The sequence below is a fragment of the Mobula birostris genome, chromosome 5, assembly GCF_030028105.1.
Source record: "Mobula birostris isolate sMobBir1 chromosome 5, sMobBir1.hap1, whole genome shotgun sequence".
NCBI lineage: Eukaryota > Metazoa > Chordata > Chondrichthyes > Myliobatiformes > Myliobatidae > Mobula > Mobula birostris.
In genome coordinates this window covers 79,386,418-79,447,199 of record NC_092374.1, presented here as the reverse complement: position 1 = coordinate 79,447,199, position 60,782 = coordinate 79,386,418, and the positions used below count along the sequence as shown (strand labels likewise).

General features: G+C 45.9%; 1 protein-coding gene across 1 annotated transcript; it reads right to left on the bottom strand.

The window, feature by feature from the left end:
• Positions 1-5,856: 5,856 nt before the first annotated feature.
• On the bottom strand, positions 5,857-57,031 carry snapc2 (small nuclear RNA activating complex, polypeptide 2). The gene is made up of 6 exons (XM_072258234.1): positions 56,759-57,031; positions 44,381-44,602; positions 43,941-44,060; positions 30,522-30,590; positions 14,753-15,029; positions 5,857-13,253 (listed from the first exon to the last, which is right to left on the bottom strand). The coding sequence occupies exons 1-6, from the start codon at positions 57,014-57,016 to the stop codon at positions 12,907-12,909; spliced, it is 1,293 nt and encodes a 430-aa protein (XP_072114335.1). The 5' UTR covers positions 57,017-57,031; the 3' UTR covers positions 5,857-12,906.
• Between the last annotated feature and the right edge of the window lie 3,751 nt (positions 57,032-60,782).

The window sequence follows — 60,782 nt, the reverse complement described above, 5'->3', positions numbered from 1 at the left end:
TTCTCTTGAGTACATGGCTTCCCTCAGGGCTTGGCAGTAGCTGAAATTCAAAATCAAGAAGATGCTGGGTTATAAACTCAAGAGATTGTGCAGATGTTAGACATCTTGAGTAATACAAAATGCTGGAGGAACTTAGCAGGTCAGGCAGCATCTATGGAGGGGAATAAAATTGACATTTTGGGCTGAGACCCTTTATCAGGACTGGAAAGGTAGGGGAAAGAAGCTGGAATAAGAAGGTGGGGGGGGAGGGAAAGGAGTACAAGTTAGAAGGTGATAGGTGAAGACAGGTGAAAGGGAAGGTGGGTATGTGGAGAGGGAGGGGAGGAAGTGAGAAGCTGGGTGGTGATACGAGGAAAAGGTAAAAGACTGAAGAAGGAATCTGATACAAAAGAAGAATGGACCACGGGAGAAAGGGAAGGAGAAACGCCACGGAGGAAATGATAGCCAAGTGAGAAGAGAAAGGGTAAGAATTGAGCGAGTTGGGAAATGAAAAAGAAAAAGAGAATGGGGAGAGAGGAGAAATTACCGGAAGTAAGAGCAATTCATGTTTATGCCATCTGGTTGGAGACTGCCCAAACGGACTATGAAGTGTTGCTTCTCCAAATGGCAGTTGAGGAAACCATGGACTGACATGTTGGAATGGGAGTGGAGATTGGAATAAAATGGTTGGCCACTGGGAAATCCTGCTGGCTACAGATGGAGCAAAGGTGCTTGACATTGCCAGTTCTCTGCAGGTCAGCCTGTATGAGTACTACCAGGGTTTTCAGGTTTTATTGTTGAATTTAACCATTTCTGATAACCAACTTTTCCAGTTTGTGACTAGAACAGTACAGGAACAGGACCTTTGGCTCATGATGTGTATACTAAACACAATGCCAAATTAAACGAATCCCTTCTGCCTGCACATGTCCTGTAACCCCTCCCTTCCCCACCTGTTTGCGTACCTATCTAAATACTCCTAAGCATCACCATTGTAGGGAGGCACAGTAGTGTAGTGGTTAGTGCATCAGTGACCTGGGTTCAGTTCCCACCTCCATCAGTAAGTAGTTTGTACATTCTCCCTGTGACCACATGGGATTCCTCCCACATTCCAAAGATGTATGGATTAAGTTAATTAGTCACGTGGTGGAATTGGGTGGCATAGACTCATTAGGCCCAGAAGAGCCTGTATCTGTGCTTATTCTCTAAATAAATAAGTAGAAAACCATAGAAACCATAGAAAAACTACAGCACAGAAACAGGCCTTTTGGTCCTTCTTGGCTGTGCCGAACCATTTTCTGCCTAGTCCCACTGACCTGCACACGGACCATATCCCTCCATACACCTCCCATCCATGTATCTGTCCAACTTATTCTTAAATGTTAAAAAAGAACCCACATTTACCACCTCATCTGGCAGCTCATTCCATACTCCCACCACTGTCTGTGTGAAGAAGGCCCCCCATAATGTTCCCTTTAAACTTTTCCCCCCCTCACCCTTAACCGATGTCCTCTGGTTTTTTTCTCCCCTTGCCTCAGTGGAAAAAGCCTGCTTGCATTCACTCTATCTATACCCATCATAATTTTATATACCTCTGTCAAATCTCCCCTCATTCTTCTACGCTCCAGGGAATAAAGTCCTAACCTATTCAACCTTTCTCTGTAACTGAGTTTCTCAAGTCCCAGCAACATCCTTGTAAACCTTCTCTGCACTCTTTCAACCTTATTTCTATCCTTACTGTAATTTGGTGACCAAAACTGAAGACAATACTCCGGATTCGGCCTCACCAATGCCTTATACAACCTCATCATAACATTCCAGCTCTTATACTCAATACTTCGATTAATAAAGGCCAATGTACCAAAAGGTCTCTTTACGACCCTATCTACCTGTGACACCACTTTTAGGGAATTTTGTATTTGTATTCCCAGATCCCTCTGTTCTACTGCACTCCTCAGTGCCTTACCATTAACCCTGTATGTACTACCTTGGTTTGTCCTTCCAACATGCAATACCTCACACTTGTCTGTATTAAACTCCATCTGCCATTTTTCAGCCCATTTTTCCAGCTGGTCCAAGTCCCTCTGCAGGCTCTGAAAACCTTCCTCACTGTCTACTACACCTCCAATCTTTGTATCAGCAGCAAATTTGCTGATCCAATTTACCACATTATCATCCAGATCATTGATATAGATGACAAATAACAATGGACCCAGCACTGATCCCTGTGGCACACCACTAGTCACAGGCCTCCACTCTGAGAAGCAATTCTCTACTACCACTCTTTGGCTTCTTCCATTGAGCCAATGTCTAACCCAATTTACCACCTCTCCATGTATACCTAGCGACTGAAATTTCCTAACTAACCTCCCATGCGAGACCTTGTCAAAAGCCTTACTGAAGTCCATGTAGACAATATCCACTGCCTTCCCTTCATCCACTTTCTTGGTAACCTCCTCAAAAAAACTCCAATATCTAATTCAACCTATTTCCCTGGCAGGGCATCCCAGGAACCTGCCACTCTGTATATAAACCTTATCCTGCATATTTCATTAATCTCCTCTTAAAGTTATATTGCCTGCTATTTAACATTTCTTCCCTACACTGGGATAAAGGATCTATTTATGCTGTCCATTTCTGTCATATTTTTATAAATCTCTATCTAGTCAAGCTCCAGTGAAAGCAACCTTAGTTCATCCTGACTTTCCTCATAGCATATGCTGTCTAATCCAGGCAACATCCTGGTGAAGCTCTTCTGCACCTTCTCCAAAGCTTCCACAACCCTCCTGTCATGGGGCAACCAGAACTGCACATAATTTTCCTAGAGTGGCATAATCAAATTTTCACAGGACTGAAAAAAACTCAACTTCCTGAATTTTAAACCCAGTGCCTTAATCAATAAAGGCAAGCATGCCATATGTCTCTAGAGATGTCCATTTAGAACAGAGGAGGAATTTCTTTAGCCAGAGAGTGGTGAATCTGTCGAATTCATTGCCACAGGCAGCTGTGGAGGCCAAGTCATTGGGTGTACTTAAGACAGGTTGATAGATTCTTGATTAGTCAGGGTATGAAGGGTTACGGGGAAGATAGAAGACTGGGGCTGAGAGGGAAATGGACCGTGCCATGATAAAATGGCAGAGCAGACTCAATGGGTCAAATATCTAATTCTGCTCATATGTCTTATGGTCTTCTTTACCACGTGTGTGACCTCTTTCTGGAAGTTATGGACTTGAACTTCAAGATCCCTCTGCATATCAGTGCTGCTAAGAGTTCTATCATTAACTATGTACTTTCCCCTTTTTTTGCAAAAAAGTCGTCAGAGTGTAATATTGACCGTTTCTCTCTCTACAGTCGCTGCCTGACCAGCTGTGTTACCTAGTACCTTCGCTTTTATTAAGATTTCCAGCATAATTTATTTTTGTTTCCCAGTATCCTCCGTTTCCATCATCACTTTATGCACCTTCCAAAGACAAAGTGGAATTAACACATTCACCACCTTTCCTCTCACTCCCTACCCCCTCAATGAACTGACAGCATCACCATTTCCACTGGGGTCCCTTCTGGGCTGCGCTCAGTGAAGGGTCTTGGCATGAAGTATCAACTGTTCATTCCTTTGGAGATGATGCATGACCTGCTGCATTCTTCCAGCATTTCTTCTGTGTTATTGGAGAGGTACATGATTAGGAAAGGTTTACTGGGATATAGCAACAGGCAGGCAAATGAGGCTAGCCTAGATGGGAATCTGGGTTGACATGGTTGAGTTGAGCTGAAGGGACTGTTTAAATTCTCTATATGTGAAACGGTCTCTCAACAATGTCAGAGTGAGCTGAGGGCAGTGTGGCACTAATAGTTTTCAATGAGATCTCCCCTCCCCCCATCTTTAATATGCCAGCCCATTAGAGATGAGCTGACATTGGAGAAGGTCCAGGAGAGGTACATGATTCTGGGAATGAAAGGGTTAACATACAGCATGACAAGCATTTAATGGCTCTAGGCCTGCAGTAGCTGGAGTTTAGAAGAATAAGGGGGGGGATCTCATTGAAACCTATCAAATATTGAAAGGCCAAGAGAGAGTAGATGCAGAGAGGATGTTTTCTATAATGTGGGAGTCTAGGACAAGAAGGCAGAGACTCAGAATAGAGGATCATCCCTTTAGAAAAGGGACAAGGAGGAATTTATTTAGGCAGAGGGTAATGTATCGGTGGAATCCATTGCCATAGATGTCGCAAAGACGAGGCTGAGGACAAACCCAAGTGCAGGACACAGGCGCAGAGGCAGAGTCTTGAGGCGTTAGCACCACCACAAAGGGGGAACCGGTATCCAGGAGAGTCTTTTTACAGAGACAAGGTTTACATAAAGTATCCCAGAAATGACGTGGAGCTTAAAACTTACAGTCCCCAGGAATCAGGAAACAAGGTTTACTCACACTAGAGTCAACCAACGAACTGGCAATGCATGGCTGTGCCGCCCGAGTTTTATCCTATGTTTGCTAATGGGAACCAGGTGTGCTGTAATTAGTGGAACTGGGAATGATTGGAAATCAGAGGAGGGAATTAAGGCCCAATTAAGGAGGTAATAGTAAAATGGGGAATTGCCAGATGGGACCATGACAATAGGTGACAATTGAAGTCAAATCATTGGGTATATTTAAAGCAGAATTTGACAGGTTCTTGATTAATAAGGGCATTCGAGGTAATGGGGAGAAGGTAGGAGAATGGGTTTGAGACGGAGAATTAATTGGACCTGATGGAATGGCAGAGCAAGCTCTATGGGCCGTATAGCCTAATTCTGTTCCTATGTCTTAGGGTCTTCTGGTCTCATCCTTCTGAACTCTATTAAGTACAAGCCTAAAGACAGCAAACACTTCTCATAGGCTGACTTTCATTCCTGATATCATCCTGCCTGGACCATATTATCCACTTTAGCAGCAGGTGGCCATCGCAGAACTTCTTTTCCTTTGTTCACCCCGTTACCAGCTCAGCTCCACTTTCTGAACTAAAGTCCTCACCTTTGCCACAGCCTCGAGGAGTAGGATCCCCGATTAGCCCCATCTTCTCTCATTACCCCTTTGCCCATCACGTGCCGCATGAAGTCTTTGCGATTCCATTTTGTTTCCCCATCCTTTCTTTATTTCCTTCCACACTGACCTTGCACAGCTAACTAGTCCTCAAGACCAACAACTTTCCTGTTCTGCATCACTGTCTAGTGGCTCCTAACCCTTCTCCACTGTGGGAATGGATCTGGACTGTTCTGTTATTCCATTACAGCTTAATCCCTTTTTAACCCATTGGCATCATCCCATTGAGTTCACTTTCTTCATCAGAGTAGTCACAGCTTCACAGGAACAGGCCCATTGGCCCATCATGTCTCTGGTGACATTTCAATCCTCAATAGTTATCAACACTAACACTGTAGCCTTCTACACACTGTGTGATTCAATAAGGAGCATTTTTGGTATAGGAAACATCCTCTCCACATCCACTCTCTAATGACAGTGGCTGAAATCTTGAACACACTGCTTTAGAGGCAAAGTCTCTCACAACATTTAAGGTAGAAACGATTCTGATATAGTGCAATACTAGGTCTCTGACCAAAGAGAGTGTGATATTAGATCTCCTATTAGTGAATGAAACAGGGCATGTGACAGACGTTTGTGCAGGGGAACACTTGCATCTAGTGATCACAATGCCATTAGCTTCAAGGTAATTATGGAAAAGGATATGTTTTGGCCCTCCAGCTGAAATTCGAAATTGGAGAAAGGCCAATTTTGATGGAATCAGAAAGGATCTGGCAAGTGTGGATTGAGACAGGCTATTTTCTGGCAAAGATGTACCTGGTAAGTAGAAGGAAACCAAAAGTGAAATTTTAAGAGTACAGTGTTTATTGGTTCCTGTCAAAATAAAAGGCAAGGATAACAAGTTTATGGAACCTTGGCTTTTGAGAGATATCAAGGACTTAGTTAAGAAAATGGAGTCACATAGCAGGTATAGGTAGGTAGGAACAAATGAGGTAATTGAGTAGTATAAGAAATACAAGAGCATACTTAATAAGTAAATCAGGAGGGCTAAAAGAAGACATGAGTTTGCTCCAGCAGACAACGTGAAGGAGAATCTTAACAGCTTCTACAGATATATTGAACAAAAGGACAATAATGAACAAAATTGGTCCTCCAGAAGATCAGAATGCTATCTATGCATGGAACCGAAAGAGATAGGGGAGACCTTAAATGGATTTTTTTGCATCTGAATTTACTCAGGAGACAGACACGGAGTCTATAGACATGAGGTAAAGCAGCAACGAGGTCATGGACCCTATACAGATTACAGAGGAGGTGTTTGCTGTCTTGAGACAAATAAAGGTGGATAAATCACTGGGGTTTGACAATGTATTCCCTCAGAACCTGTGGGAGGCAGGCAGAGCACCACCAGAGGTGATGAATTCGTTCCCCTTGTGTGGTGGTTTTTCTTAGTTTTTAAACCAAAGAGAGATGGGGTCTAGAACAGCAGCCATCGTCAAAGTGGGGGCTAGAATCAGAGCGGGAACTTAGAGGCTTTGATGAGAAGAAGCTGAGGCCAAAGAAACAGGTAAGAAGAGTAGGTTTTTCCTTTCATTATTGCTGATTTGATCTTGGTTGCCCATGGTACAGTGCAAGCAGGATGTGGGAATTCATGGAACCTGATGGTCTCGCTGATGGCCACACCTGTGGGAAATGCAGCCAACTCCAGCTCCTGAAAGACTACATTAAGGAGCTGGAACTGAAGTTGGATAAACTAAGGATCATCTGGGAGGCAGAGCAATTGATAGATAAGACTTTTGAGCAAGTGGTTACACACAGAGTGCAGAATTCAGGGAGTAGATGGGTGAACACCAGGAGAGGTAAAGGGAGAAAGAGGTCAGTGCAAGGTCCCCCTGTGGCCATTCCCCTCAGCAACAGGTATACCCCTTTGGATACTGCTGAAGGGGATGACATCTCTGGACAAGGCAGCAGCACCCAGGCCAATAGCACTGTGGTCAGCTCTGAGCCTCAGAAGAGTAGGGTGGAGTCAGGCTCAGCAGGAGTCATAGGGGACTCGATAATTAGGGGGATACATAGGAAATTGTGCGGCAAGAGACACAAGGATAGTGTATTACCTCCTGAGTGCTAGGGTCCTGGATGTCTCTGAGTGGTTGAGAATATTCTTGAAGGGGAGGGTGAGCAGCCGGAGGTCATGGTACATATTGGTGCCAATTATATAGGCAGGAATGGGGTAGAGGTCCTGCACCGTTAAGTTTAGGAAGTTAGGAAAGAGGCTGAAGAGCAGATCCTCCAAGGTGGTAATCTCCAGAAGGTCAGAACAGGAAGGTAGCGCAGGTGAATGAGTGGCCAAGGAGGTTTTGTGTGTGTGTGTGTATGGGGGGGGGTGGTGCAGGGTTTCAAGTTCTTGGATCATTGGACCCTTTTCTGGGGAAGGGATGTTCTGTACAAGTGGGACAGGTTGCATCTGAACTGGAGGGGAACCAATATCCTGGGAGGGAGGTTTGACTAATGCTATTGAGAGGGTTTAAACTAGGTTTACAGAGGGATGGGAACAGAAGAGAAGAGGCAGAGGATGGGGCGGTTGGTGGACAAATAGAGACAGCTTGTAGCGAGTTTCTGAGGAAGGATAGGCAGATGATAGAGCAAAGATGCTCTAGGCCAGATGGTTTGAGATGTGTCTATTTTAATGCAAGGAGAGTCATAAACAAGGTGGATGAACTTCAGAGCATGGATCAATACGTGGAACTATGATATTGTGGCCACCACAGAGATTTAGATGTCTTGGGGCAGGAATGGCAGCTGCGTGTGCCGGGTTTTAGATGTTTCAAAAAGGATAGGGAGGGAGGCAAAAGAGGTGTGGATGTGGCAGTGCTAACCAGGGATGGCATCAGGGCTGCAGAAAAGGAGGAAGCCACAGATGGATTGTCTGAGTCAGTGAGGGTGAAAGTTGGAAACAGGAAGGGAGCAATAAGGCTGTTTTTTTTTTATTGACCCCCAAATAGTATCAGAGACATCATGGAACAGATGGGAGGCAGATTCTGGAACAGCGTAATAATAATAAGAGTTGTTGTGATGGGTGATTTTACCGTTCCTAATATTGACTGGCATCTCCTTATAGGAAGGGGTTTTGATGGGGTGGAGTTTGTTAGGTGTTCAGGAAGACTTCCTGAAACAATATGTAGATAAGCCAACTAGAGGAGAGGCTGTACCTGATCTGGTATTGGGAAATGAACCAGGTCAGGTGTCAGATCTCTTGGTGGGAGAGCATTTTGGAAGTTTTTCCCCCAGGGCTGAAATGGCTAGCATGAGGGAGCATAGTTTTAAGGTGCATGGAAGTATGTATAGGGAGGATGTCAGAGTTAAGCTTTTCACACAGAATTTGATGGATGTGTGGAATGCACTGCCAGGAGCGGTGGTGAAGGTGGATACAATAAGGTCTTTTAAGAGACTCTGAGATAGGTACATGCAGCTTAGAAAAAGAAGGCTTTGCGGTAGGGAAATTCTAGGCAGTTTCTAGAGTAGTTGCATGGTCAGCACAACATTGTGGGCCAAAGGGCCTGTAACATGCTATAGATTTTTTTGTTCTATATCCTTAGACACAGATTAGGTACCGGAGGATTGGAGGATAGCTGAAGTTGCTCCATTCTTTAAGAATAAGCCAGGAATTTATAGACTGCTGAGCTTGATATCACTAGTGGGAAAGTTATTGGAAGATATTCCAATGGAGTGGATATATAAGTATTGGGATAGACAGGGACTGGTTAAGGATAAATCAATGTATCCAGTACAGGTGTTGGGATGTTATGTTAAGATTGTATAAGACATTTGTGAGGGCTAATTTAAGTACTGTGATAGCTTTGGTCACCTAAGTACAGTAAAAATGTAAATAAGATTGCAAGAGTGCAGAGAAAATTTACAAAAATTGAGGACTTGAGGAACTGAGTTATAAAGGGAGGTTGAATAGGTCAGGATTTTATTCCCCAGAGTGTAGGATATTGAGTAGGGATGATTTGATAGAAGTGTACAGAATTATGAAGGGTATAGATAGGGTAAATGCAAGCAGGCTTTTACAGGTGAGTCTGGGTCATTGATTAAGAGTGAAGGTAAAATGTACAAGGGGAATATGAATGGAGACTTTTTCAGTCAGAGGGTGGTAAAGCAAGATGCCAGCCGAAGTGGTGGATGTGGGGTCAAGTTAAAAATTTAAGAGAATTTTTGGTAGGGTACATTAATGGGAGAGGTATGGAGGACTATGATCCGGGAGCAGGTCAATGAGAGTAGATGGGCCAAAAGGCCTGTTTCTGTGCTGTAGTGTTCTATGATTTTCAAGAATGCTTCCAAGAGCAGAGGGTCTGTGTTATAGAGAGAGCTTGTGCAGGCTAGGATTTTATGTCTTTAAGTGTAGTAGAAAGAGGGCTGATCTTGTAGTGGTTATAAAAGCATGAGGTGCATCAATAGGTCGAACATACAGAGCATGAGGGGCATCGACAGGTTGAATGCACAGAGCTTTTCCCAGCTTTGGGGAATCAAGAACAATAAGGCATAAGTTTAAGGTAAGTGGGGCATTTTTTTCACCCAGAGGGTGGTCTGTATATTGAATGAGCTGCCAGAGTAAGTGTTTGAGGGAGGTACATTAACAATATTTAAAAAGCTACTTGGATATGAATGGTTTAGAAGGATATGAGCCAAATGCGGGCAAGTGGAACTAGCCTGGAAGGGAATTTTATTTGGCATAGACCAGTTGGACTGACGGAACTGTTTCTGTGCTGTCTGTGTGTGGATTGGTAGTTGAATCACCACGGTATGGCAGGCAGTAGATCAAGTGGTCATAAACAGATCAAAACAGATACGAGTAAAAACACAAACATCTGGAGGGACTCAATGGGTCAGGCAGCACATGTAGAGGCAAATAGACAGCGGACATTTTGGGTTGATCGGGACTCTTCCAGGCTGGAGGCTGTTGAGGGGAGATCCCCTGAAACGCTAAGCTCTCTGACAGCATAGGAGTCAGCGTTCATTGGTGGGATTAGTCCAAATGAAGGACCTCAACCTCAAATGTCGAATGTCCATTTCCCTCCATAGCTGCTGCTCAATCCATTGAGTTCCTCCAGCATCTTATCCATTGCTCCAGATTCCAGCATCTGCAGGCTCTTGTGTTTCCACCTTCGTATAGATCAGGTGCTTGATAGTTGGAAATGGGGGAGGGGTGCACAGCAGGGTCTGTTTCTGTGCTGTGGGGCATCTATAACTGTCCTCTCTCTGAATTCCCTCAGTCAGTGTGCAGGGAATGCCCTAAAGGTACTGCAGTTACAGGCAGAGGCGACGTTGATCGGATGTTGCAAACAAGCAGGCGAGTGGCTAGCCTGCTCTTGTGGTTGTTTATCGCCTTTGCCATGACCTTCATTTGCAGTAACAAATCAGGACTGTGAGCAGCACCCACCGAAGAACTTGTTTTTCTTGCCAGTTTCGCTTACGAGTCTGATGAGATAGCAGAAGCCAGCAGCCCACACCCACGTTCAACATCAAGCTAGTCAAATCTTGAGTAACACACACAAATCTTGCTTTCCCATCAGCAGAGCAAGCAGAAGTGATCTAATATTAGCACAGAGTAATACAAACAAGTCTTCAAGAAGCATTGTGGTTTGAGATCAATGCATTTTCGCACAGTGTGGGTTCTCTGCCATAAACTGCACCCCACTCCATCAGCCCGAATCTAACATTTAACTTCAAGCTTTCCAGAACCTGTTTCTCAGAAAGCCTGACAGATTGGTTTATGATTGTCATGTTCAAAGGTATAGCAAACAACTCTATTTTTGCATGTCATCCATACAGATCACTTCATCACATCTCATTTTTGGAACTGAGAAATAAGTTAGAATGACCACGTTAATGGGCTATATTACAGACCACCCAGCAGTCCGAGGGATTCAGAGGAACAAATTTGCAGAAAGATCACAGACTGTTGCAAGAAACATAAGGTTGTTGTAGTAGGTGATTTTTAACTTTGCACATATTGACTGAGACCCTCATACTGTAAAAGGACTAGATGACTAGATGTGATAGAGTTTGTCAAATGTGTTCGGTAAAGATTCCTTAATAAGTACATAGAAGTCCCAATGAAACAGTGTGAGATACTTAATCTGCTATTAGGGAATGAGACAGGGCATGTGATAGAATTCTGCATAGGGGAACACTTTGCATCTAGTGAATGCATTGCCATTAGTTTCAAAGTAATACGCAAAAAGATAGGTCTGAGCTGTTCTCTGAGATTCTAAATTGGAGAAAGGCCAATTTTGATGGTATTAGAGATGATCTGGCAAGTCTGTTTTGGAACAGGCTGTTTTCTGGCAAATGTGTATTTGGTAAGTGGAAGGCCTTCAAAAGTGAAATTTTGAGAGTACAAAGCTTGCATGTGTCTGTCAGAATAAAAGGTAAAGATAACAGGTGTAGGGAACCCTAGTTTTTAAGATATTAAGGACATAGTTAAGGGAAAAAAGGAGGTGCACAGCAGATACAAGTAGGAGGAACAAATGAGGTGCTTATGGAGTACTAGAAATGCAAAACATTTAAGAAAAATATCAGGACGACTTAAAGAAGGCATGGGGTTTCCATAGCAGACAAGCTGAAGGAGAATCCTGAGATACTAGAGATATGGTAAGAGCAAAAGGATTTCAAGGGGCAAAATTGGTCCTCTGGAAGGTCAGAATGGTAATCTACGTGTGGAGCTGAAAGAAGTGGGGCAGATCTTAAACTAATTTTTTGCATCTGTATTTAGAAGTGAGGCAAAGTAACATCAACTTCATGAACCCTATACAGATTACTGACAGTGGTCGTGGATGGTTGCCTCTCTGACTGGAGGCCTGTGGAATGCTGCAAATATTGTTGTTGATTCTGTTCTTGTTTGCCAACGATCTGGATGATAATATGGTTAACTGGAAAGGGAGACAGTTGGGGAGAAGGGAGGGGGGAGGGTAGGAGAGAGAGAAAGGGAGAGGGTGAGGGACGAAAAGAGGGAAGAGGAAGGGAGTTGAGAGGGGAGCAGAGGGAGGAGAGGAGAGCAGGGGAGAAGGGAGGGGGAGGGGAGGAGAGAGAGCGAGGGAGAGGGTGAGGGACAAAAAGAGGGAGGAAAGGAGAGGAGAAGGGGGAAGGAGAGGAGAAGGGGGAAGGAGAGGAGAGAGGGGGAGGGAGAGGGAGGAGGAGAGGCAGAGAGGGAGAGGGAAAAAATGAGGATGTTCTTCAGGCAGTGTATATCTCCTCCACTTTCCTCCAATTCCAGAACCATTACAAGTTCACATTCAGCCTTTCGGTTACATTCATTTACTGACTGTTTGCTTTACTTGATAAACTAACAATGTAACAGGAGAAACCATCAGTTTTTAAAGATGTAACAGAAATGCATATGTAGAATAGCCAATTACTGCTGAGTGCAGGTTCTAACCCAGGGAATGCCCACGCCTACAGATGGTGCACCAGATGAACCACACTACTACAACTCACACAGGGCATTGAACAATAACATCCTGAGAAACAGATACAACTGTGTCACAGCCTCCCGTTGTACATGAGTCAGTATACCCCTTCCTCAGTATTGGTGGGAAATAAATCCTACCCTCGTCCAGGGAAAACGAGGGGCAGTGGTGAAACACCATCGCTTGGTGGAGAGTGTGTAGGTGGGAGTATGAAGCCCACTCTCAGTGTATGGGTTGGGGAGAAGAAATTCGGTGCTCAGTTCACAAAGGAGAGGTGATACAAAATACCTCATTTCCTGTACATAGGATGAAACGCCTCCCCTAGTATACAGGGACATTAAACTCCTCCCTCAGTACGACAGGAAGGGTCACTAAATCTTCCACCAACTTGTGGAAGCAGGGTCAGAGGTCACTGTTAGTCTCCTAGCTGAAGGTCAGGGTTCAGCTCTGGGATTTGGGGGGGGTGGGGGTTGGAGGAATGGATTGGGGGATGTCAGAAACAGATCCCAGACCCTGTGTTTGAACCAGTAGCTGCAGAGGAATTCCGAAGGGGTTGAGGGCCCAAGCTTGAGTGGAGGGTCCTGGCCAGCACTCTGCTGGATAAGGAAGGTCTGGGTTGGCGGTCGGAGGTCGAGGAGTGAGTTGACGTCCCTGTGGGAGGTCCCGGCAGCGGATAGTCTTGTGGAGGTGGTTGTGGGCCTGGTGTAGATGAGCTCCCAGATCCTGGCGGGACAGTCCTTCCAGCTGTGTCGGGAGAGATAGCAGCAGCTCCAGAAGCACAGCACATTCTGCAGAGAGAGCAGGGGAGAGTTACATCGACCAGCTCAGAGGCGGGGAGTCACATCGACCGGCTCGAGGGGGAGAGTGACATCGACCAGCTCAGAGGGGGAGAGTGACGTCGACCGGCTCAGAGGGGGAGAGTCACATCGACCGGCTCAGGGGAGGGGGGGAAGTCACACTGACCGGCTCAGAGGGGGAGAGTGACGTCGACCGGCTCGAGGGGGGGGGAGTGATGTCGACCGGCTCGAGAGGGGGGGAGTGACGTCGACCGGCTCGAGAGGGGGCGAGTGACATCGACCGGCTCAGAGGGCAGAGGGGGCGAGTGACGTCGACCGGCTCAGAGGGGGAGAGTCACATCATCAGAGGATGTGGGGGTGGGGGCCGAGAGGGGTGAGAAAACACAGCACTCTGTACGATGGAGATTGTACGGAGATGGGGAGAGGGTGGGGTTGGGTCCAGAGAGAGATCAAAGAACACAGCACCTGCCGTGGAGAGACAGGGTGAAGAGTCACAGTTTCTGGCTCAGAGGGGGGGAGTGACGTCGACCGGCTCAGAGGGGGGGGAGTCACGTCGACCGGCTCAGGGGGGGGGGGAGTCACGTCGACCAGCTCAGAGGGGGAGAGTGACATCGACCGACTCAGGGGGGGGGGGAGTCACATCGACCGGCTCAGAGGGGGAGAGTGACGTCGACCGGCTCAGAGGGGGGGAGTCACGTCGACTGGCTTGAGAGGGGGGGGAGTGACGTCGACCGGCTCGAGAGGGGGGGAGTGATGTCGACCAGCTCAGAGGGGGGGAGTGACGTTGACCGGCTCAGAGGGGGGGAGTCACGTCGACTGGCTTGAGAGGGGGGGAGTGACATCGACCGGCTCGAGAGGGGGGAAGTGATGTCAACCGGCTCAGAGGGGGGGAGTGACGTCGACCGGCTCAGAGGGGGAGAGTGGCGTCGACCGGCTCAGAGGGGGGGAGTCACATCGACCGGCTCAGTGGGGGGGAGTGACGTCGACCGGCTCAGAGGGGGAGAGTCACATCATCAGAGGATGTGGGGGTGGGGGCCGAGAGGGGTGAGAAAACACAGCACTCTGTACGATGGAGATCGTACGGAGATGGGGAGAGGGTGGGGTTGGGTCCAGAGAGAGATCAAAGAACACAGCACCTGCCGTGGAGAGACAGGGTGAAGAGTCACATTTTCTGGCTCAGAGGGGGAGAGTCACATCGACCGGCTCAGATGGTGGGGGGGGTGCAGAGAGGGTCGGGAGGAGAAGAATCAGAGAATGGGGAAGCTGAGGGGGCAGAGAAGGGAGGGTCAATTCAGTCACATTGTCTGGTGACGGACCGAGGGGGTGACGTGAATAAGCGATGAGAATGAATGGGGGGGGTTAACGATCCGATGGGGAGGGGGAATCGGATGGGGCGATATTGATCCAATGGGGTGGGCAGCAGTCTGGTGGGGGGGCAATGATCTAATGGGGATTTAATGATTCAATGGAAATACGTGTACTGTACCTACCCAGTGGTGCTAGCTGCGGTAACGTTGCCCCCCTGACAGCTGCTGACAGAAACCGGTATATCCTGGCGAACTCAACAGGCTGGAACGGGTCGTCTGGCTCTGCCATCCTGGGATCCGACTGTTTCTGCTGGGTTGCGTCGTCCACTGGGGGCTGTGAGGGGAGGGGCTCATCTGTCGGATCTGTGGCACCCACCTCTGTCGGCTCTTCACCACAGCACGACATCAGTGGCACCACGTGCTCCTGGCACAAGGACTCTGTGGCTGCAATCGTCAGTGTCTGGGGTATGAGGGATATCAATGAGGGAAGGAGGTGGAAGGTGTCAGTGGAGGAAGGGGATGAGAGGGTAGAGGGGAAAGGAGCACAGCCCCCGAGATTGAGAGAAAGGTGAGGATGTGGGAAGGGCGGGAGCAGAAAACAGGGAGTGGATATGATCATTAAAATGCCTTCACGGTTGTTGGCTCAAAGCAAGCTCTCTCTGATTGCAGATACAGTACCACACCATCCATATCTGTAAACCTGTCCCATTCACATCACAGTGTCACGTCCTCATGTGTCAGCCTATGCCACACACAGAGTCAGATCCCCAGCTCCCAATCCGTTCTATACACCCAGTGTCATGTCCCCAGCTCTCCGTCAGTTCCACACACAGAGTGTCATGTCCCCAACACTCACAACACGCTGGAGGAACTCAGCAGGTTGGGCAGCATTCGTGGAGAAGATGGGTTGACGTTTCGGGCCAGAACCCTTCGTCAGGACTGTAGAGGGAAGGGGCAGAGGCCCTATAAAGAAGGTGCGGGGAGGGTGGGAAGGAGAAGGCTGGTAGGTTCCAGGTGAAAAACTAGTAAGGGGAAAGATAAAGGGGTGGGGGAGGGGAGGCAGGGAGGGGATAGGCAGGAAAGATGAAGAAGGAATAGGGGAGAACACAATGGGTAGTGGAAGGAGGCGGAACCATGAGGGAGGTGAGAGGCAGCTGGGGGAGGGGGCAGAGTGACATAGAGATAGGGGAAGGGAGGGGGAGGGAATTACCGGAAGTTGGAGAATTCTATGTTCATACCAAGGCGCTGGAGACTACCTAGACGGTATATGAGATGTTGCTCCTCCAACATGAGTTTAGTCAGTTCCACACACACAGTGTCATGACCCCAGCTCTAGGTCAGTTCCACATACACACTGTCATGTTCCCAGCTCTCCGTCAGTTCCATACACACAGTGTCATGTCTCCAGCTCTCTGACAGGTCCACACACACGCTGTCATGTCCCTAGCTGTCTGACAGGTCCACACAGACAGTGTCATGTCCCCAGCTGTCTGACAGTCCCATACACACAGTGTCATGTTCCCAGCTCTCTGTCAGTTCCACACAGACAGTGTCATGTCCCCAGCTGTCTGACAGTCCCATACACACACTGTCATGTCCCCAGCTCTCTGACAGTCCTATACACACAGTGTCATGTTCCCAGCTCTCTGTCAGTTCCACACACACAGTGTCATGTTCCCAGTTCTCTGTCAGTTCCACACACACAGCGTCATGTCCCCAGCTCTCTGTCGGTCCTATACACACAGTGTCATGTTCCCAGCTCTCTGTCAGTTCCACACACACTGTGTCATGTCCCCAGCTCTACATTAGTTCCACCCACACACTGTCATGTCCCCAGCTGTCTGTCGGTCACATACACACATGGTGTCATGTCCCAGATCTCTGTCAGTCCCATAGACACAGTGTCCAGTCCCCAGCTCTCTGTCAGTCCCACACACACACACACAGTGTCATGTCCCCAGGTCTCCGTCAGTCCCATACACACTGTCAAGCCTTTTTTTCCCTTTTTTTTTGATCAAAGTATTTTTATTAACAAAGAAAAATAGAAGAACGTATGTTATAATACAACCATTTTATACCAGTTACAAAAAGAACCCTCCCCACCCCTCAGTAAACAAGAACAAATAGAACCAGTCAGACCAGTCAAAAATAGATAGCCTAGTGTACATATGAAGATAGAGCACCTTACACACTCAATATAATATTTTTTTCAGCATCCATATTTTTGACAAAACCTAAAAACGGCTGCCAAGTGGTGTTAAATCTTGCAGACTGCCCCCGACCGAATAGTGAATCTTCTCATATTTTATAAAGTACATGATATCTTTGATCCAGTATCTATATGTTGGAGGTGAAGAGTCTTTCCATTTGCACAAGATGAGCCTTCTGGCAAGAAGTGAACAAAAAGCGATGAAATCGGTTTGGAATTTTCTGACGTATCTGAGAAGGCACTCCAAATAGTGTTACTGACCAAGATAGTGTAATCAATTGTCCAAAAAAAAATCAAACCCCATAAATTTACTAAGTTTGGACATAACCAAAACATATGGCAGAGTGTAGCTGGGAATTGTTTACATCTATCACACATTGGGTCAAGATCTTTATTAACCTGAGCCAATCTAACTGTAGACCAATGACAATGGTGCACAATTTTAAACTGAACAACAACATCTCTAAGACACACAGAGGATGAATAAATTCTATGAATTGCTTTTGCCATATCAAGTCAAGTCAAGTCAAATTTACTTATAAAGCACATTTAAAAACAACCCATGTTGACCAAAGTGCTGTACAAACCAAAACAGGTAGCTAAAATCACAAATGCAAGAAACACAGATATAAACAACAAGGCACACAGCTTACAGGCACAAAATAAACAACACATGAGCCTAAGCACAAGCCAAAAATCAGCCACATCAGGAAGATTCAAACGCTAGTGAATAAAGGTAATTTTTGAGCCTGGACTTAAAAGAGTCAATGGAGGGGGCAGATCTGATAGGGAGGGGAATGCTGTTCCACAGTCTAGGGGCTACAACAGCAAAGGTGCGGTCACCCCGAACTTAAATTTAGATCGCGGGACAGTCAGGAGTCCCAAGTCAGCCGACCTGAGGGACCTGGAACTAGAACCTGAAGGGGTTAGAAGGTCTGGGATAGGAGGGGGTCAGCCCATTTAGGGCTTTATAAACAAACAGGAGAACCTTAAAATCAATTCTAAACCGTACTGGTAGCCAGTGGAGAGAGGTGAGGATAGAAGTAATATGGTCCCTCTTCCGGGCACCTGTCAGGAGCCTGGCTGCGGCATTCTGGACCAGTTGCAGGCAGGACAGAGATAACTGACTAATCCCAGTATACAGGGAGTTGGAGTAGTCCAGGCGGGAGGATATAAGGGCATGGATGACTTTCTCGAGATCTTTGAAAGAGAGAAACAACTTGATTTTGGCAATAGTACAAAGCTGGAAAAAAAACTGGCTTTTACTGCATTAACTTGCTTGTCAAACTTAAAGGCGGAATCAAATATCACACCAAGGTTTTTGACATGGGGTTTCACAAGGGTGGACAGGTAACCAAGACTGTTGGTAATCGCTTTGACAGAGTCAAGGGGGCCAAATAGGACAACTTCAGACTTGCCTTCATTCAGCTGTAGGAAGTTTTGTGCCATCCAACACTTTATATCCTCAAGGCAGTTTATGAGGCTGACTAGATTTGACTGGTCGTTTGGTTTCAAGGAGAGATAAAGCTGTGCGTCATCAGCATAACAATGAAAGGAAATGTCCTGTTTTTGAATGATTTGGCCGAGGGGAAGCATGTATATAGAGGAAAGAATAGGACCTAGGATGGAACCTTGTGGGACCCCACAGGAGAGACTAGCTGGAGAAGAGGAAAATCTGCCTATGTTGACGGAGGAGCTTCTATTTTTGAGGTAGGATGGGAACCAGTTCAAGGCTTTGCCATCAACACCAACCCTGTACTGGAGACAGTCTGTTAATATGGCATGATCCACTGAGGTCAAGAAGAATTAGGATGGCAGTTACCTGAGACGGTAGAGAGAAGGAGGTCATTGTGCACTTTCAGCAAGGCAAACTCTGTGCTATGATAAGCCTAAAACCTGACTGAAATCTTTCCAAGATGTTGTTTTGGTGTAAGTAGGGCAGCAATTGACTAAGAATAACCTTTTCGGGAACCTTTGACAGGAATGGAAGTTTAGAAATAGGTCTGCAGTTGCTAGGTAAGGTAGGGTCTAAGTTGGGTTTGGTCAGGAGGGGCTGGACTTGAAGCAGGTTGGAACGCACCAGTGGCCAGGGAGCTGTTGATAATAGAGAGGATGCTGGGATCAGCTATGTCAAAGACATCCTTCAGGAGGGCAGTGGAGACAATGTCAATGGGCATGTTGCAGGTTTCATGGTGGAAACAATCTTTGTAAGGAAAGGAAGCGTGATGGATTGGAAACAGTCCAGTTTAGATGAACAGACCAGAGACAGTTAGGTCACAGGTGGGGGGGTGGGGGGGAATGTTCATTCTAATGTCTTCAACTTTACTAATGAAGAATTTTAAAGGTTCTTCGCACTTAGCAGGGGACAAATCTAAACTAATACTGAGGGTGGGACAAATGACAGAATTTATGGTACTGAATAAAACCTTGGGATTATAGACAATAGGTGCAGGAGTAGGCCATTCGGCCCTTCGAGCCAGCCCCACCATTCACTGTGATCATGGCTGATCATCCACAATCAGTATCCAGTTCCTGCTTTATCCCCATAACCTTTGATTCCGCTATCTTTATCTAACTCTTTCTTGAAAGAATCCAGAGACTTGGCCTCCACTGCTTTCTGGGGCAGAGCATTCCATACATCCACCACTCTCTGGGTGAAAAAGTTTTTCCTCAACTCCGTTCTAAATGGCCTACCCCTTATTCTTAAAACTGTGGCCTCTGGTTCTGGACTTACCCATCAGCGGGAACATACTTCCTGCCTCCAGCGTGTCCAATCCCTTAATAATCTTACATGTTTCAATCAGATCCCCTCTTATCCTTCTAAATTCCAGTGTATACAACCCCAGTCGCTCCAATCTTTCGACATATGACAGTCCCGCCATCCCGGGAATTAACCTTGTGAACCTACGCTGCACTCCCTCAATAGCAAGAATGTCCTTCCTCAAATTTGGAGACCAAAACTGCACACAGTACTCCAGCTGTGGTCTCACCAGGGCCCTGTACAACTGCAGAAGGACCTCTTTGCTTTTATACTCAATTTCCCTTGTTATGAAGGCCAGCATGCCATTAGCTTTCTTCACTGCCTGCTGTACTTGCATGCTTGCTTTCAGTGACTGATGTACAAGAACACCTAGATCTCGTTGTGCTTCCCCTTTTCCTAACTTGACTCCATTTAGATAATAATCTGCCTTCCCATTCTTACCGCCAAAGTGGATAACCTCACATTTATCCACATTAAACTGCATCTGCCCACTCACCCAGCCTGTCCAAGTCACCCTGCATTCTCATAACATCCTCCTCACATTTCATACTGCCACCCAGCTTTGTGAGAGTTGTTAGAAATTAGGTCAGAAAAGCATTTTGCTCTCACAGCCTGAACTGCATCCTGATATTTGTGAAGATTGTATCTCAAGATTTTAAAGGAAATTTGAAACCTATCACGCTTCCACATTCGTCAAATATTCTGCACTTCCTCCTCAGGGCTCTGGTGGTGTCATTAAGCCAAGGCAGACCTTTAGGCTTAGGCTTTTTGAATTTAAGGGGAGTAACAGTATTCAGAATAGAAGAGCAGGTGGTATTAAATAAGGAAGTAAGTTCCTCAGTGCTGAGATGGAGAGGAGAAGCCTCAATAGTGCAGGTATTAGGAGCAGCTATGAGAGCCTCAGAGAACTTACTGGCAGTCGGAGGGTTAATGTAATGAGAGCAATGTACAGGAAGATGAAAGTTAGTAGGCGAAAAAGGCAGAGAAGCATCAAACGTAACAGCACTATGATCCGACAGACACGCATCAATTATTTCCACATTGCAGATCAGAAAACCAGACGATAAGACCAGGTCAAGTGTATGGCCTAGCATGTGAGTGGGTCCGGTGATAAGCAAAGCAGAACTAAAAGACTCCAGCAGATGCATAAAATCACTTACGAGAGGCTTAGTAGGACAGCAAACATGATTATTAAAGTCACCAAGAATCAGAACTCGATCAAAGTTGGGCATAGTATTTGAGAGGAAGTCCACAAATTAAGTGATAAAATCTTTATGTATTTTTGGTGGACGATACATAAGAGCAATTAAGAGAGGATTGACCAGTCCCACTTTAATTAATTGCACCTCAAAGCTGGGGAAATAATCAGAGTTCAGTAGACGGCAATTAAAATGTTTCTTAAACACAGCGGCTAGACCCCCTCTGCGTCCAGAGGGTCTAGGCATGCTAAAAAAGTTACAGTCATCCGGACAGGCCAATAAGTGGAGCAAGCTCACCAGCGCTTAAACAGGTTTCCGTCACTAGTAAGAAATCCAATCCTTAGGCGGTGAAAAAGTCATTGAGAATAGAAGTCTTATTGGATAAGGATCTCAGAGCTATTTTGACTGGGATAGCAGTATAATTCGACAACGGCTCCCTCGCCAGAGGGCGGAGGTTGCGGAAGACTACTCCACCGCGCTTCACAAATGGCCTGGCGGGAAGCTCACAGGGCGGTGGTCTGGCGTCCAGGTCTGTGTCTAGGGTAACCGGTCGGAGAAAGGCGTACCTGGTCTCGAGGGAGTGCCGAGGAATGGAGCGACATGGCCGACCAGGTCCAACATTGTCGAGCTGCAGAAGGTAGACCGGTGCCAAGCGAGAGTGGGCAAGATTCCTCAGCTTAACCGAGGTGCCTGCACGTTTACTCCACCTCCTAGCTCATTTCCTACAGTGGTAGCCGCAGGGCCGTGCCCATATACCTTCAGGCTGTTGGGAAAATAGAGAATGGTGGAAGCTCCTTTGTCTGGAATCCCGAGTGAATAAGTTCACGACAGAGGCTCGAATATTCAGTAGTGTTCGATGAGCGTAGACAATAGTGGCTTGCTCATCATGTATACACAGAGACACAAACAGAGCCAGGACAAACAAGAACGGCAATAGGCGAAGACAAGCAGCCAAACACAGCCATCATGTCATCTGGAGTTTGTTCAATATCCTCTTCCCATTTATGTTTAATAAATCCAAATTCTCAGGATTAACTACATTAAAGTAGCTCATAGATTTTGCTTACAGATTATTTCACATCAATTTTGCACTTAAGGACTGAATCTCAGAGCGATGAAGTGGGGTAGTAGGGAAAGCACTCAAGAGGAGAGGCCATAAAGCTTCTGAGTTGTAAATATCTATAGAAGTGTGTCCTAGGGATATCAAATTTCTTAACCAGCTGTTCAAAAGAGGCAAAATTGCTCTCAATGTAAAGATTATACAATGAAGTGATACCATGTTTAGACCAAATATCAAACGCTACATCCATTATTGCTGGGGTGAACGTGTAATTTTTTTGCTACTGGTGCAGCGAGTGAGAGGTTATTAAGTGCAAAATGACGTCTAAGTTGGAACCAAATTTTAATGGAGTACATCGCAACTGGATTCAGGGTGAAACTAGATACAGGTTGTGAGAGTGGTAGTTTAGCATATACAACCGAAGAAGGGGTAAACTGTAAGGATGACTTCTCCATAATCACCCAGCTAGCAGCAGCAATATCATCTCTTGTCCAATACAAAATTGCTCTTATACTGGGCTGTTTTTTATTCCAAATAAAACTTGAAATTTGACTATTTCGGTTATTGAAGAAACTCTTTGTTAGAAAAATTGGGAGGCTTTGGAACATGTATAAGAATCTGGGCAGGCCAGTCATTTTAATTGTATTAATCCTCCTGCTGAGGGAAAGAGATAAAGAATTCTAACGTTCAAATTCCTGTTTTAAGATTGGAAAGGAGATGTTGATAGTTGGCTTTATAAAGGTCCTTGTAATTATGTGTTATCCAGACCCCCAGGTTATTTAAATTTCCTATAGCTGATTCTAAAGGGGGTCACGGAAAAAGAAATGTCCAAATATGTGGTCCCAACTAGCATCATTTCACTCTTTTGAAAGTTAACCAGATATTTGACCAAATTTAGTGAGCAATATTGATAGATTTGGGAGACTTCAAGTTGGATCTGAGATATACAATAGCATATCAACTGCGTACAGTAAAGCTCCCCTGTGGATGTCTTTGATACTAACTGATGTTCTCAGGGCTATGGCAAGTGGCTCAATTGCCACAGCAAAAAGGAGTGAAGTTAAAGGGCATCCCTGTCTTGTGCCACGTTGCAGTTCAAAAAATGACGATATACAATTACTAGTATGTGCTGCTGCCAGTGAGGACGAGTAAAGTACTTCAATCCATGAGATGAATGTAGAACCAAAACCACATTTTTGGAGAGTATAGAAAAAAAAAGTTCCATTTCACCTGGTCAAATGCCTTTTCAACATCAAGTGAAAGAATAATCTCTGGGGTACTAGATTCAGAGGAATCATATAGTATACTTAGAAGACATCTTATATTAAAAAAAAGTACCGATTTCTTATAAAACCTGTTTGATCGGGTGAGATAATTAATGGTAGAATCTTCTTGGATTTTGGTATCCGTATTTAAAGGAGAGATTGGTTGGTAAGAACTACATTCAAAGGGGTCTTTGCCCTTTTTCAAAATTAATGAAATAACTGCCTGATGCATTGTGGGGGATAGGGAGTGGGATAAAAAAGACTCTTCAAAAACAGATAATAGTAATGGGGAAGGTTGAGTGGAAAATTTCTTTTAAAATTCAGAAGGATATCCATCTGGGCCTGGGTATTTTCCACTCTGCATACTGCTGATTGCTGAGTCTATCTCCAGAGTCATGATTGCCTTCTCCAGATCAGTAGCTACATGCGGATCTATATATGGGATGTTTAGCTTTTTAAAGAAATCCAGATCTGATGGGGTGGTGGATGATCTGAGGAGTACAATGATTGGTAAAAGCTATGGAAGCATGAGTTAATTTCTACATTATCTGTTTGTATTATGCCCTGTGCATCCCGTATCTCAGCAAATACCGTGACTGGCTGTTTTGTGACGCAGTTGATGGGCTAGCAGCCTCCCTGCTTTTTCTCCATGTCCATAAAACTCACATTGCAACTTGGAGATAAGATATTCAGCTTCTTGAGTTGTTAACAGATTGTATTCGGTCTGAAGTAGTAAACGCTGTTTGAGCAAAGCTGATGAGAGTGCTTGGTTATGCAAGAGGTCTAATTCCAGTATCTGATCTGTCAGTTGTTTAATACGTTCAGTCCTTATTTTCCTCCGACGTGCGCAGAATGAAATTATTTGGCCTGTTAAATATGCCTTTAGCGCCTCCCATACAATTGATAGAGACATCTTCAGTGTCTGATTAATTATCAGAAAAGATTCTCAAGTCAAGTCAGGTCACTTTTTATTGTCATTTCGACCATAACTGCTGATACAGTACACAGTAAAAAGGAAACAATGTTTTTCAGGACCATGGTGCTACATGAACAATACAAAAACTACACTGAACTACGTAAAACAAAACTACACTAGACTACAGACCTACCCAGGAATGCATAAAGTGCACAAAAGTGCATTACAATAAATAATAAACAAGACAATAGACACAGTAGAGGGCAGTAGATTGGTGTCAGTCCAGGCGCTGGGTATTGAGGAGTCTGATGGCTTGGGGGAAGAAAATGTTGCATAGTCTGGTCGTGAGAGCCAGAATACTTCGGTGCCTTTTGCCAGATGGCAGGAGGGAGAAGAGTTTGTATGAGGGGTGTGTGAGATCCTTCATAACGCTGTTTGCTTTACGGATGCAGTGTGCGGTGTAAATATCTCTAATGGCGGGAAGAGAGACCCTGATGATCTTCTCAGCTGACCTCACTACCCGCTGCAGGGTCTTGCGATCCGAGATGGTGCAATTTCTGAACCAGGCAGTGATACAGCTGCTCAGGATGCTCTCAATACAACCTCTGTAGAATGTGGTGAGGAAGTGGGGGTGAGAGATGTACTTTTCTCAGCCTTCACAGAAAGTAGAAACGCCGCTGGGCTTTCTTTGCTATGGAGCTGGTGTTGAGGGACCAAGTGAGATTCTCCACCAGGTGAACACCAAGAAATTTGGTGCTCTTAACAATCTCTACGGAGGAGTCATCAATGTTCGGAATAAATATTCTTCTCAAAACATTCATCTGAAAGGAGAGTATGATTTAGCCTCCAAGGATGCTAACCTGGCTGTGTAGTAGGGACACGTAATATTAAAGTCAGCGGACTATGATGGGATGTAACTATGGCTTCATAATCACACTCGGTTACAGAAGACAGAAGGCTGGTATCCATACAAAATAACTGACACACGAATAGGAACCGTGTACTGGGGAGAAAAAAGAGTAACTCCGAGAGGTAGAGTTACAAAACCACCATACATCAGCCACTCCGTACGTTTTAATAAAATGTCTGATAGACTGTGCTGACCTAGGGATAGGGACATACCTCGCCGCACTGCACTCCAAAATTGGAGAGAGGACACAATTAAAATCACCTCCGAGGATGAGCTTATGCGTGACCATGTTTGGCAACTTGGAGAAGAAATCACTAAAAAACAAATGGTCATCCCAATTCGGTGCATAAACATTGGCAGCCTATATAGCCGCCCAGTTACAATTAAAAACCGTCCAGCTGGGGGGGGGGCATCACATGATGACGTGGGATTGAGACGTGTAAATCCAGCTCTCCCGTAAAAAGTCAGCAAAGTACCGTTTAAACAAAGTAAAGTTAATAAATACTTTCCGAAAACTACTTATAAACTTCGTAAGACTACTCTACGATATGCCTCGTAAACCGCAACAGAAGAAGTCTGTTGTTGTGAAGTCGCCACGAGATGGGAAGGAAAAAGGGCCTACTGCAGCGATGGAGCCTCGGATTCAGGTTGGATCTCCTTCAGAGGAGACGCATTTTATTTCTGGCGTAGAAGAACAGGTAGCAATGGCGGCGGTAGCGGTCTCTCGGAAGAAGATGCCGGAATTGCGCATGCGCAAAGAAGTACGCATGTGCAAATTGACACAACTTAAACTACAAGAACCGACGGCCACTGCAACTGAAAGCGACTCAGAGTCAGAATTGGATACCGTAGAGAATACAGATGAAGAAGAGGAGGAAGAACTGGAAGAGACTGGAAGTAAAGGAGACGACGGAGACATAAGGGAGGCTTTATTGCAATTAACGGCTGAACTAAGAAAATTAAGAACAGAGCTTAGAGACGTGAAAATGTGCTATGATAAAGCTATGAAAAGACAGGATAAAATGGATAAAAAACTTCAGAAGATGGAAAGAACAATGGAGCATATTAACGATAGAGTGGAAAAAACAGAAAATGATGTGCTTGTCTGGAATACGGAAGGAAATCGACTCTTGGAGAAAGTGGACGTGTTGGAAAATTTTAGTAGATGTAACAATATTAAAATTGTTGGTCTTAAAGAAGGTATAGAGGGAGATAATCCAATTGAATTTTTTCAAAGATGAATCCCGAAAACCTTGCAAATGAAGGAGGAAGACAGATCGCTTGAAATTGAGCGGGTACATAGAGCTCTAAGACCAAAACCACAAGATGACCAATATCCACGATCAATTTTAATAAAATTCTTAAGATTTCAAGACAAAGAAAGGATTTTACAGGCGGCTGCCCAAGCTGCCAAGAAGAGAAAAGGGCCACTGATGATAGAAGGGAAGAAAAATTTTTTTTACCCTGACATAAGTTATGAACTTTTGAAGAAAAGGAAGAAATTTAATCCAGTGAAAAAAGCCCTATGGGATCACGGTTATCAATTTATATTGCGTTATCCTGCAACCTTGAAGATTTTTTTGCCTGGTGGAGAAAAAAGATTTTTTGATGATTACCGGAAAGCGGAGGAGTTTGTACGAGATTCTTTGAATATTCACCAGATACAAGAACAAACCCAGGGGACCGAGATGGATTGAAGATGAAGACTGGATCAAGGATTAGGCCTGTTGGATTTTTAGGCGGATGAATATATAAATATATTATTAATTATATGGGGGAGGGGAAGAAAGGTTAAAATTTGAGGAATATTAGCTGGGAATAATGACAATAATTTTTTATATATATATATATATATATATACACAATTTTTTGTTACGGGAGAGCTGGAAGAAACACTGACCAATCGCTACGTTATTCATGTGTGCAAGCGTGGCAATAGCCACGACCCGCACAATGGAGGGGGGTAGTGTTGTGTATCTTTTCATTCACAACATTAGTGGGGGGTATTTTGTTTTTTCTTTTTTTGTATCTTATCTATCTTTTTTTTCTTTTTGTCTGGATGATTGGGAGGGAAACACATAGCAACATGGTGAAGTTCAAAGAGATTCCCCAGGGAACTATGAGAGTTGAGAAGTTGAGTAACGTTTTAGATTTTAAGAGATAAATATGAAACATTTTTGAATATTTGGAGCCCTTATTTACAGCTCCGATGATAAAGATCTTGGTTCCTTGGGGAAAGTAACAAATATATATTAAATTTATTTTTAATCCCATGGAGCATGTGCAAACCTTCCAATATTCAGGCGGTTCTTTTTTTTTCTTTTCTCTTTAGGTAGGAGTATATATTGGGTGGGGGAGGGTTAGGGGGAGTGGGGAGGGTAGATATTATTTTCTCATGTATTTACTTTGAAAACGCAATAAAAATTATATTTAAAAAAACCGTCCAGCTGGATCAGATTCAACACTCGTTGCCACGGACTGCGTATTTTTTCTAATTATTATAGCTGCTCCTCTGGCCTTTGAATTAAAATTAGAGTGCAATACTTGACCAACCCATCCCCCTCTTAGTCGACAATGAACAGAGATACACAAGTGGGTCTCCTGTAGGAATGCTATATTAGCCTTAAGGTGTTTCAAATGAGTTAAATACCTTTTTACGTTTTACAGGGTGATTAGGAGACTTAACATTCCAACTCACTAATTTAACAGAGCGACCATTTGTCTGAGATGAAATATTATTATTAACCATATGGAACTGAAGGAAGTAGAATATCACAAGGGTATCTCCCAATATACATAGATAGAAATAATGATAGGTCTAAGTATGAAACAAAAAGAAATAGTTTGTCAATTTCCCTACCCTCATCACCGATACAAACACAGTGAACCCAAAACCCCTTATTACCATATCCACACATTAAGTGTTTACTTGGATGCCTTCTGAGCTAAATCAGGTTGAGCTTCTGCCCAACCCATCCTAAATTAAGAAACCAGAAAAAAAATAGCACTAGAAATTCCCCCAGCTTATAAATATCAACATTGTTTGGGATTTTAACATAATATATATATATATATATATATATACTTACAGCCGGTATTATGAATTTGCTAATTAATGAAAGATGAATCGTATTTGGTTTAAGCATATTGAAGGATTCAAAATTAAAACTAATCTTGAAAAGATTTCCCCTCCCAAAAAAAGCTTTAACATCTCAACGACAGTGACCACAAAGAAAACATATTTCCACGACAAAAGACTAGAATAATCATAATACTTTTCCTGGGCACTGCAGAAAACTATCGATTCCGCAACTGTTTGTGAATAGCCCACTGGAGTCCCACATGTGAAAAATGCATTACTGGTCCGTGATCATGTTCTGTGTTTTGCTGCCGTGACGATATGCTCTGTTACGTAGGCCATGGCCTTCTCTGGGTGCAGAAATTCTTTCTCCGTCCCGTTGTGTGTAATGCGGAGTCGAGCAGGGAACAGTATATCACATCGGATATCTGGCTGGTCACGCAGCAGTTTCCTGACATCCGTGAACACAGCTCGAGCTTTGGTGACCCTTGCGGTGTAGTCTGGAAAACTAGCGATGAGTTTCCCATTGTAGTTAAGCGGAGCCTGGTTTCGAGCTCGACATAAAACATCGACACAGTCCTGATAATAATGTAGTTCAAGTACAATTGCACGCAGGTTATCGCTGGTTTTTTTTTGGTCTGAGACTCCGATGCGAGCGGTCGATAAGAATACCTTTGTCCAGTTTAAGCATCTCTGACAGTAATTTAGAAATGGACTCCGCGGAACTTGATCCGGGCCCCTAAGTGACCCCCAAAATACAGATATTGCACCTCCGCATTCTTCCCTCCATGTCTTCACATTTATCATTTAAGTCCTTCAGCTCCGACTTCAGGGCGTTACTGTCAAGCCTTTTTAACCTCTCCCTGTCTCAAAGTGTTTCTACTTGAAGACCACTACCATCCTGGCACCACAGAAAAACAAGCCAACGTGCCTTAATAACTACCACCCAGTAGCTCTGACATCCATCATCATGAAGTACTTTGAAAAGCTGGCCAAACACACATTAACTCCAGCCTTCCAGAGAACCCTGAGCCACCTGTAATTTACCTACCGCATCGCCCTGTTGCTACACTCATTTCAAGAGCATCTGGACAGCAAATGCACCTATGTCAGATTAGAGCTTGCTATGTGCTTACAAAGATGTATCAGACTAATGTTTATCGACTACAACAGCACCTTCAATACTATAATTTGAAACAAACTCATCAAGTTCTAGACCCTGGGGGTCAACGCCTCCCTCTAAAGCTGGATCCTTGACTTCTTGACCAACAGACAAGCGGTACGAATACGCAGCAAGCACCACGATTATCCTCAAAACTAATGCTCCACAAGACTGTGTCCTCAGCACCCACTCTACTTTCTGTAACTCACAACTGCGTAGTTAGATTCTGCTCTAACACATTCTACATGTTTGCAGATGATACCATTATAGTAGGTCATCACTCAAATAACGATGAGACAGAAAAGGAGATTGAGTTTAGTGATATGGTGTCATAATGACAATCTTTCACTCAATGTCAACAAAAGCTGGTCATTGACTTCAGGAAGGTGGTCAGTGTACATGCTCCTGTCTACATCAATGGACATGAGTGTCAGAAGGTTGAGAACTTCCAGTTCCTGGGAGAGGAACCTATATCCTATCCTATCACCTATATCCTATCCTGGTCTAACACATTAATATCATGGTGAAGAAAGCTCAACAACATTGCTACTTCCTCAGGAAGCTAAAGAGTCGTCTCCGTCCACTCTAATATTTATCAATGCACCACACAGAAAGCATTCTATCTGAATGCATAATGGTTTGTATGGCAACTGCATGTGACAACAAAGAACTGCTCAGAATTGTGCTGAGCTGTGTTCACATCGTGCACCAACCTCCCTCCTATGAATGCCTTCCGTATTTCTTGCTGCCTCAATAAAGCAGCCAACATAATCAAAGACCCTACCCACACCAGAATTTCTCTCGTCTCCCCTCTCCTATTGTGTATTAGAAGCCTGAAAGTACATATGACCAGGTTGAAGCACAACTTCCATCGCGCTGTTAGATTCTTGAATGACCTTGTGTACGATTAGGTGGGCTCTTGACCTCACAGTCTACCTCATTATGATCTTGCACATTATTGTTTACCTGCACTGCCCTTTCTCAGTAGCGGTTACACTTTATTTTGCATTCTTATTGTTTTGGCTGGTTCTACATCAATGCACTGTAATGACTGGATCTGTAAGAACAGTATGCAAGGTAAACTTTGCATTGTATCTCGGTACATGTCACAATAATAAGCCAATTCCAGTTCCTCAATGCTGTCACAGTCCCCAGTGGTCTGCCCACCCAAAGCACACCATCAGTCTCCAAATCTGTCTGTCCTGTACACACATTGGCACTGTCACTGCCTGTCAACCTGTCCCCCACAGTCCTCAGCAGTCTCCCTGTGTTTCACACACACTGACTCAGTTCCCGCATGCTGCCTCAGTTCCCAGCTGTCTGTCTCACCCACGCACAGCAGTTCCCAAGTGTCCGCCTCCCCTATGCACCATAGCGACAGGGTCACATACCTGAGAGACCGTGTTTGAGATCACCTTGTCCAATGTGCCCGTCACTGCTTCTGCCAATTCTGTCCAGATCTGAAAGAGAGGATCACACCATCAACCTGACTGCTAGGGGAATATTCAACCTCAAACCGTGCGGCCACCACACTGATATTGACATTCAACGACTTCAGCTCACTCTCAAGCCTTCCTGACCTTGGCCTCCACAACACCATGGAGTGAAGAGGAGGAGTGCAGAACAATCCTACCACTCTCTGAAAAGGTTCATCTCTACACAACAGTATAACATCAAGGTCACCAGCCCTGGTTCTGTGACTGCACAGCAGAGAAGGATGTGGTGGGGAAGTGACTTACTTAGGTGAGGTACAGACACAGGTGGTTGTCCATCGTGTCTGACAATGACGGGAAACCTGTGCAGGAGAGTTTTTAAAATGGAAAAGCACTGGGGCAGTTTCACTCCCTCAACCTCCGAAGTCCGGGTCCAGTGGGTGATCACAACTTCAACTGTGCCTCGCCATGTCCTTCACTCTCCATGGAGCGGTACAGAACTGCCTTCCTGGCCGTTGGATCTCACCGAAGATCTCATCCACTCAGTCCACCGGAGCAGACTTCGTATGCTAGGACAGGTATGAGGCCAGCTGGCTACCCTCACCTGGCTTAGACCGTCTGTTGAAGCTGTGTACTAGGGTGTGGTTGCTATCACAGGCAAACAGCTACTTGGAGCTACAGGTGAGAACTGGTGGTTCATACATCTGGTCCTGTTGTGTTGTGGTACATATAGTGAAACTCTCGTAACGCTGGCAACCATGAGACTTTGGCGGTGCTGGACTGTCAGACTTGCTGGAAAATTGGATGTTCTCCTATTAATACCACATACATAATAATTAATTTTTTTGGAAATAAATAGCGGTAATAAATAATAGAGATAATGAAAATAATTATCATTTTCATTAACGGAGTAATACATAAATTCTCTAGTGGAGCAGGTGGGTTCATTGGAAAATTGAAAGGAGCACAGAGCTCTAGTGAGTTTAGAGAGCATTGGAAAAGGGGCTCCGGTGAGTTTAAAGAGTTGGTAAACAGAACCAGGAAAGTCAGATTCCAATTCATCAGATTTTTCAGAAACAAAGCGATTGGAGTTCTAGTGATCGGCTAGAAACAAAGTGGTAGCAGAACCCAATGTCATTGTGTGATTTAATGTCCTCTAGAAAAGGCTGGGCGAAGAATTTACAACAAGAAAGGATATTGGTCTCTACTGAAAAAATCCTTTGTCGAAACACAAGAGCAATGCAGAAGCTGCAAAGCTGAAGAGAAGAGCTCCTCGGCGAGTGAGGTAGTCCGATCCTGGCAGTGGTCCGATGGGAAGAGAAGAGCTCCTCGGCGAGTGAGGTAGTCCGATCCTGGCAGTGGTCCGATGGGAAGAGAAGAGCTCCTCGGCGAGTGAGGTAGTCCGATCCTAGCAGTGGTCAGATGGGAAGAGAAGAGCTCCTCGGCGAGTGAGGTAGTCCGATCGTGATCGCAGATTTATGAGAATGTTGCCAGGTTTCAAGGGACAGGTTGAGCAGGTTGGGACTTCTTTCATTGAGGCGTGGGAGAATGTGTGTGATCTTATAGATGTGTATAGAATTATGAGGGTCACAGACAGGGTGATTGCACAGTCTTTTTCACCAGAGGTGGGAATCAGAATTTAGAGGGCATAGGTTTAAGATAAAAAAAAGATATTTAAAAGGGCAACATTTTCCACTATGGGAGCAGTCGGTGTATGGAATAAATTGCCAAAGGAAGTGGTTGAGGCAGGTGCATTAAGAACACTTAAAAGAAACTTGGACAGCTACATAGAAAGGAAAGGTTTAGAGGGATATGGACCAAATGGGATTATCTAGGATGGGAACATTGGTTGACACTGACCAGTTGGGCAGAAAGGCTGTTTTCCTCTTGTATGATTCTATGACCAGCATAAAGCAAACACCTTGAGACCAAGTTGAATAAACTCTGTGTACCGCATGTGGGGTGCCTATAGCTTTGGAGAGTGCAACACCCTGGGTTACATAAGTGATAATACTTTGTGATAAGGATCGAGTTGTTCCACACTGATCTTTGTAATGACAGTAATATCAAATTTGATAAAAGGCAAGTGCAAAAACAAAGCAAAATTTCAGATAGAACAGAAATTGAGTTTGTTACGTGAGGTAGCAAAGCTGAGCATCTCTACAAAGCAACTTGAGATGTCGCCACAAATCATCATAACCTTTGCATTTCAGTACCCTCCTGGATCAGGAGGAAGGGCAACTGACTTAAAGGCCTGCCCAAAACGCTAACGTGGTGAAGACAGACAGAAACTAGCTTTGTCATCAATTGAAACTGATTCACCCTGATCATCTACACACCGATGGCAAATTTGATAATCAGCTGCTGAAGTGGCTGCTAATTTCAGTGCTAAAGATAAGCCTCAGTAAATTCAGCAAATTCCAATAGAAATCAATGACGCTGAGGTTAACACATACTCCAGAGCTACTGATGCAAAACAACTTCAGATTCTGCCAGCATCAGCTTTGGTAGAGAAACCACAGCCAGTGATACTTTCTTGATGTGTTCTGCAGATTAAAATGGAACAGAAGAAAACTGTGGAGTGAGTAGTGAGTGGCCGCAAATGTGGAGGAGGCCATATTGGGTTGAGTGGACGAGGAAATCGCGGAGGGAGTGATCCCTGTGGAAAGCTGAGGGGGAATGGGTGGAGGAAAAGGTATGTTTAGTGGTAGGATCCCTTTGGAGATGGTAGGAGTTGTGGTGGATGATGTGATGTCCAGAAGTTGCAAGTTTTTCACCATGCCCTACCAAAGTAACCACAGAAATCTCATGTGCAAACACTTGAGCTGTTTGATGTGTTTCCTGTAAAGCATCCAAGTCTCACAGCCACACAAAAGGAAAATGCAACTGTAGTATGCACTTTGATCTTGCATGTCTGTGTCTGTGGCTCATCAAAAGTAACAAAGCGACCATGTCCAATCACTGAGCGGGAGTACGAGAAGAGATACATTTTCACTTCAGTTTGCACTTAAGATTCAAAAGACAGCACTTTGCTGCATTTTTTTGGAGTTAAACTGTGACCAATCACTGAATGGGATTCGTTAGAAAGGGCAAATAACAATAAGACAGATATAAGCGGAGCGGTCGTTGTTGTGAGTGGGCCTGTGTTGGAGTGGCTTCGGCAATCAGGTTTAGGCGGAGTAAGTATCTGCTAAATTTCTCTTTTACAGTTAGCGCAGTGAGAATGGCTCCAGGGGCAGCGTTTTGTTCAATGTGTGAGATGTGGGAATGCTCAGAGACCTCCAACCTCCCGGATGACCACATCTGCACCAGGATCACTGACCTCCAGCTTCTCAGAGGAGGTATCAAGGAACTGGAGCTGCAGCTCGATGACTATCAGCTCATATGGGAGAATGAGGAGGTGATAGATAGGACCTATATGTAGGTAGTCACCCTTGGTTGCAAGAGACAGGTAACTAGGTGAGTGCCAGGAGGAAGGAAGAGTAATGGGCAGTCAGTGCAGAGTACCTCTGGGGCCATTCCCCTCAATAATAAGTTTTCCACTTTGGGCACTATTGAAGGAGACAACCTAGCAGGAGGTAGTCGCAGTGACCGGCTCTCTGGCACAGACCATAAAACAAAGAAGCAGAATTAGGCCATTCAGCCCATCAAGTCTGCTCCACCATTCCATCATGGTTGATCCCGGATCCCACTCAACCCCATACCCCTGCCTACTCGCCATAACCTTCGATGCCCTGACCAATCAGGAAACTATCAATTTTCTGTCAAATACCATGGTCTTGGTCTCCACAACAATCTGTGGCAGAGCCATTCCACAGATTAACTACACTCTGGCTAAAAAAATTCCTCCTTACTTCTATCCTAAAAGGGTCGCACTTCAACTTTAGCCCTGTCACTTGAGAACAACTTCTTCTGTGGAACACATCTATCCTACATCTTGTGGACTATTCCCAGAAACTACAGCCACCTCTGCTCTGCCATCATCCCCGCCAGTATCCTTCTCCAATCTACTTGGGCAAGCTCATCTCTCATGCCTCTGTAATTCCCTTTATTCCATTGCGATAATGATACATATGAATTATTCTTCTCCCTCTCAAATTGTGGTATGAATTCAATCATATATCGATCACTGCCTCCCAATCAGCTTTCTGGATTTGGTGCTGTGCAATGAATCAGAATTGATTAGAGAGCTTATGGTAAAGGAACCCTTCGGGACCAGTGATCATAATATGATAGAATTCACCCAGCAATTTGAGAAGAAGCTCAGATGTACAATACCTGTGAAAAATACTCCCCACCTCCCCCCCTGGAACTTTTCATGTTTTATTGTTTTACAAAATTCCAAATATGTAACACTCTGGTTAAGATTTTACTGCTAATGTTGTAGGGTACTTCATTTAATGGCTTTCTGTAGAAGCAATGTATTCTGCTGGTACTGATTTGGCTACTGTTAAAGATAAGGGGTTGTGATGTTCATGCTTAGGAATGTTGTGTCATCCAATCAGGATGATGGAATTGGGACAAGGTTCTAGAAAGCACTGGGCGGAAAGGTTTTGTAATGGACATTGAGGTGGCCCGAGGTCTTTTTGGTGGGAGATGGACAGAAAAGAAGCTTGAGAGAACTGGCCATAGCATTCAATCCGACTGCAATGTGTGATTCGATGGAGTCCAAGAAGAAGAATCCTACCAATGATCAGTGAATAGGAGTTGTTGCCGTGAGTACATCGGGAACATCAGCTTTTGGAAGATTTGATCTCCAACCTGTGCACATTTGACTGTTATGATGGGCCCTTTTGTTTTTCTTTTTCTTCTTCTTTAATAATGGTTTGATTAAGTTAACATCCATAAATATACTTTCTTTATAACTGTATGCCATGTATAGTCTGTTATTTCATGCCAACAGGCGATTGCATGGGGGCAGTAATAACACAGTATTCAGACAGATCAGGGTTCAGGTGAACAAGACATCCCAACCTCCTGGGTTTGGTAGGACCCAAGTCATATCAATCCTAGACGTATGGAGTTTGAGAAAGGCGGTTTTCTCACATTTGAGACGGCTGGCTGTTAGTGAGAGGCTAACGATCCGCATCTCCAGAGACACCCAGTAAAAAGGGGTTTCAAATATAAAACACAAAATAATTGATTACATAAGTATTTATCCCCTTTAATATGACACACCAAATTACAGACTCATTGAATATCCCTTGGAGTACAGTTAAGTCAATCATCAAGAAATGGGAAGAATGTGGCACAACTGTAAAAATGCCTAGAGCAGGCCGCCCTCAAAAGCCGTGCAAGAAGGGGACGTGTGAGGGAGGACACCAAGAGACTTATGACAACTCTGGAGGAGTTACAAGCTTCAGTAGCTGAGATGGAAGAGACTGCACATACAACAACTGTTGCCCGGGTGCTTCACCAGTTGCAGCTTTATGGGAGAGTGGAAAAGAGAAAGCCACTGTTGAAAAAAACTCACAGGAAATCTCGGCTAAAGTTTGCCAGAAGGCACGTGGGAGATTCTGAAGTAAGCTGGAATAAAGTTCTATGGTCTAATGAAACCAAAGTTGAGGCTTTTGACCATCAGACTAAATGCTATGTTTGGCAAAACCAAATACCGGACATCATACTATGAAGCATGGTGGTGGGTGCATCATGCTGTGGGAATGCTTCACTGCACTGGAAGGCTTGTGAAGGTCAAGGGTAAAATGAATGCAGCAGAATACAGGGAAATTATGAAGGAAAACCTGGTGCAGACTTCCAGAGAACTGTGACTTGGGAGAAGATTTGTTTTTCAGCAAGACAATGACCTCAAGCATAAAGCCAAAGCTACACAGGAATGGCTTAAAATCAACAAAATTTATGTGGTGGAGTGACCAAGTCAGTATCCAAATCCCAATCCAATTGAGAATTTGTGGCTGGACTTGAAAAGGGCTGTTCACTTACTATCCCCATGCAATCTGACAGAGCTTGAGCAGCTTTGTAAAATAAAAATTGCAGTCTCCAGATGTGCAAAACTGATAGAGACCTATCCGTACAAGGCTGTAATTGCTGCCAAAGGTGCATCGATTAAATACGGACTTGAAGGGAGTGAGTAATTATGCAATCAATTATTTTGTGTTTTATGTTTGTAATTAATTCAGATCACTTTGTAGAGATCTGTTTTCACTTTGACACGAAAGAGTCTTTTTCTGTTGATTAGAGTCAAAAAAGCCAAAGTAAATCCACTATGATTTAATGTTGTAAAACAATAAAACATGAAAACTTACAAGTGGGTGAATACTTTTTATAGGCACTGTATCAGTTTTACAGTGGAGTAAGAGGAATGAGAGAGGAGCTGGCCAAAATTCATTGCAAAAGAACACTGGCAAGGATGATGACAGAACAATTCTGGAAGCAATTCAGAAGGCACATGACATATACATCCCAAAGAGGAAGAAGTATTCTAAAGGCAGGATGGCACAACTGTGGCTGACAAGAGAAGTCAAAGCCAACATAAAAACCAAAGCGAGGACATATAATAGAGCAAAAATTAGTGGGTAATTGGAAGCTTAAAACCAACAGGAGGCAACTATAAAAATCATAAAGAAGGAAAAGATGGAATACAAAGGCAATAATATTAGAGAGTATACCAGAAGTTTCTTCGGATATATAAAGTGTAAACCAGAGGTGAGAATGGATATTGGACTACTGGCAAAACAGTAATTGGGGACAAGGAAATAACAGACAAACTGAATAAGCATCTTACACCATTCTACACTGTGGGCGACACTAGCAGAATGCCCAAAGTTCAAAAGTGTCGGGGCAGAAGTGTGTGAAGTTGCCATTACTATGGAGAAGGTTCTTGGGAAACTAAAAGGTCTGAAGGTAGATAAATCGCATGGACCGAATCACATACACCCCAGAGTTCTGAAGATGTGGCTGAAGAAACTGTGGAGGCGTTAGTAATGATCTTTCAAGAATCAGTTGATTCTGGCATTGTTTTGGGGAACTGGAAAATTGCAAATGTCACTCCACTCTTCAAGAAGGGAGAGAGGCAGAAGAAAGGAAATCATAGGTCAGTTAGTCTTACCTCAGAGTGGGGGAAATTGTTGGGAGTCGATTATTAGGAATGTGGTTTCAGGATACTTGGAGGCACATGATAAAATAGGCCAAAGTCAGCATAGTTTCCTTTAAGGAAAAATCTTGCCCGACAGATCTGTTGAAATTCTCTGAAGAAATAACAAGCAGGATAGACAAAGAAGAATCGGTTGATATTGTATAATTGGATTTTCAGAAGGCCCTTGGCAAGGTGCCACACATGAGGCTGCTTAACAAGTTAAGCGTCCATGTTATTACAGGAAACATACTAGCATAGATAAAGCATTGGTTGATTGGCAGGAGACAAAGAGTAGGAATAAAGGGAGCCTTTTCTGGTTGGCTGCCAGTGACTAGTAATGTTCCACAGGGTTCTGTGTTCGGACCACTTCTTTTTACATGATATGTCAGAATTGATGGCTTTGGAGCCAAGTTTGCAGACAATATGAAGATAGGTGGAGGAGCAGGTAGTTTTGAAGAAGTAGTGAGGCTACAGAAGGACTTAGGCAAATACAGTGTTTGGAAGTATATGGTCATGCACTTTGGTAGAAGAAATAAAAGCAGAGACAATTTTCTAAATCAAGATAAAATTCAAAACCCTGAAGTGCAAAGGGACTTGGGAGTCCTCGTCACAAGGTTGCAGTTGTCAACAAACTATATTCAATTTCTGAAATGTCTTGGCCCTTGAAGAGTGAATTGCCTAGATTGTGTAACAAGTACATTTCTCTCAGAGGTCATGCAGGGCATGAGAAACACATTGAACAAGACTGGAGCAATTTGACTAATGGGAAGTATAAAATGATAAGAGGCACAGATAAAGTAGGTATTAAAGTCTTTCTCCCAGGGTGAGGAAGTTAAATACTCGAGGGTATGGGTTATTGGTAAGAGGGAAAAAGCTTAAAGATGAATGGAGCAAGTTTTTCTTTTACATAGAGAGTAGTAGGTGTCAGGAACTGTCTGCCAGGGGAGATGGTAGAAGATGATACAACAGCAAAATTGAAGAGATGTTCAGAGATGCACATGAACAGGCAGGGAATTTAATGGAAGGAGGCTGATGGGTTTAGTTTAATTTGGCAGGATGGTCAACACAGACATTGTTGGCTGCAGGGCCTTCTTCCATGCTGTAATTTGTTTTCTGTGTTAAATTAATACCGTCTGCTCTTCATTTTCTGTCATGCAGACAAGATTTTTGATTTCTACCTAACAATGCCTCCTAAAACTTTGTAATCCTCCCTCAGATCCCTCCCAACCACCAGTTCTTCGCAAACCTTTCCACTCACTCCTCATAACTAAAATACACCATCCTGGCAGATCTTCTCACTCTCTCCAGTACAATCATATCCTTACTGGTGCAGTGATAATAATAAGAAATAATATTCCAGTTGTGAGTGAATAGTTTATAAAGTTGCACTGAGAGCTTGCACTCATGCTCTATGCCCCAGCTAATGAAGACAAGCACCCCTAAGCCTTCTTCAGCACTCTATCAATCTGTGCTGCCACCTTCAGGGATCTTTAAACTTACACATCAACATCCTTCAGTGTTTGGGACAGCCTGCACACCTCATCACAAAAACAGCACTGTAAGAAATTAACTGACAACTAAGCAAAGCTGGTAGTAAAGAATGCAATGATTGCAAATGACTTTAACCTTCATGAAGACTGGCAAATGAAATACCCTGGCAGATTAATTACCAAGCTTGACTACCACGTAGTCCCACTTCTGTTGTAGCTAATTTATTAATTTCAAACTGTGGCATTGTTTTCCTGTTTCATTATGAATGCTTTATAACTTTGTTCTCTAAAATTCACTATTGCTATTAAACACTCTGTTCAAAAATGGAATTCTGTTGCACAATTGTGTAGACAATCTGTCACACAATGCTCTCTCTGATCACTGTTTCCTGTCCATTCTCCACACTAGCTGGTCTCTGACAGAACTGTGATTACTGTTTCTTGCAGACACTGTTTTTTACTTGCCAGTAAGTCACTGACCTAACTGCTATTTTTGCACCTCCCTAACCGCTCTTGAATCGGGCGACAATTAACAGTCAACTGATCCAGGGAACTGAAACTAAATGTGGACCAGGTCGGGCTGGGTCGAGAGACATAAGATTTTCTTCCATGAAGTATGCTGCCACGGCAGCGTAGGGGTTACCATGATGCTTCTGCAGCTCAAGTCGCCAGAGTTCAGATTTCAATCCCATCATTCTCTGTAAGGAGTTTGGACATCCACCCTGTGGAGTGCATGGTTTTTCCTGGGTGTTCCAGTTTCCTCCCACAGTGCAAAGACATACCCGTTTGTACGTTAATTGGTCATTGTAAATTGTCCCATCAGTAGGCTAGCGTTAGAGGTTGCTGGACGGCGCAGCTCAAAGGGCTGAAAGGGCCCATTCTGTACTGTATCTCAATAAGTAAATATATTTATGAAGTAGACTGCTGTTACAATAATCTTACAGCTGTACAGTACTCTGACTGGATTGTCCTTTTACTCCCAGATCTACCTTCTCACAGATGAGGATGGTAAGTCTCTGGAATTCTCTCCTCCTGGAGAATTCTGGAGAGTAAAATATGCTAGAGAATTTTGTGTAAAATTAGAGAATTAAGGGCACAAGAGATGAACCCTACATCAAAATACAAGGGGAAGAATACTCTAATCCTGCTCCTGTTTCCGAAGGTATATAATTACTTAAATTGAAGTTTTCCAATCACCAGAATAGAACTTGAACTCACTAACCTGCCCTCTTTCTTAAGACTCACAGCCCTAACCTCTGGTCCAAATATTCCAGTTCCCCAGGACACCAGATGTGCCCAGGTGCCATGGAGAAATGGCACCCCATCACAGCACTGCTGGCAATATCCCACAAAACCTTCTTTCCTTCTCCAATCATTTGCCACAAGTTTGCAAGGCGTGGTACAGCCCTAAAGTTGGGGTTCTGATATTAATTCCAATCCCAATTCTCTCAGTAGATGGCTCTACTCATGGAGACACAAGAGATGGTACATGCTGAAATCTGGAGTAATACAAAGAACATTGGAGGAACTCAGTACATCAGGGAGTCTCTATGAAAGGAAACTGGCAGTCAACATTTCATTTTGAGATGATAAAACAATCCATGTGAAAGGTCTTGGCCCAAAGCCCTCCAAAGATGTTTCCTGATCAGATGAGTTCCTCCAGCGTTTTGTGTACGGCTGTACCTATGTGCAAGTGAGCAACTAGACCATTCAGCATCCATTCCAAATTTCAGCCCAGACACGAGGGAACCTGGGCAGCGGGCAGAAAACAGTGCCTTCAGGGCACAGAGTTGGAGCAGTGCCATTAACAGCAGAGTTCTTCAGTCACTAGAGACGGAAGTAGCGTAGTAAATGGAAAACCTCAGAAAATGACAAAACACTCCACAGACCTCCACCTCATTTCACCCCCTGCAGATGCTGCTTGACCTGTATGAGTACTTACGTTGAATGTAATATCACTGTAGATGCTGCACATACAAATTTAAATCAGGAAACTATCAGCAGGTCAGGCAACATCTGCAGAGAGAGAGAGAGAAAGAGAGAGAGAGAGAGAGAGAGAGAGTGTAATACCTAATGTTTTGGATTGACAGGATTTTAAATTATGATTGGGCTGAACCTTACACTTTGCCTCTATCTACAGACCACCTGTATTATTTTTGGTGCAGATACGGAAATATCTGCCAGACAACATTCTCTCTGACACTGTGCTGTTTTCTTTCACTCTCCACAATGACCAGCCTCCCAGAATCTGTTTGATCTCATGCATCCTACAAGCATGCAATATCTGCTGCACAACGGTAAAGGCAGCTACAACAAGCATGCAGTGTCCCCATTCGCAGCCTGACTTCCTCCCACCCCTGTCCACCGACCAAATCCAAATGTCATCATCCCTTTTCGTCAGAACAATATCCGGCACAGCATTCTCCACAGGACGGCACAGTGGTGCAGGAGGTACTGCCTCACAACTCCAGTGGCATGGGCAAGCCAGACTTCCTTTAAGGTGTCCCTTAAGAAATATATTTAGCCAGAGGGTGGTGAATCTGTGGAATTCATTGCCACAGACAGCTGCGGAGGCTACTGGTTTGGGAATATTTAAGGCACAGACTGATGTTCCTGATGTAAATGGGTGAATGAATGGTTGATGGTCAGCACCAATTATTCTACGGGCCCAAGGGCTTGTTTCCGTGCTCTTTATTTCTGCAATCACTCAGGAGTATGACCCGACACTCACATTCCCCAGAGGCGGGCCAGCAGGGATTCTATCCCGTCCTCTCCCTCCACCCGAGGCTGAGCACTCACCTCTGGAATTCTTGAAGACTCATTCCAGCCTCTTCACACCCCATGCTGGACTGTCTGTTTCCCCACAGCTTCAAATCCTGCCCCAAAGGCACTTGTTCAGTCTCACTTCCCCCTGTCCTTTCCGTCAGCCTCACTCCCCGGCCCAGGGACACTCCCCTCAGCCTCACTCCCCGGCCTAGGGACTCCCCTTGGCCTCACTCCCCGGTCCAGGGACTCTCCCACCACCCTCACTCCCCGGCCCAGGGACACTCCTCAGCCTCACTCCCTGGCCCAGGGACACTCCCACCAGCCTCACTCCCTGGCCCAGGGACACTCCCACCACCCTCACTCCCCGGCCCAGGGACCCTCCCACCACCCTCACTCCCCGGCCCAGGGACACCCCCCTCAGCCTCACTCCCCGGCCCAGGTACTCTCCCCTCAGCCTCACTCTCCGGCCCAGGGACACTCTCCTCAGTCTCACTCCCCGGCCCAGGGACACTCCTCAGCCTCACTCCCCGGCCCAGGGACTCTCCCACCACTCTCACTCCCCGGCCCAGGGACACTCCCACCACCCTCACTCCCCGGCCCAGGGACACTCCTCTCAGCCTCACTCCCCGGCCCAGGAACTCTCCCCTCAGTCTCACTCCCCGGCCCAGGGACTCTCCCCTCAGTTTCACTCCCCGGCCCAGGGACAGTCGCACCACCTTCACTCCCTGGCCCAGGGACTCTCCCCGCAGTCTCACTCCCCGACCCAGGGACACTCCCCTCAGACTCACTCCCCGGCCCAGGGACACTCCCACCACCTTCACTACCCGGCCCAGGGACTCCGCTTGGCCTCACTCCCCGGCCCAGGGACCCTCCCACCACCCTCACTCCCTGGCCCAGGTACCCTCCCACCACCCTCACTCCCTGGCCCAGGGACTCCCCTCAGCCTCACTCCCCGGCCCAGGGACTCCCTTCGGCCTCACTCCCCGGCCCAGGGACTCCCTTCGGCCTCACTCCCCGGCCCAGGGACTCCCCTCAGCCTCACTACCCGGCCCAGGGACACTCCCCTCAGCCTCACTCTCCGGCCCAGGGACACTCCCATCACCCTCACTCCCCAGCCCAGGGACTCTCCCCTCAGTCTCACTCCCCGGCCCAGGGACACTCCCACCACCCTGACTCCCCAGCCCAGGGACTCTCCCCTCAGCCTCACTCCCCAGCCCAGGGACCACTCCTCAGCCTCATTCCCCAGCCCAGGGACACTCCCCTCAGTCTCAATCCCCGGCCCAGGGACTCTCCCCTCAGTCTCACTCCCCGGCCCAGGGACACTCCCACCACCCTCACTCCCCAGCCCACGGACTCTCCCCTCAGACTCACTCTCCGGCCCAGGGACACTCTCCTCAGTCTCACTCCCCAGCCCAGGGACTTTCCCACCACCCTCACTCCCCAGCCCAGGGACACTCCCCTCTGCCTCACTCCCCGGCCCAGAGACTCCCCTCAGTCTCACTCCCTGGCCCAGGGACACTCCTCAAACTCACTCTTCGGCCCAGGGACACTCTCCTCAGTCTCACTCCCCAGCCCAGGGACTTTCCCACCACCCTCAATCCCCAGCCCAGGGACACTCCCCTCCGCCTCACTCCCCGGCCCAGGGACACTCCCCTCGGTCTCACTCCCTGGCCGAGGGACACTCCTCAGCCTCACTCCCCAGCCCAGGGACACTCCCCTCCGTCTCACTCCCTGGCCGAGGGACACTCCTCAGCCTCACTCCCTGGCCCAGGGACTCTCCCCTCAGCCTCACTGCCCGGCCCAAGGACACTCCCCACAGCCTCACTCCCCGGCCCAGGGACACTCCCCTCAGCCTCACTCCCCGGCCCAGGGACACGCCTCACTGCTTCACATCCTTCCCCAGTGACACTCCCCACTGCCTCACTTTTTGTCCTGGGAATTCTTGGCATGTCCCAAGCTCAGCCTCTCTCCCACTGCCCTCCCCCCCACCCCCAACTCAACACACTGTGTCTGGTTTGGAGCCCTCACCTGCAGTGGGGCCCGCAGCTGCTGCTGCCTGCGCCTCTGTTCCTGCAGCTGCTGGCTGTAGACCTTCTGGATGGCGCTGCGAGTCGACCTCTCCTTCAGTCTCTCCACGTAGGCAGCAACCTGCAGGGTGCAGGAGCAGTGAGAGATGGCTGGCACCATCAGGGGCCGTGCACGGGTGGGAAAGTGATGCAAGGCGAGGGGCTCACAGCAGGAAGGCGGAGAGTGGTGGGGTGCACAACAGGCAGAGGGAAGCAGATGGGGAAGGGGTACAAGGTGGGGAATGCTGGAAGCGATACATGTAGGGGGAAGGGGATCTGGAGGGGGTGGAGTGACACCGTGGGGTCGAGTGTGTGTAGGGGGATTGAGACGATGGGGTATTGCTGTGGGGAGAGAGTGGAGGTGAGGATAGGAAGCGGACAGAATGCCCACTGGGTACCCACCTCCTGTGAACTGCGGCTGGGCATGGCCAGTTCAATGGGCAGCAGATCAATCTCCCGGGCCACGCTCTGCTTGCGCAGCAGCCGCAGTAGCAGCCGCCGCTCCTTCTCGCTCCATTCGCCACACTCAGTCTCACAGTCCAGGGCCGCCTCCCCCCTTTCCACACCGTAACGGCGGGGGACGGCACGGACTCTCGCTGGCGGCTTCATCACCACACAGGTAATCTGCAAACAAACAGTGGTGGGTTAGGTCACCACAGCAAGATGGAAATGGGGGTCAATGGCACCAGGGAGGAGCAGTGGGCTAGACATGCATCCTTGAGGTGCGTGTGTTGTTTATCAGTGAGATGGAGATGTTACTTCCGCTCTGCATAGACCGTGGTCTCCTTGTGAGAAAGTCAAGCAGCCAGTTGCAGAGGAAGGTACAGAGGCCCAGCTATTGGAGCTTGATGATTGGAACTGAGGGTACGTATGTGTTGAAAGCTGAGCTGTAATCAATAACAGCAGCTTGACGTAATTGCTACTATTGTCCAAAGCCGAGTGGAGAGCCAGTGAAATTGCATCCACCATAGGCCCATTGCAGCAATAGGCAAATTGCAGAGAGTACATGTCCTTGCTGAGGCAGTAGCTGCACTTCTTAAAGCACCTCTTCACAGTAGATGTGAGCGCCACTGGGCAATAGACAACTCGCCCGGTTCCCTTTTCAAGCAGGTGGGAACCTCCGACTGCAGCAGTGAGATGGAAAATGTCCTTGAACACTCCTGCTAGTTGGTTGGCACAGGTTTTTAGAGTCCAACCAGGTACAGCACCAGGGCCTGACGCATTGTGAGGGTTCAACCTTTTTAAAAACGTTCTGATGTCAGCTTCTAAAACAGAGATCACGGGGTCGCTGGATGCTGCAGTGATTTGCACAGATGTAGTTTTATTCTCCCTTTTAAAGTGTGCATAAAAGGCGTTGAGCTCATCTCAGAGTTAGGTTCCACTTTGTAGGAAGTGATAACTACAATCTGTCAGAGCTGACGTGCATCTGATTCTGTCTCTCACCTCAGTTGGAATTGATTTATATTTTTGCTTTTAAGAAAGCCTTCTGTATGTTGTACCTGAACTTCTTGTATAGTTTTGGATGACTGGTCTTGAATACCACAGATCTAGCGCTCAGATTATGAATCCTGTGGTTCATCCATGGCTTTTGATTTGGGTATGTCGGCTATGTTCTTGAAGGCATGCACACATTCACACAGACAGTGGTGAAGTCGATGACAACTGTGGCGTATTCTTTAACATTTGATGATGAATCCTGAATATTGTCCAGTCCACTGAATCAAAGCAGTCCTGTAAGTGCTCCTCTGCCTCCCTTGCCCATACTTGCTTTAGTCTTTGATTGGACTTTCCAAATTGTGGGCATGGGATGGCACAAAGATAGCAGTAAAACAGTGGTCTAGTGTGTGAGGTACTCTGGTTCCACAGGGGATATGTTGGTGTAGTTGTTCAGAGACTTCTTTAAGCTGGTCTGGTTGAAATCCCCCATAACTATAGTGAGTGTGCCATTTTGTGCCTGCTGATTACATTGCTCAGTTCTTCCAGAGCCAGCCTGACGTTGGCCTGAGGTACACCGCCACCAGGATGACGGTGGAAAAGTCCCTAAACAATTAAATTGGATGACCTTGACCACTAGATGACCTGGGACAGGTGAGCAGGACAGACAAACTGCCATGTCTGTGCATCACGATAAGTTAATCGACCACCTCTGACTTTAAAAGACAGTGCAGACCTGTGTTTGGGGAGAATGGTGAAGCCATCGGGCTGCGACACCGTGTCTGAAGTTGCAGTTGTGAGTCATGTTTCCATAAAGCAGAGTACACTGTAGTCCCTGACATTAACCTAGTACTGCAATCATGCTCTGAGACATGCAATTTTATTTTCCTGCGACTGTACATTTGCCAGAATAGTTGGTGGTGGAATTTTATTTTCCCGAGACTGTACATTCATCAGGATAGATGGGGGTGGAATGTTATCTTCCCCAAACTGTACATTCACCAGGATCCTCTGGGGGTGGAATTTTATTTTCCCGAGACTGTACATTCACCAGGATAGTTGGAGTGGAATTTTATGTTCCCGAGACCGTACATTCATCAGGATACTCGGTAGTGGAAATCTGAAGCCTCTATATTTCAGTGAGAGTTCTAGACCGGTAAGACATTCCCTGCTTTCACTTTTTTAAGGGGAGAACTGAACTGAAAGCCAAATCTGCAGCCTTCATCGATTTTGGGTTGGGGGAGAAGGTGATCAAGGGGTTGGGGGAGTGGGAGAGGGTGGGAGGAGCCATAGGGGGGAGAGGAGACAGTGTGGACAGAATGGATTGTTGATGAGAGCCCATTGCCAGGATGAGGAGATTGAGGGGAAGGGGGAAGGGGGGAAGGGGCAGTTTGTTGAGGTGAGCCCACGGCCTGGGGATGGAGGGTGCGGGGAAGGGGGAAGAGGTGGACAGAGGGGTTGTTAAGCACAGCCCGCATGAGGAGGAGAAGGGTGAGGGGAAGGGGGAGGGGGAGGTAGACAGGAGGAAAGGGGGGAGAGGAAGTTGAAAGGGGATTGCCAAGGTTGGATGGGTTAATGGAGTGTAAAGGGTGTGACGGGTTCTGCGTCAGGATTTGAAGGGGTAACGGAGGAGAGCCCATGGCTGAGGGGCGGATGAATTCAAAGTTCAAAGTAAAATGTATTATCAGAGTACATACAACCCTGAGATTTTTCTGGGGGCACACTTAGCAAATCTTTTAACAGTAACTGTAAATATGATCTGCAAACTATAAACAAACTGTGCAAATCTAGATAACAAATAAATAGCTTTAAATAATGCTCATGGAATAACAACATAAGAGAGTCCTTAAATGAGTGTAGTTATCCCCTTTTGTTCATGTGCCTGATGGTTGAGGGATAACTGTTCTTGAACTTGGTGGTGGTGGTGTGTCCTGACAAGGAAGACTGGAATGCTGGCTGCCTGCCTTTTTATCACTGGCGAGATCACTCTGGAGAAGGGAAACTGCCTTTTATCATGTGTGAGATCGCTCTGCTACAGAGAGGGCAAATGCTGCCTAGGTTTTCTGTGTTTTGGGTGTGGATATGAACTGCGCACCTTTTTTTAGTTTTACTGTTTTTTTGTTTTCTGTATCTTGCCCAATCTCTCTCATTTTTTTATGTGCATGGTAGGGGGATTTTGGAGGCCAATGTACCTGTTCCATTTTTGTTTGTTTTTTTTGTGGGGTGGAGTGATTTGGGGATTGATGATCGTACTGCTTTTCTTCTCTTTCATGGTTTCATGACTACCTGGAGAAGGATTTCAGAGTTGTATACTTCGATAATAAATGAATCTTTGAACATGTACCTTCTACCTGATTGCAGCAACAAGAAAAGGGCATGACCTGGGTGGTGAGGATCTTTGATGATGGACGCTGCTTTCCTATGGCAATGTTTCATGTGGCTGTGCCAACAGTTGGGAAAGTTTTACCCATGATGTACTGGGCCAAATCCACTACCTTTTGTAGGATTTTCCGCTCAAAGGCATTCCTGTACCAGGTGTTCCCATACTAGGCCGTAATGTAGCTGGTCAGCAAACTTTCTACCACACATCTATAATAGTTTGCCAAAGGTTTGAATGACATACTGAATCTCTGCAGGCTCCCAAGGAAGTAGAGGCACTGCAGTTCTTTCCTCACAATGATATTTAAATGACAGGTCCCCTGAGATAGTGATACCCAGGAATTTAAAATTACCGACCCTCTCCAATTCAGCTCCTCCAATGGTTACTGGCTCATGGACCTCTGGTTTCCCTCTCCTGAAATCTACCAGTTCCCCAGTCTTATTGACATTGAGTGAGAGATTGCTGTTATGACAGCACTCAGCCAAATTTTCAATCTCCCTCCTGTATGCTGATTCACCACTACCTTTGATACGGCCCACAATAGTGTTGCAGCTGTACTTAGCCACACCGTCATAGGTGGAAAGCAAGTACAACAGGGTCTACGTACACAACACTGCGGTGCTCCTGTGCTGATGGAGATTGTGGAGGAGATGTTTTTGCCAATGCGAGTGAGTGTAACGGGGAGAGGTGGAGGGGAGGGGTAGTGGAATGGGCATTGCCAGGATTTGAAGTCGTAATGGAGGAGTTGTTGAGGGGAGCCCGAGGCCAGGGGGAGGAGGGGGAGGGGGAGGGGAAGGGGAAGTGCGAGGGAGGAAGGTGGAAGGATTAATGGAAAGTGTAGGGGAGGGGTAGTTGAAAGGGGAATTGCTGGGTTTGAAGTGGTGACAGAGGATACTGAGATGAGCCCGCAGCCAGGAAGGGTGGGGAGTGGTTGAGTAGAAGGGGGAGAGGGTGGAGGGGAGGAATACCATTACTAGGGAGAAGGTTCTTGGGAAACTGAAAAATCGGACCATCAGGCCATACTCCTCCTCCTGGCTTACAAACAGAAATTGTAGCCGGAGGTCACGGTGTCAAAAGTAGTGTTGCGTTGGACAGAGGAAACTGATGAGGTCCTCAGTGACTGCTTTGAATTGGTGGACTGGTTAGTATTCAAGGACTTGGCAGCTAACCTCGATGAGTGTGCCTCAGCTGTCACGGACTTTATTTGGAAACGTACGGAGGACTGTGTGTCTCGCAAGATGATCCGGGTATTCCCTAACCGGAAACCTTGGATGAATTATGAGGTCAAGTCCCTTTTGAAGGCTAGAGCTGTGGCTTTTAGGTCCGGGGATACCAGTCACTACACGGAATCCAGGCGTGAACTCCGCAAAGCCATTAAGGGCGACAAGAGGCAATATTGAGACAAGTTGGAAGCCCAGGCTAACCAAAGGGATGCCAGTAGACTATGGCAGGGTCAAAATGAGATCAATGGGCGCAAAGAAAAGGCTGGGAATATCAATAACTGTGGCGCTTCTCTTCCTGACGAACCAAACGTATTCTATGCAAGATTCGAACAGAAGAAGAGCGTCCCACTCCCTCTGGATGAACCGGACCTGGTGGCATCGAGATACATCGTCACCGAGGAGGACGTTAGAAGGGCCTTCCTGAAGATAAATCCAAGGAAGGCGACGGACCCAGATGGCGTCCCAGGATGGGTTCTCCGGGCCTGTGCAAGCGAGCTAGCTGGAGTGTTTGCTGACATCTTCGATTGCTCCTTGCTTCAGTGTAAGATCCCCTCATGTTTTAAGAAGGCAACGATACTCCCAGTGCCGAAGAAGAGCAAGGTGGCATGCCTGAATGACTATCAACCTGTGGCTCTGACATCAATTGCTATTAAGTGCTTCGAGAGATTGGTTATGGCACACATCAACCACAGCCTACCGGTCAACCTCGACGTTTTGCAATTTGCCTAACGGAGCAACAGGTCAACGGCAGATGCCATCTCTCTGGCCCTACATTCCTCCTTAGAACACCTGGCGAATAAAGACGCATATGTAAGGCTCCTTTTCATTTACTACAGCTCTGCCTTTAATATCATCATTCCAAATAAACTGATGTCTAAGCTCCAGAACCTGGGCCTTAGCACTCAGATCTGCAGCTGGATCTTCAACTTCCTCACAGACAGGACCCAGGCTGTAAAAACAGGGGACAAGCTCTCCGCTACAATCACTCTGAGCACTGGTGCCCCACAAGGCTGTGTACTCAGCCCCCTGCTGTACTCACTGTACACCCATGATTGTGTAGCCAAGTTTCCATCAAACTCAATATATAAGTTTGCTGATGACACAACAATCGTAGGCCGTATCTCGGGCAATGATGAGTTTGAGTACAGAGAGGAAATTAAGAACCTGCTGGCATAGTGCGAAGACAATAACCTATCCCTCAACGTCAGCAAGACGAAGGAATTGGTTGTTGACTTCAGAAGGAGTAGCGGACCGCACGACCCAATTTACATCAGTGGTGCGCAAGTGGAACAGGTCAAAAGCTTTAAGTTCCTCGGGGTCAATATCACAAATGACCTGACTTGGTCCAACCAAGCAGAGTACACTACCAAGAAGGCCCACCAGCGCCTTTACTTCCTGAGAAAACTAAAGAAATTTGGCCTGTCCCCTAAAACCCTCACTAATTTTTATAGATGCATCGTAGAAAGCATTCTTCTAGGATGCATCACAACCTGGTATGGAAGTTGTCCTGTCCAAGACGAGAGAAGCTGCAGAAGATCGTGAACACGGTGCAGCACATCACACAAACCAATCTTCCGTCCGTGGACTCACTTTACACCGCATGCTGTCGGAGCAGTGCTGCCAGGATAATCAAGGACACGACCAATGCAGCCAACACACTTTTTGTCCCTCTTCCTTCCGGGAGAAGGCTCTGGAGTTTGAAGACTCGTATGGCCAGATTTGGGAACAGCTTCTTTCCAACTGTGATAAGACTGCTGAACGGATCCTGACCAGGATGTGGGCCGTACCCTCCAAATATCCGGACCTGCCTCTCGGTTTTTTTGCACTACCTTACTTTCCAGTTTTCTATTTTCTATTTATGATTTATAATTTAAATTTTTAATATTTACTAGTTTTTACTATTTTTAATATTTAATATTTGTAATCCAGGAAGTGGTATGAGCAGAATCAAATATCGCTGTGATGATTGTACGTTCTAGTACCAATTGTTTGGCGACAATAAAGTATAAAGTATCTGAAGGTAGATAAGTCACCTGGACCAGGTGGTGTACACCGCAGGGTTCTTAAAGAGGTGACTGAAGAGACTGTGGAATCATCAGTAATGATCTTTCAAGAATCACTAGAGTCTATATTGGTTCCAGAAGACTGGAAAATTACAAATGTCACTCTACTCTTTAAGAAGGGAGCGAGGCAGAAGGAAGGAAACTATAGGCCAGCTAGTCTGACCTCAGTGCTTGGGAAGATGTTGGAGTCGATTATTAAGGATGAGGTCACAGGCTACTGGAGGCACATGATAAAATAGACCATAGTCAGCATGGTTTCCTCAAGGGAAAATCCTGCCTGACAAATCTGCCATCAGGTTGGAGGGTAGCCTCCAACCTGATGGCATGAACATTGACTTCTCTAACTTCCGATAATGCCCCACCTCCCCCTCTTACCCCATCCATTATTTATTTTTATACACACATTCTTTCTCTCACTCTCCTTTTTCTCCCTCTGTCCCTCTGACTATACCCCTTGCCCATCCTCTGGGTTCCCCCCCCCCCGCCTGGTCTTTCTCCCCGGGCCTCCTGTCCCACGATCCTCTCATATTCCCTTTGCCAATCACCTGTCCAGCTCTTGGCTCCATCCCTCCCCCTCCTGTCTTCTCCTATCATTTTGGATCTCCCCCGCCCCCCCAAAATCTCTTACTAACTCTTCCTTCAGTTAGTCCTGACGAAGGGTCTCGGCCTGAAACGTCGACTGTACCGCTTCCTAGAGATGCTGCCTGGCCTGCTGCGTTCACCAGCAAATTTGATGTGTGTTGCTTGAATTTCCAGCATCTGCAGAATTCCTGTTGTTTGACAAATCTGTCGTATTTCTTTGAAGAAATAACAAGCAGGATAGACAAAGAAGAATTGGTTGAAGTTGTGTACTTGGATTTTCAGAAGGCCTTTGACAAGCTGCCACACATGAGGCTGCTTAACAAGTTACGAGCTCATGTTATTACAGGAAAGATTTTAACATGATTCATACAAAGCGAAACCCAATAGTATGAATGGCAGTGATGCTTCACTACCAGATGAACTCAACGCCTTGTATGCACGCTTTGAAAGGGAGAACCCATCTACAGCTGTGAAGATCCTTGCTGCACCTGATGACCCTGTGATCTCTGTCTCAGAGGCCGATTTTAGTCTGTCTTTAAATAGAATGAACCCTCGCAAGGCAGAAGGTCCCAATGGAGTACCTGGTAAGACTCTGAAAACCTGTGCCAACCAACTAACGGGAGTATTCAAGGACATTTTCAGCCTCTCATTGCTACAGGCAGAAGTTCCCACTTGCTTCAAAAGGGCAACAGTTATACCAATGCCAAAGAAGAATATTGTGAGCTGCCATAATGACTATCGCCTGGTAGCACTGACATTGACAGTGATGAAATGCTTTGAGAGGTTGGTTATGACTAGACTGAACTCCTGCATCAGCAAGGACCTGGACCCACTGCAATTTGCCCATCGTCACAATAGGTCAACAGCAGACACAATCTCCATGGCTCTTCACACGGCTTTAGACCACCCAAACAACACAAACACCTACATCAGGATGCTGTTCATCGACTATAGCTCAGCATTTAATACCATCAATCTCACAATCCTGATTGAGAAGTTGCAGGACCTGGGCCTCTGTATCTCCCTCTGCAACTGGATCCTCGACTACCTAACAGGAAGACCACAATCTGTGCGGATTGGTGATAACATATCCTCTTTGCTGACTATCAATACTGGCACACCTCTGGGGTGTGTGCTTAGCCCACTGCTCTACTCTCTGTATACACATGACTGTGTGGCTAGGCATAGCTCAAATACCATCTAAAAATTTGCTGATGATACAACCATTGTTGGTAGAATCTCAGGCGGTGATGAAAGGGCGTACAGGAGTGAGATATGCCAACTAGTGGAATGGTGCTGCAGCAACAACGTGGCACTCAACATCAGTAAGACGAAAGAGTTGATTTTGAACTTCAGGAAGGGTAAGACGAAGGAACGCACACCAACCCTCATAGAGGGATCAGAAGTGGAGAGAGTGAGCAGTTTCAAGTTCCTGGGTGTCAACATTTCCGAGGATCTAACCTGGTCCCAACACATTGATGTAGTCATAAAGAAGGCAAGACAGCAGCTATACTTTATTAGGAGTTTGAAGCGATTTGGCATGTCAACAAATGCACTCAAAAACTTCTATAGTTTTCCCGTGGAGAGCATTCTGACAGGCTGCATCACTGTCTGGTATGGAGGGGCTACTGCACAGAACCGAAAGCAGCTGCAGAAGGTTGTAAATCTAGTCAGCTCCATCTTGGGCACCAGCCTACAAAGTACCCAGGACATCTTCAGGGAGCGGTGTCTCAGAAAGGCAGCGTCCATTACTAAAGACCTCCAGCACCCAGGGCATGCCCTTTTCTCACTGTTACCATCAGGTAGGAGATACAGAAGCCTGAAGGCACACACTCAGAGATTCAAGAACAACCTCTTTCCCTCTGCCATCTGATTCCTGAATTGGCTTTGAAGCTTTGGACACGACCTCACTTTTTTGTATTTCTGTTTTCGCACATTTTTTTAATAATCTATTCAATATATGTCATTGATTTACTTGTTTATTTATTATTATGTTTAATTTAATTTATTTTTTTCTCTCTCTCTGCTAGATTATGTATTGCATTGAACTGCTGCTGCTAAGTTAACAAATTTCACATCACATGCCGTTGATAATAAACCTGATTCTGATTCTGAAAACAGTGGCTGATTGGCCGGAGGCAAAGCAAGGGAATAAAGGGAGCCTTTTCTGGTTGGCTGCCGGTGACTGGTGGTGTTCCACAGATGTCTGTGTTGGGACTTATTTTTTTTTACAATACATGTTAATGATTTGGATGATGGAATTGATGGTTTTGTGGCAAATTTTACAGACGATATGAAGATAGGTGGAGGACAGGTAGTTTTGAGGAAATAGAGGCTACATAAGGACTTAAGATAGAAGGAGAATGGACAATGAAGTGGTAGAAGGAATAGTGTCTGGAAATGTATGGTCATGCATTATGGTAACAGAAATGAAAGGGTTAACTATATTCTAAACGGAGAAAATACAAAATACAGAGGCACAAAATGGACTTGGGAGTCCCTGTATAGAACTCCCTGAAGGTTAATTTGCAGGTTGAGTCTGTGCCGAGGAAGGCGAATGCAATGTTAGCATTCATTTCAAGAGGACTATAATACAAAAGCAAGGATGTAACATTGAGACTTTATAAAGCACTGGTGAGGCCTCACCAGTTTTGGGCCCCTTATCTGAGAAAGGCTGTGCTGAAACTGGAGAGGGTTCAAAGGTGGTTCACAAAAATGATTCCAGGATTAAACGGCGTATCAAAGACCATTTAATGGCTCTGAGCCTGTACTCGCTGGAGTTCAGATGAATGAGGGGTGACCTATTTGAAACTTATCGAATGGTGAAAGGCCTTGATAAAGTGGATGTGGAGAAAATGTTTCCCACCGTGGGAGAGTGTAAGACCAGCCTCAGAATAAAGGGGTGTCCTTTTAGAACAGAAATGAGGAGGAATTTATTCAGCCAGAGTAGTGAGGCTGTGGATTCCTTTGCCCACAGGCAGATGTGGAGGCCAAGTCTTCACGTGTATTTAAGGCAGAGGTTGATAGACTCTTGATTAGTCAGGGCATGAAGGAATACGGGGAGATTACAGGAGATTGGGGCTGAAAGGCAAATTGGATCAGCCATGATGAAATGGCAGAGCATACGCAATGGGCCAAATAGCCTAATTCTGCTCCTATATATTACGCATTGGTAATCATTTTCCAGCGTTCTTTCGATTCAGGATCAGTTCCTGCGGATGGAGGGTAGCTAATGTTATCCCACTGTTTAAGAAAGGAGGGAGAGAGAAAACAGGCAATTATAGACCACAAACATGAGGAAATCTGCAGATGCTGGAATTTCAAGCAACACACATAAAAGTTGCTGGTGAACGCAGCAGGCCAGGCAGCATCTCTAAGAAGAGGTACAGTCGACGCTTCAGGCCGAGACCCTTCATCAGGACTAGTTCTGACGAAGGGTCTCGGCCCGAAGCGTTGACTGTACCTCTTCCGAATTATAGACCAGTTAGTCTGACATTATTGGTGGGGAAGATGATGGAGTCAATTATAAAAGATGAAATAGCAGCATATTTGGATAGCAGTAGCAGGATAGGTCCGAGTCAGCATGGATTTACGAAGGGGAAATCATGATTGGCTAATCTTCTGGAAGTTCTTGAGGATGTAACTGAAAATGGACATGGGAAAGCCAGTGGATGTAGTGCACCTGGACTTTCAGAAAGCCTTTGATAAGGTCCCACATAGGAGGTTAGTGTGCAAAATTAGAGCAAATGGTATTGGGGGTAGGGTACTGACATAGACAAAAAAATCGGTTGGCAGACAGGAAACAAAGAGTAGGGATTAACGGGTCTTTTTCAGAATGGCAGGCAGTGACTAGTGGGGTACTGCAAGGCTCGGTGCTGGGGCCGCAGCTATTTACAATATACATTAATGATTTAGATAAAGGGATTAAAAGTAACATTAGCAAATTTGCAGATGACACAAAGCTGGGTGACAGTGTGAAATGTGAGGAGGATGTTATGAGAATGCAGGGTGACTTGGACAGGTTGGATGAGTGGGCAGATGCAGTTTAATGTGAGGTTATCCACTTTGGTGGCAAGAACAGGAAGGCAGATTACTATCTGAATGGCGTCAAGTTAGGAAAAGGGGAAGTACAATGAGATCTGGGTGTCCTTGTTCATCAGTCACTGAAAGTAAGCATGCAGGTACAGCAGGCAGTGAAGAAAGCTAATGGCATGTTAGCCTTCATAACAAGGGAAATTGAGTATAGGAGCAAAGAGGTCCTTCTGCAGTTGTACAAGGCACTGGTGAGACCCCACCTGGAGTGTTGTGTGCAGTTTTGGTCTCCAAATTTGAGGAAGGATATTCTTGCTATGGAGAGAGTGCACCATAGGTTCACGAGGTTAATTCCAGGGATGGCGGGAATGTCATATGTTGAAAGACTGGAGTAACTGGGGTTGTATACTCTGGAATTTAGAAGGATGAGAGGGGATCTGATTGAAACATGTAAGATTATTAAGGGATTGGACACACTAGAGCCGGGAAACATGTTCCCGATGTTGGGGGAGTCCAGAACCAGTTTAAGAATATGAGGTAGACCATCTAGAACGGAGTTAAGGAAAAACTTTTTCACACAGAGGGTTGTGGATATGTGGAATGCTCTGCCTCAGAAAGCAGTGGAGGCCAATTCTCTGGATTCTTTCACGAAAGAGTTAGATAGAGGTCTTAAAGATAGCAGAGTCAGGAGAAGGATGACCAGCCATGATCACAGTGAATGGCGGTGCTGGCTCGAAGGGCCGAAGGGCCTACTCCTGCTCCTATTGTCTATATCTTAATGGTTTTATGGTAGATGAAGTGAGATTGGCGGGGTTTGAAGGAGTAAAGAGAGAAGCAGTTTTTGAGGGAAGCTCGCGGCCGGGGGAAAGGGGGCAGTTGAAGGACAATCGTCGGGGTCTGAAGGAGCGGGATGATGAGGGAAGCCCGCGGCGAGGGGAAGGGGGCAGTTGAAGGACAATTGCCGGGGTTTGAAGGAGGAGGATGCTGAGGGAAGCCCGCGGCCGAGAAGGAGGAGGGTGATGAAATCCCGCGCCGGAGGAGGGTCGTTAACGAGAGAACCACTTACCTTGCTTTCCGCCACGAGCAGCTGAAACGGAAATGGCACCGGAAGTACACTGCGGCGCCAAGAGAAAAGATGGCGGATCCTGGCAATATCTGCGTGCTGGCTCCGTCTCCTTCCCAGGTTATTGGGTAGAGGGTCGGAAGTATCTGCTTTATTGGGCGAGCCAGACAGAAGTAGGCAGTCCGCAGAGGCCTTAGACAGATTCGGAGAACGGGCAATGAAATGACAGACGGAATATGATGTCGGGAAGTGTTTGGTCATGCACCTTGGTAGAAGAAATAAAAGGGTAGACTATTTTCTAATTGGAGAGAAAATTCAAAAATTCACATCACTTTGTCTGCCTGTGTCTCCACTTTCAGGGAACAATGTACCTGTACCCCAAGGTCTCACTGTTCTTCGACTGACTATGTAAGACTTGCCCTGTTTTAAGTTCCCGAAATGCAACTTGTTCAAGTTAAATTTCTTCTGCCTCTCCTTGCCCCAGGTTCCCCTATTCACGTAGATCCTTTTGTAGTCTTAGACGGAAGTATTTCACTGTCCACTTCACCACTATTTTTGGTGTCGTCTGAAAAATGTTGGATTAGAGTGTGGAATTATTATTTTTCTTGTAGTTTAGTTTTCCCATGCTTGCTTATAATTTTGTAGAATTACATGTAGTATTTTCTAGAAGTTTCTCAGTTGTTCTGCAGCAGGTGTCACACCATTTGAAACTGGCTGTTTTATTGGTTAAATATTATTGCTGGGATTTTGGTATCTGTAGTCAGTATGAGATGACCACTGTTGTTTTTTCCTTGGTCTTTTGTTTGTTCTTTATTCTTGTAACACTGAACGAACCAGTAACAATCAACAAGTCTTCTTGATTTGCCTCTTCTTGTCTTGCAAAGAACCTGTAGACTAGTGTAAGCAGATCCAATTAAACCTGCTAACCATGTTACATTGTCATCCACTACATTCAGATAGTTGAGAAACAGCACTGTCGGTCACCACTTTGCCCCATCTCCTCCTCACTCACCACCATTCAAAGATCGAAACAGTCCTTTCAGCCGAGAAAAAAAAACTTTGCATGGATCTGCCTCAAACAGGCGTATTAGTATTGAGTGCTCCTGACACGGCCTGCCTTGTATCAGCAAGATCATTCATATTCAGTCCATTATGGCCACCTTGCACTTCTGGTTACAGTACATTTCACCTCTCCTTCCCATTCCTGCACCAACCTGTCTGCTTGTGAATCTTCACCACTGCCAGGTTGAGGTCAAATGTAATTGAAGAACAGCACTCCATTTGGCAGCTACAACCTGATGCTGTGGACACTAAACTCTCCAATTTTAGATACGGTAACTCCCACTTCCCTCTTTTAAATTTTGTATAGTTACATGTAATTATGCAATAAATCTTCGAGTAAATATGTTATTGCTGTAGTGTGTGGTGTAGTTGCTTTAGTAAATGTAGTACTTTCTAGAAGCTTCTCAGTTTTTCTGCAGCTGGTGTCACACCACCTGCAACCCCCAGCTGGTTCCACTGCCTGTCAGCCCCACAGCTATCTGAGTGGCTTTCTTCTCCCTTGCTTCACCTTTCCTATCCCCTCGCCCACTATTATTCCCACACCTCACCTGGCTCCATTCATCATCTTCCAGACCGTGTCTCAACCTTCTCTCTCATGTATGTGGTCTGCTGCAGGGTCCAGCTGAGTTCCCCCAGCAGTTTGTTCTGCAGTCTCTTTGGGCTGAAGAGAGCCAGGGGCACGGGCTTGGAGGGAGCCAAGCATGCTGGTTTGTTGGGAGTACGCACAGCGAGAGCCCAGGAACCTGTGTGTTGGGAGATTCCCTCCCCTCTCGGTATGGGACTGAGCATGGACTGGGTGAGAGTGCAGGTTGGGATTGACTGGATGGGGCTTCAGGTGGGCTGGCCTGGAAGAGTCCAGCCTGGATGAGAGGTGGGGTTGGGTATGGATCAAGGCTGGGTTGTGGGCTGACTGGGAGAAATTCTGGATGGTGAAGGTGACTGAAAGGGGGCTCTTTTATTACAACACATGTTTCTGAATGCTCCTCAGTTCTCAGCTACTTCAGTAGGTGCCCAACACCTCAGAGTGAGCAGCCAAGATATTGATGGGAGAGAGGTGGGGAGGCCATCCAGAGCTTTGGCCCTGAGGAGGGCTCTGTGTGAGGGAGTGCTCATTGTTGGGGTGAGGTGAGATTAGAGGGACTGGGCTGGTAGAAGCTCTTCCTGGTGCCCTCAACTAGAGAGTAAGGCCATCTGTGCTGATTCAGTGGGAACTGGCAGACATGGTAACCAATAAAATTATGAAAGACATGGCAGATCAGACAGCTGGTACCTTCACCCCAGGGACGAAATGTCTGTTAGTAGTGGGCATACACTTACGGTGGGCGGTGCGGGGTAAAGGTGAAAGATGTGTGGGGAAGATTTTTATACCGAGTGGTGAGTGCCTGTAACTTGCAGCTTGGGTGGTGGTGGAGGCAGATACTTGGAGGGACTTGGATATGAAGACTTCCAGACCCTGTGCAGGCAGAGGTAGTAAGTATTGTTAACTTGCTTAGACTGGAACAAAATCATGTCGTGTTCTGTGTTCCCACCAGCCGAGTTTCAGGATCTACAGCGGGACCTTGGCACCAAAGGTCAATGCGTCTCGTGTTGTGCCCAGTGCTGAGGAGCTGCTTCATAACGGCAACCCTTTCCTTTCCCCAGGTGACTGTGTGGAGAGATTTGTGAGTGCAGTGGGTTAGAGTGAATTTTTTTGGGTAGATGGTTTGTTTACACTTAAATGACTTTGGCCACCAGACTTCTATTTGACAAAGTACGGTGGATTGAGTCCACAACAATGCGCTTCCTAAAAAGGTGTGAATACCAGATGCTTCTGGCACTGTAGTTTGACCTGATGCTGTAGTTTTGAAGACAGTATTATTTATACATTATAAATATTAATTGTCTTCTATGTTAGCATGTGAAATGCCAAATAAATGTATCGTGGACTTAACTTGCAGTCCTAAAGGCTGTGGATACCAACCCAGACATGTTGGCGTCGGAAGGAAAGGATGGTGTGAGATTTTGTATGTAGCTTCAATAGGAAACATTGTCTATGCATTGTCTATAACTTTTTAAGTAGCGATTGCCTTTGTGTTTAGCATATAAATATCGAGCCCACATTGGGCTAGCAGACCTTACTACCGAAAGCGTCTCCATCCATATGATGCCTGCTGTACAGTACCTTGTTGTGTGGAATAAAGAAGCTGCTTTGTATCTACCAGTGACTCTGTCTTGCCGGTGATTTCATCCACCCTACAACACAGTGGGTAAGGAGAAGAGAAGAGCACACCACCAAAGTTGAGAGAAGTGTAGGTGAGATACTTTAATTGACGTGAACTCACAGGATGCTACACAACGGGGGGAGCAGTGCAGACTGCAGGCCCTTACTGGGTCCTGGTTGATAACCTGGTCATGACCTTGCCCTTGGTTTCTATTCCAGCATTCAGCCAACTAATGACGTTACCCTGGGTGGAGAAGTCATCCATGGAGAGGTTCCCGATGTCTATGGGAGATAACACTCAGTCCCACAAGTTGGCGTCCAGGATCTCGCCCACAAGGTTCTGCTCTTTGCCGATGCATGCCTCCTGCTGGCCCACGATCACCCTGCTCCTGATAGTGACAGGCTGCGTGCCCTCCTGAAGCTTGCGGCTGGACAGCTGTCCATTGACGTTTAGGCCAACCAGCTGCTGCTCCTTGTCCCTTGTGATGCAGATGTGGACCCAGCCCCAAAGGAAGGTGGACACCTGGAATCAGACCTCCTTGCCACCGATGATCACCTACATGGTGCCTTCATCCTCACAGCTCAGCACCAGGTCTTGAGGGACAGTGGACTTGTAGGAGAAGAGTGTATGCTTGGTCCCCTGCTCAGTGTTATACCTCAGACACAGTGTCTCAGGTCTTTGAGGCTCACCTCCTTCCGTTTCTCCACCAGATAGTCTTGTCATGTGTTCCTGGGAAACAGCAATGGTTCCTCAATTTATCCTGC

Coding starts and splice junctions, on each gene's coding strand:
- snapc2 (XM_072258234.1), bottom strand. CDS start 57,016: ATGACCAAACACTTCCCGACATCATATTCCGTCTGTCATTTCATTGCC. Junction 15,030..30,521: donor TCTCAAACACGGTCTCTCAG/GTATGTGACCCT, acceptor CTCATACCCCAG/ACACTGACGATTGCAGCCAC. Junction 13,254..14,752: donor ACCGCAGCTAGCACCACTGG/GTAGGTACAGTA, acceptor CTCTCTCTGCAG/AATGTGCTGTGCTTCTGGAG.